Below are 72,089 nucleotides of genomic sequence, written 5' to 3'. Positions count from 1 at the left end.
AAAATGTTTTGGAAGCCAAGTAAAAAGATTTCAAAAAACAGGGCATGGTCAACGGTGCTCAAATGTGAGTGTAAGATAAATGTGAGCAATGACCTCTGGATTTAGGAGCAAGAAGGATAATAGCGACCTCTGCTAAAACTCTTTCTATGAAATGAGGTGTTCTGAAGCTAGCTTGAAGCGATTGAATATTAGAAGTTGGCAAAAAATAGAGTCACCATGCATCGATATTTTGTACTTGATGCTCCTATATCAATGCAGGAAAAGAATTGGAGTGGTTTCTGGAAGGGGCTCTACATGTTGAGTTTTAGTTAGTTTTCACTAGGAAGTAATTTAACATGTTTAAAAAACTCATAGTGAAAAGCCAGTCAAGAGCGAACGGTTAAATAAACAAGGAAAAGAGGGGAGGAGTTACCTGTCCAATTTTCCAGAGAAACCTGTTATGGGCTAGGATCCAAAATGCACATGATGATGTTAGCTTTAGACAGTGGGAAGGAAAGATCTTCTCCAATAGCCAGACAGAAACGTGAACAATGTGCATGTACAATGGGTTTCAATGCGTTTAGATTTGGATTGGAGAAAGCAGGGATTTCATGGAGTTCTTTCTAACTTTCTATGGGAAATAGATGAGTTTATCTGTTGGATGGATGGAGAAGAAGTTAGGTCAGAAATTGAGAAGAGAATAAACATTGTTTGCATCAGTAGGGAAAGTGAACAAATCAGACAAACAGGATAACATCAAATCACTATGCAATATCCCTTGCTGATTTGAAGCTGATGGTTTGGAATTTGTGGTGGACCGCTCTTTCCTGCTGTTTCACTTAATCCAGTAATGCTTGGCAGCTTGCTTATTGGTAGAAATGTAAATGGATGCCACATTTTCTGGAGGACAATTTGGAAAAAAGGCCTTCTAAATGTCCCCAAAAGCCACAGACCAACTAACCATACAACATCAATCCTAGAAATAGATGGTAATAACATAATGAATGATGGAAACAAAGGCATATTTACAAGGGTGTTCATTGAAACGTGACTTAAGATTTTATTTTGGAAATAAGACAAATATCCAAAATTATTACATTGTTTAAATAATTTTTATTACTGCCATGTTTGAAATGTTCTATAAGCATTAAGATGAAGTATTCTATTTTATAATATTGAATTATTTCCTTCATATTAAGTATAAAAAAATCATAGGATGTAGTACATTGTATGATATAATTTATTTGAAATGTATGTAAAAATGCAAACAAAAGCTTTCAAAGTTTTATCCCAGGGCATATTGTTTGTTCTTCGGTTACAGAATTCAGTCAAATGTTGGACCTTTTATTAATCTGAAGTACATTTTCATCTAGAAGGAACTTGTGTACATTTGTCCCTTCCCATTGTTTTGTAAAATCCTTGTGATGTCTTTAAGAATTTTCTGAATCAATTTCTCATTTATTAAAAAGTAATAATAACATAGTTCGAAACAGTTATTAGCATCTATATGAAATGTAGTTCAAATGTGTAAATGGAAATTAATTAATTTCTCAGCTTACCACAATCTCTCCTTCTGAAGTAGCCTCTCATTATTTGCAGGATGAATTCTTTCTGTGATTTAACCAAGTTGTTTAAAAGAGAGTGACGGCCTCCTTAGATGATCCCTGTCACCAGCATCCGCACTCTTCAGGTCAAAGTGATTGATTCATTGATGCTACACACATTATCCTAATCAGGCCTGCTAAAGCAATTCCCTAGAGTTTTCCAAACCAGAGACAATGTAAGAAAGTCTTTTACACAATTTACATTGTCAAAAAGCTATAAAAATGTCACCTTCAAGAGCCAGGGATTCTATTTCATTGCTAAGAAAATTCTCTGGGAGAACTGAGCCAACTTACTTGAGGGGGTTCTAGAGAAACTGCACTTCAGAGAGTTGATCTTTATACCATTCTAACATTCTTGAGTTAGCCCAGTATTTTTCTAATGGATTTCCTTTTACTTTGATTTAGGTTTATAATACTAAACATAAGATGATCTTGTATCTTGCATACCCTGTAGCCCTGGTGGTCTAGTGGTTAAGATCCAGCGCGCTCACCTCTGCAGCGGGGCTTGGTTTCCTGGTCAGAGAACCACGCTGCCCATCTGCGGTTGTCTTACTTTGGTGGCTGCGTGTTGCTGCAATGCTGAAAGCTACGCCACAGATATTTCAAATACCAGCAGGGTCACCCATGTTGGACAGGTTTCAGCAGAGCTTCCAGACTAAGACACACTAGAAAGAAGAACCTGGCCGCCCATTTCTGAAAAAATTCGCCATGAAAACTATGAATAGCAGCGGAGCATTGTCTGATACAGTGCTGGAAGGTAAGAGGATGGTGCAGAAAGACCAGGCAGGGTTCTGCTCTGCTGTACACAGGGGCTCTAGGAGTTAGAATTGATTCAAGGCTCTAAAAATACTATCAACCCAGAAAGTAATATTTCATTGAAAATTTTTACTAAGGTAATGGTTTCATGTTACATTTAATTCAAAATCATTTTTGGAAAGGTTTTGAGATACATGAGTGCTATCTTCCTATCCATTCTATTGTGACATATTTTTTCAAATTGACGCGTTAAAAAGTTGCCTATTTCCTAGTCTGATTGCTAAATCAAATTAATTGTTAAAAGCATTTTTTAATGTAATATTGACTTTTTTACATGATCCACTGTTAAGTTAAAAATGTGTAAATGAATGAATGAATTCTTAGCTCTACCTCCCAGAGAGAATAATTATAAGGAGGAAAAGGAAGAGCAGGAGGAGGAGGATGGAAATTTTTTATAATCTGATATATAAATGATAAAGGATAAAAATATATTTTTTACTTTGGGAAATATATAAAGCTGTATGTATTGTTTTCACTTAATATATTGCGAGCCTCAAGAGTTCAAAAATAAGGAATTTTAAAAGTAAATTATATTTTTATTTAGGTAATGTTTAAATTCAAAAGAAACCCTAAGAACTTTAACCTTGATAACCTCTTCAAAACGGAATTATAACCTGAGAGCCTCTTTACAAGCTGTACTTGCAGTCTTTGAATTGGAAGCCAGAACATCTCAATTGTTTTCTTACTTAATTTTTCAATTTCTTCTTAGGTTAAATTAAACATAGGATCACATTAATGACTATCACTTATCAAGCATTATACACACACAGACACAATATAAAAGATAGCTAGCCCACTAGCTAGATACTACTTTAACAAAACTAGTATTTTAATTCCTATGGAGACGGGTCTCTAATACTTTATTTTTATGCTGTGTTTAGCATGAAAAATATATTGTTTTAACAAATAACTTTTTAAATAATTTTTACCTTGAGTGACTCTAAATTATCCAGTTCTATGGACACAGCAGAGTTTTGAATTTATTCACAATGTGATAGTATTTTATGTGTATTTAAATAAGATTGACTAAGGTTGATACAATTCTGAGTAGATTAAGTATAATGAAAGAATAAGTAAAGGAAAAAGTAAAGCTCTATTATTAATTTAAATATATATTTCATTCTTTCACTCCACTTCTAATTTTAGTTCACTTTGGATTTGCTTCTTTCTGTCTCTCCATTCCCCATGTACTCTAAGTTATTTCTCTATGAAAAGTGAAGCATCAAGTACAGTTTCCTCATTACTTTTGACTCAGTGGTTAACTACTCTGTATATTATTCTCCTAAATAATCTTTCCATTAATAGTGTGGTTACTTATTTGACAGAGCATCCAGATAATTGCAGCGATGATCGACCTGACTGTCTTTGGTTATAAAAACACACTCAAGATCGCTTTCTTATTTTCTTTTCCTCAATTATGTGCGTCACTTATCTTTTCTGTTGACAACATTGTCTTACTATAGCACCACTTATTTCCCAGGAGACACAAACCAGCCTAGAGAAAACTCTTAGTCTGTAGCACAAAACCATACCGACTCAAGACTTGTAGACAACAAATGATATTTTATCGCGGCTGAGGAATTATAAACAGTTGAGATCAATCTTGACAATAAGAAAAGCCAAGAAAATATATTTTATTATTGTTAAAGGAAGAACTATATAAATCTGCTTGGATGCCTGACTCACAATTCCTTGCTAGTCTACCTATGCTGGAATTTATGCTATAACTTAGGGTAGGGTTATATAATATGTTATTTCAAAACATTTTAGTAGCCTACCTAATAGCCATCTTGTCTCCAGAGTTTTTTTCTGTCCTCCCATCCACACCCAATTCATTCTGCATAGTGTTAACAAATTAATCTAAACTTAAAAAAAATTATTCTCTTTCTTTACTGCTTAAACAAAAAGCACCACCATCACCATCAACTAACAAATAAACAAATAATAAACAGAAAAATAGTCTCAGCTTCCTGGTTTGGTTTTCAAATATCTAGAAATTCTCTTCTTAACTTACTTTTCAGCCAGCTGAAAACACAACGTAATACTACAGTCCTACCCACGTGAACTCTGTAGTCCTACCAATTTCATTAGCCTTCTCAAACCAATGTGATGCCTTCCTGCCTTTTGCATCCTCATTACGCACACTGAAATTTCATGTTTATTCAAAGACAAGCTCAAATATCAACAACTTTTAGTACCTCCCTTTACTAATTGATGTGCCCTTGATTGCTGTTTTCTCCTTCCTCCTAAAGCATCTAGACTTCACACCACGTCGTCTGATACTTTTGACTCATGAGCTGATAAAGAACATGCATGCCTTCTTTCTGAGCTTAAAGATACTTGCATTCAAAGCTTAAATGGTATAATTTTGTACTTGTGGATAACGTCTGTTATGTATATGTTCTGAGTTATAAAATCTTGTTGAACGCCAGCTACTGCATGTTATGGAAGCTGGCCTAAGCTTTGAGGTAAAAATAAGATAGAATTCTCCCTTGCAAGAAGTGTTAGAGGCAACCAAAACAAGGCAATTCTAAAAATTTGAAAAGAATGCACTCAGACACTGGGGACGTGCATGTACATTGCTTTGATCAGTCTGAAGAGGAATTTGTTAAATTGTACTAAAGCCTTGAAAATAAATATGTGAATCAGCAACTTTACTTCTTACATTTCAGAGATAATGTAAGTTGATTGCAAATAAAGTATTCTTAGTATAGTTTATATGGGACAATCTTTCCAGCTAGTGAGCTGGGGCAATTGCAGGGCTTCACCTCATTTATTTTCTATCTTCCAAGCATTACTATTTTTGTTGCCTAAAGTCCAATATCTTGAATATATTTGTTTCATTTAGTTTATCACTCTTTTATAGTTGTTTTAAATACTAGGGTAAATCTGGTCACTGTTTCTATATCTTGTCCAAGAATAAGAGTCTATTACTTTCATTTTCCCTCTACGTATAATGATTCTTTTTATTCTTGTGGATTAAAAAAGTTCCCTTTATCTTTGGTTTTCAGTAGTCTTACTATGATGTGTCTTGGTGTGTTTTATTTATAATTATCCTGCATCGTATTCTCTGAGATTCTTGGATCTGAAAAATAATTGTTTTTCATTAATTTTGGAGAATTCTTACCCATTATAGTTCACATATTTATTCTACCTCATTCTCTCTCTATTCTTCTTCTGAAATAAAAATTACATATATATTAGATATTTGATATTGTCCTCTTAGATTCTCTGATCTATCTTTGTGTTTGTTTTCTCTCCAATATTCTGATTTTGATTCTGTTTGTATAATTTCTATTGACCTATCATCAAGTTCACTCAGTCTTTGCTCTGGTGCATCCAGTTTCTTGATAACGCCACTAAAGGAAATCTTCATCTGATATCATGTTTTCAATATGTAGCATTTTTGAAAAATATATATTCATTTATTTTTTGGTGGAGAACACTGGCCTTGAGCTAACATCTGTGGCCAATCCTCCTCTTTTTGCCTGAGTAAGATTGTTGCTGAGCTAACCTCTGTGCCAGTGTTCCTCTATTTTGTATGTGGGACACCACCTCAGCATGGCTTGATGTGCAAAGTGTAGGTCCATACCAGAGATTCAAACCCTTGAACCCCGGGTCACTAAAGTGGAGTGAATGAACTTACCCACTGCACCACTGGGCCTGCCACAGTTTTCAGCATTTTAACTAGGTTTTTTACAGTTTATTTTACTCTGATGAAATTTCTCATTTATCCATCTATATTGTCCACTTCTTTCACTGTTTTCTTTAACATATTAATTATAGTTACATTGAAGACCATGTTCGGTAGTACCAACTTCTGGGCTTATCTGTTTCTGGTTATGTTGATGATTTTATCTCTTCATAATGGGCAGTTTAATATTGCTTATTTTGTGTGTTTCATGACTATGTATGCAAAAGAACTATAGACACTGAGTTAAATAATACGTATGCTTTCACAAGGGTGTGCCTTTTCGTCTTTCAGGTCTTTAGGGGGGTGAATCAATCTAGACAGTAATTGATCTTGGCTTGAGCTTTATTGTTGCTCTAACTACCTTAAATGCACCACAGGCTTCAAATCTCTTCCATGGTTGACAGCCACAGAAGCCTTGTTTTTAATGTGAGGCCTAAAGTGCCAGATGTTTCTCAGTATTCCTGCTCCATGTTCAGTTTTCAGCAGTTCCTGTACATCTGCTGCTTGGCAGACTAAGTCTCTCTCCGAGTACCTGCTCCTCCTCAGATCAAAGCAGGGTCAGGTCAGTAGTGCTCATCTCCCAGCAGCACTCAGATTTTGCTTCCTATCAGAGGCTCACAGTGCTGGCAGATTTCATCCCACTTCCCAGCTGCAGCTGATCACTGCCTTGTACTTATGCAAGGCTGGGAGTGGGAATGGGCACTGCTTAGCACTTCTGTCCCAATCTCAGAACTCAGCAGGTCCCGCATGCCTGCACCCACAGTGGGGCTGTCTCAGGCTGCCCCTCCTGCTCCCAGCCTCTCTAACGGACACTTGTTGGAGGCCCATTGAAAAGGGCTATTGAATAACTGAAGGCCCTTCTTGTATCTAGGGCTTCCACCGCTTCAGAACTCTCATGTTATTCACACTTGGCCTTGAAGAATTCATTAAATTTTTAGGTGTTTCCTTCTTATGTACTTTTATGATGGCCACCTCCTTCTTCCATGATGGCCAAAGTTATAACAGTTTATGTGTTCCCACTGTCCTCAGAGTGGCTCGTCACCCTTTGGAATTTGGTCCACCTGTCTCCTTGTAACCTCTGTCTCTCATGGGATCAAAATGTATGATTCCATAGATTGTCCCAATTTCTCTCATTGTTGACGTGAGAATCACCTTGTCTTACAGCTTCCTACATGCTAAGCTGAAGCAGAACTTGCGAGTATCTAATAAGCATTGACTGGAGCTTGAGCATAGTACGTTTTACATTACGGAGTGCTGGATGTTATTGTCTCCCCTCAAGGCTCCAGGACGTTTTCTAGTCAGGTAGTTATGATACTTGCCAATTGTCTGGATCTTTTGGAGGCTCATTTTAAGCTCTGTTACCGCGAGTTAAGAACAGGCTCCAGTCCAGGAATAATTCAGCTTTACTCAGGCATGATCCTTATGACATGTCCACTAAATGCACCAGATGTTCAGCGAGGATTCTCCACCCTAACTAGTCAGCACTAGAATATCTCCAGACCTAGTGTGAGCTCTGGGAGTTTTTCAGTTTGTGTCTCTAAAGTCATACCTTGCTTGTCCTAGTGAGTTTTATCCTACTCATCTGCAGCTCATTATTGGACAATAGCTCCAAGGAAAACCCCTACAGTTTTTAGAGATTTTTTTTTCTGCCTGCTTTCCTGTTCTCTGGTACTCAGCAAACTACAGGCATGTCTGCTTTCTCAGCCTCCAGTTGTCTCCTCAATTCAGTGAAGCTGCTGTCCTATACTGCTACTAGAAACTACCTCCTGGCAGAAAGCCAAGGAAATTGTACGACTCACCAGGGATCTTTACTGGATCTATTTTTCCTGAAGGATTATAGGCACGTGCTGCCTATTGTTTGAAGACTGAAATAAGTTGAGTTGTTTTAAATGTATTTTTTCAGTTTTCTAGTTGCTCATAGAGGAGCATAAGTATAGTGCCAATAACTCCATCACGACCATAAGCAGAAGACATTCAAACGTTATGCATAAGAATTTAACCCCCTCTGTTGGAATTTTCTCAAGAGAATGTGCAAATGTTAAATGCTTTGCTTGACCTTGCAGGTCAGCCTAGATTTCTAAATTAGTCTCATGTATTCCAGGAAAGTGACTATTATCCAAGCTTTTGGTTCAACAGGAATATCCTCAAATTCAAATAAAGTGTGAAGTGGTAAATGAATGCCACATTACGTAGACTTTTATTTCAGAAACAGTAAATGTGTTTTGCTTAACCTTTAGTTTCATAAATGCCTCCACTTTATTTTCCACAGTTATACAATTCTTTATTATCTATAATTTTAAGTGTCTTTTTCTGTATGACAATGCAACATTTTTTTGTCTTTCAGGCTTGACCTACACAGATGAATATATTTTCTCTACTTCATAAGTCTTATATAACCATCATTTTGCATGAAAACGTAATGGCAGGAAGCCACTCATCATTTAACAAGTGAAGTCTGGCTCATGCAGGTAATGCACTTACCATATTAAAATGGCCCTTTAAGGCATTACTTAATCAAAAAATTGAACATATGGAGAAACAAATCTCTGGCACTTTAATTTAATTGTTACAGAAAATACTATATTAACTGCTGATCCTTTGAGAAATTCAGAACAAGAGAAAATATTACCTCTCCATAAAAGCACTGGCAACTTCCTACTGAGTTTGGAAAAGCAGTATACGCACCCATCAAATGAGCATTAATTTATTGGATCATTAGGGAAAAGGCAATAGTTATTTGAAGAGAGTGGTACTTTATCCATTTCAATTTAAAACAAGCCATGGTATAATAAATTAAAAGGAAAAAATCAGGAAATTGATATCTAGTAAAAAAGTTCTGTATTTTAGAATATGCCTATTCAAGTAAACTAAAGTAGGAAATCAATATATTGCTTGGTGAATTAAATTTGTATAGCAGGACACTATGGATAACATAAAGCCTGAAATGTATTCCTTCACTAAAGGCAAGTTTGTTTAAGGGTTTGATTAGTGCTAATGTATATGAATGTGGCTGTATTGCTTGTTTTATGCATATGGATACTTTTCACAAGCTTGATTATTTTCTTTATACCCATAAACTAAAAATGAGTGACCACAAGCAATGTGTTATAAATTCCCAGATGTCTTTTAGCATTTCTTTATCCAACATTCTGAGTGAAATTTTGACTAGAACAAAACTCTACACTACTCAAGATGTGAATTTCCTCCAACTAGGTTTTGATACATAACACACATTTTTTTTAGAAATGATGTTGTTAACATAATAGATGAATTTCTAACCAATTGTTTCCCAGACCAAGTTATAATGTGGGAGAGTCAATTATTTAAATTTCCCATCATTGACTTTGTGATTTAGAGAGGAACAAAGGAGAAAAAATGGTAGTGAAATTCACGATTAGGGATTTTGAGAAATATCTACAGCAAGATACCAGTAAAACCATTAGATAGCTTACATATTACTAACAGGCTAACCAACTATGAATGTCTGCCTCACTTATCACTGACATCATCAAGTTTGTGTGACTAATACACAGGGATATAGAGTAAAAATTTTCATTTGCCAAAATCATTAACCTTTTCTGTGAGAGTCCACCTCAACTTGCAATCTAGGCTTTCCACCAAAGACATTTGGGTTATAATTTTTCTGTTTAAAATTTAGCCCAAGGATAGCAATTAGACTGGTCAAAGAATCCTAAGCGAAAAAATTATTTCAAGGTCACGCATTTTATGGTTTGAATCTAGTTTCAGAACTTTGCATCCAAGAAATATTTTTGAATAAACATCTTCAATAAATGTTAGACATAGCCAGTGTGTTCAATCTGGACTAAAATAGGTCGTTATATATATATTTTTCTTTTTGTACATTTTTTGTAAGCATCTTATTTAGAGATGAATTGGTAATGACAATAATTGAGATTGTATTTACACAATGCCCCAAAACCATGTTTTCTTAAATTAACAACACAGTTAATGAACAATTCTAATTTGCCAAACTTTACATGCACCATTATACTGGTTTTAACCAGCCTATGGAATATGCACTAATATTATCATTATTATTAACATTATTATTACTATTTTGAAGATTAAGAGATAGGAGTTTAGAGACGTTTAATGAAGAAGACTACACAGATAGTAACAAAATCCACGTCTGTCTGACAGTAAAGACTTGTTCTTAATCCTTATACTATGGTGCCTTTGATTTTTCCTCAATATCAACATTTCACTGAACTAAATTAGTGTTGTAAAATGCCAACTGACACAGAATAGATGCTCAATTCTGAGTATAATCTTAGTTGCTGTGCATTCTGTTATTTTGCTTTTGGGCTTCATGTACATTAAAAAGAGTCATTTTTTGCTCTTTGGCAAGTATATTATGAATAAAATACATAGGCTAAAAGTACTGACGGGAGGTCTATCACGGCACGTGGATAGCTCAATAGTTATTGGAAACCAAGACTTGCTTTAAAACAAAATGGGGATTATCTACCGACATAATTTTGAGAAGCGTGCAAATAAGGAATAACTGATTCTTGCTCATGTAAATAGCTCTCTTATGACATGGCATGCAAGGTACCTTGTAGATCTTTTTCACCTGTGTGTGTTATCTACCGTTGAAATGCTATGGTTTATATTTTTGAGTCATCTCATTTTAATTAGGGAATCGTTATGCATCTTTTCTTTGAATGTACTGATAATAATGAATTGGAAATAACAGTTTTCTTGAAATCCCATTTGATAAATCTCTGAGTTTGTGAACAATTAACTCCAAAACTTCTATTCTGATTGGAGAATCATATATTTTATTATGACTGCTGCAAAATTGTAGTTTATGATTAGAATATATTACTGTGGCGATTTTAGTATCTTTTCTAAGAATACTCCTTTTGACCTTTATCTCTTTGCAAAATATGCACACAATTCTAGACTTTCATTTTATATCACCGGTCATATTTTATTCTCTTTTAAACTGCCTCACTTCCATAAATCATTCTCCCTCGATTGGGTGTTAGCAATTTTGTATAAGACAAGACCAATTTGATGGGCAATCCAATTTTGTTTTTGCAAGGTTAAAAAAAGACAAGTGTCTTAGAAATCTGTCTGAACTAATTTAAATGATCTCATTTCAAGTGTAACCCAATCAAGGCTCTTCTATGCTACTAAGTATCAAAATTCCAATGCTTAATAGTCGTTCAGAAAATATAAATATTAATTGCTGTTTTCTAGGTCCTCCTAGACAAATGTGCATTGATTATCCTTGATATCTCTGTGTATTGATGTCTTGTAAATTGGCATGCTTTAATAAAAAAGATAAAGATTCTATACACACAGTAGCCACAACATTACAGAAAGATAAAATAGGTAGAATATGTTTACAACAATAACAGAAATAAAAAGGGAAACAGTGAATATAAATATAAAGTTTGGAGTGAAAAGTAACGGACTCAAAGAGAAAGGACTGGCCTGGTGGCATAGTGGTTCAGTTCGCACGGTCTGCCTCAGCTGTCCAGGGTTTGCAGGTTCAGATCCCTGGCGCAGACCTAGCACTGCTCATCAAGCCATGCTGTGGAGACATCCCACATAAAATAGAAGAAGATTGGCCCAGATGTTAGCTCAGTGACAATCTTCCTCAAGCAAAACCAGGAAGATTGGCAACAGATATTAGCTCAGGGCCAATCTTCTTCACTAAAAATCAAAAAAAGTAATGCACTCAAAGCCAAAATCACTTCTTAATGGTTTTATAATATTGGACAATTATTAATACTTTTTAAAAGACTTCTCTCTTCATCTGTAAAATAGGTTTAATAATAGTTACTATATAGGCTTTGTCTATAAAGACACCTGTTCTCACCTCAAGGCGAGAGGTCCCACTGTGGAGAGGATAGCAAAGAGGATGACAATGCCTGCCACCAGAAGCAGCAGTCCCAGGGTGTCAAACCACTGCATGGTTTGAAGGTGTCAGGTTTGCCAAGAAAGACGCTACTCACACAGGCACTGGATGGACCAACACTTTACTCACGTAAAGAAGAGACAGAGCAAGATCAGCTTCAACAGGAGGTGTCGATCCTTCACAGTCAATGAGTCTTACCAAGCAACTGATGCCGAGAGATGGTGTGCATGCAGCGCCCTGTGCTGCAGGCGAAGGCATCCTTCCTCTCCCCTCCGGGAACAGAAACAGCAGTGGGGTTGGCCAGGTGCCACAGGATGCAGCCGTCCTAAGCAGAACGGAGAAGTGTACATCAAACCAGAACAGGAAAAGATCTTCTCAACCAAAGCTATGTGGCCAGTATAGGTGGAGAGGGCTCCTAAACTCCACGTAAAGGAACGTTCCAGGCCTAAGGCGAGCTCTTATGCAACCAGGCAAGGGTTGGCAGGCTGTGCGTGTCTGCCTTTCCCAACAGACTTCTCTTGAATATTTAATAAAGTATGTACGGGATATTTAAAATATGTTAATAAATGGATAAACATGCCATACTCCTGCATAGGAAAAAATGTCATACACATGCTTGTTGTTTGAATTAACTTATAGTATATGTGAATTTAAAATAAAATACCAGTAGGATTTCTTTTGGAACTTGGAAAAATTCTTCTAAAAATTATAATACTAGGAGCCAGCCCCGTGGTGCAGTGGTTAAGTTTGCACATTCCACTTCGGCAGCCTGGGGCTTGCTGGTTTGGATCCTGTATGCAGACCTAGGCATCTCTTATCGAGCCACACTGTGGCAGGCGTCCCACATATAAAACACAGAAAGATGGGCATGGATGTTAGCTCAGGGCCAGTCTTCCCCAGCAAAAAGATTAGGCTTGGAGGCGGATATAGCTCAGGGCTAATCTTCCTCAAAAGGAAAAAAAATTATAGCACCAAAATAAATAGCAAAAATATCATAAAACTTTTCTTAAAGAAAAGAAAGAGACAGACTGGTCATGATAATACGACATTAGTAATGGCTTAAGAATAATGAGAACAATTAAATGAATTACTTTCCATAGGAATGAAATACATGTATGCATGAAAAAGAGAACATCAAATAGTATTAAGAGAATAAAAGGATCATTCAATGAATAAATATTCAGTCAATTTAAAACCTGATTTTATACATTGTACCAAAATAAATTTGAGATTTAACAGTCAAATACGAGGTTTTAAAAGATTTAAAACTGAAAAATTGAATTAGAATATATGAAAAGCAGTAAGTGAGCATAAGTGTAACACAAAACCTTTTGAATATTAAAATCATAAAGAAAATATTTCAAATGGGAAAAGTAAATACTGTACACAGCCAAAACTTAATAAAACTAGCTATATTCTGACAAGTACATATTATATAAGAAACAAAGAGAAATATCGAGGAAATAAAAAAATTCACAAAAACAACATATAGCGTGAAGATTGAAAACAAGTCGCAAGAGAGAGCAAAACATTCAAATTTGAAAAGTTATTTCATTTGAAATAATTAATTAATTATAAAATTAGTAAGTATAATACCTAGCACTGAGGGCTTATTGAGTGCTTAGCTCAATGCTAAAGAAGCATGCCTGATCTTAATTATCATAAGAATACAATATGTTGTTGTTTCCTATTTAAGAAAATAACATCTCAAAAGAGAATGTAGTGAAGCAATGGTCACTGTAAATTGACCTTGCAAGAAATAAGGCAAAACACAGAATCAGCTACTGATGGGCTATTTTTCATAGAACTATTTTTCACAGTATATCTTTGTGGTAAAGAACATGAGCTCTGACCTCTAATTGTCTGATGCTGAATCTGGGTTCTTCACATTTTTGTTCTATGATAGGAACAAGTGATATAACCTCTTCATGTGTCAGTGCTTGTATCAATTAAGTGGGAACAATAAGATTATCTAGCTTTTAGGGTTCATGTGACAATAAATAAATTAAAATACATGAAGTTCCAACACCATGCCTGGCACAGCATAATTGCTAGATAGTTCTTTACTGTGTAAAACAGAGAATTAAAATTTGAATGTTACATATTTACTTAACATAAACATCATTAATTTTATAATTAAATATATAATTAAAATGTTATATGCAACTATATATTAAGTAAACTATTTACATTAGTTCAAGAAATTAAAACTATTCCACCAAGTTATTATGCTATTTATAAATTAAGAGAAAAACAATTAGGAACTCTTATCACAACCTTCCAAAAGGGAGCTATTGGCAATTTCATTTCAAAAAGACCTCCGTCATTTTTTTATTAACCCTATTGTGTGGTGGAAAATCTAATTCTCCAACACTAATTGCGCACCCAACAATACAGTACAATGCAATTCTGATACTAAGTCCTGAAGTTAGCATCAGAGTCCATGGTAAAGGGCATATGGGTTGAAAGATTTAATATTGTTAAAATGTACATACTACTCAAAACGACCTACAGATTCAGTGCAATCCATATCAAAATTCCAATGACATTTTTCACAGATATAGTAAAAACAATCCTAAAATTCAAACTGAACGACGAAAGATTGCCAACAGCCAAAGCAATCTTGAGAAAGAAGAACAAAGCTGGAGGCATCACACTCCCTAATTTCAAACCATATTACAAAGCAATAGCAGTAAAAACAGTAGGATACTGGCATGAAAACAGAAAGACCAATGGGAATAGAAGCAAGAGCCCAGAAAAAAGCCTGAGCACATATGGTCAACTTATATTTGATAAGGCTACCATGAATACACAATGGGGAAAGGATGGTGTTAGAAAAACTAGATATCCACATGTAAAAGAATGAAATCGTACTCTTATCTTATACCGCTCCAAAAATTAATTCAAAGTGGATTAAAATTTAAATATAAGACCTAAAACCATAAAACTTGTAGAAGACATTGGACTTGACAATGAATTTTGGATTTGGCACCAAAAGCACAGGGAACAAACACAAAAATAAACAAGTAGGACTACCTCAAAGTAAAATACTTTGAAAGACAAAGGAAACAGCCAATAAAATGAAAAGGCAACCTATGGAATGGGAGAAAATATTTGCAACTATGCTTCCTATAAGGGGTTAATATCCAAAATACTCTACAACTCAATAGCAAAAAACAAAATAACTTGATTAAAAAATGGGCAAAGGACCAGAATAGACTTTTTTCTAAAGAAGATACTCAAATGGTCAGAAGTACATGACAAGGTACTCAGTAGCGCTAATGACGAAGGAAATGCAAATCAAAACCACATGAGCTATCACCTCACAGCTGTTAGGCAGGTTATTATTAAAAAAAGACATACACACATGCGCACAAACAAGCGCTGACAAGGATGTGGAGAAAAGGGGACCCTGGTACCCTGTTGGTGGGAATGTAAAGTGGTATAGCCACTATGGAAAACAGTATAGAGAGTCTTCCAAAAATTTAAAAAATAGAAACCACTCTGTGATCCAGCAATGGATATGTCAAAAAAACGGGCTAACTTTAAATAACATATAGGTAATATATTTCATAATTAAATGTAGATTGTATATACCACAGAAAATGGGCTAATATTGACTTGCTGTTCAATGAGTGTAAAGTTCCAGTTAGGCAAGAGGAATAAGTTCTAGAGAGCTGCTGTTATACATTGTGCCTGTAGTTACTAACAGTGTTTTGTACACTCAAAAATGTATTAACAGGGTAGATCTCATGTTAAATGTTCTCACCACAATAAAAATATACAAATGCATATAGATAAATATTTGATTATCTCAACAAAGAGAAATATAGGAAACAAAGGAACAGAGACAGTGAATATATAGAATCCACATTTATCAAAAATCCAGTGAAATGAACAAGGATCTCTATATTATGAGAAAATCCAGTCATGAAAAGTTTTGTTCACACCTTATAAAGGGTAGTTTTAGATATATTTATATCCGTTTTATTTATATATCTAGAGTGATTCTCAAGACTTTTTGAGTCCGTATATGATATCTAAACTAAGTAATGAAAAAATTTAAAAACACATTAAACAGCAGAAGAATTCCTGATATTCTCTTAACACAAAAAATAAAACTTCTTGCTTAAATGCTTAAGTTCATACAACTTTCTTTAAGCTTTTAAAAGTTTTAATAATTGCAATATCTTTTGACTATAGTGATTTTAAATAAAAGCTGAAAAATGAAGTGAATCTTTAACCACAAAAACATTTCATGTAGAAATTTTATCCCTTATAATTTCTTAGTTGTAACTACTTTTATAAAACGCCTTATCAGCTATAAAATAGTAAGTCATTTTACATAATTGGATAAAATAAGAATTGTAAGTAACCATTCAAATGAAAACCGGATACTAATAATATTCATAAGATTAATTAAATTTTATTCTAAGGGGAAAAGATTTTAGGAATAATACTTAAAATTTAATTATAATAAAAATGCATTTTCGACCGGATACATAGCTCTAATATAAGAAAACATTATTGCAGCTAGGTATTACGAGGTAAGATAAAAAATATAATCAATGATATTTTGAAAAACCTATTCAAAGTAAATGATTTTCTTTGCAGTTGACAGTGATAGAACGATTGATGCTACGTGACAATTTCTGCTCCTTCATTTATCTTTGTTGGTAAAATGAGGACTGTCAGAGATTGAGAGGGTCAAGCTCATAGCAAATTTAATGTCACTTGCTTTATCTCTGTTCTGAGCAGGATTTTGCAAGATTATACATTAAATTCACAGAGAACAAGTACATCTTTCTTGTGTTTAATGAAAAGTTTGTAATTTCTTATTTGCTTTTTTAATCTTGACAAGATCATAAAGTAGACACAATCCGAGAAAAGGGGACCATAGTCTCAGCAATAAGTCATGGGTGACTTCTTTTCCTTATTTGTAACTCTGAAGGTCTTGACACTTTAATTAGAGTTGTGAATTATCAATTATTAAAATACAGAGATAGAGGGGCTGGTCTGGTGGCCAAGTGATTAAAATTCCACATGGTCTGCTTTGGTGGCCTGGGTTCACAGGTTCAGATCCTGGGTGAGGACCTACTCTACTCAGCAGCCATGCTGTGGAGGCATGCCACATACGAAGTAGAGGAAGACTGGCACAGATGTTAGCTCAGGGCTAATCATCCTCAAGTAAAAGAAAAAGAAGAAGAATACTGGATGGATGTTAGCTTAGGGCAAATCTTCCTCACCAAAAAAAAAAAAGAAAAGAAAAGAAAATAGAGATAGATATTACCAGTCCATTTATATAATACTATAAAACATTATAAAAATACACCAAAGTTGTGTGCATTTCATTTGTAAGTCCTTTATATCACTGAGAAAGAATATAATTGCACATCATGAGACATTTAGTGGCATAAAAGTAACAAAAACTAAAATTTTTCTGATGTTTTCTGAGATAACTATATTTATCCATGTTCCCAGGTCATTACAATGTTTAACTTAATATATATGTAACTCATGATTTATCAAATTTCAACATTGTTTAAAATTTTTTTTATTATCCATTGCTATTGCCACTGTAGAAGCAGCTTTGTTGAAATAAATTTGATTTAAAAAATCAAAGAAGTGAAAAGATTCAAGAACATTGATCCCACTTGACATTATTTTGAATACAACTTACATAAAAGCTGATTATAACATGATTAGTAATTTTTCTAAGACAAAGACATCTACATATAAATATACAATGGAATAAACAAATAGTAACTGATTAATAATCAACATCTTTATTTTGTAATTCAACAAAATATAACTGTCAATTAAACAGACTATAATGTAAAATAATGATTGAATTCAGTTATGTGTTATTTTGCCAATTTCCAGTCATATGAATATGAGTATGTATACTTACATACATACTCATATTCAAAATTATATATATATATATACACAAACACACATACACAAACATATCTTCTTCGACTTACAATGGGGTTACATCCCAATAAATCCATCTTAAGTTGAAAATATTGTAAGTCAAAAATGCATTTAATACACATAACCTACCCAACATCATAGCTTAGCCTAGCCTATCTTAAATGTGCTCGGAACACTTACTTATCCTACAGTTGGGCAAAATAACCTAATACAAAACCTATTTTATAATAGTGTTGAATATTTCATGTAATTTATTGGATACCGTACTGAAAGTGAAAAACAGAATGGTTGCATGGGTACACAGTGGTTGTAAGTGTGTTGGTTGTTTTCCTTCGTGATCACATGACTGACTGGGAGCTGCAGCTCAATATCACCGCCCAGCATCACAGGAAAGCATCATGCTGCATCTTGCCAGCCCAGGAAAAGATCTAAATTCAAAATTTGAAGTATGGTTTCTACTGAATATGTATCACTTTTGCACCATCATAAAGCCAAAAAATTATAAATCGAACCATTGTAAGTCAGGGACCATATCATACATTATATATATATCTATATATATATATACACATATAAGAAAGAGAGAGATGCTGAAAGCTTCTCAGATAAAACAAACCACATCAACCTACAGATTCAAGAAGCTCAGAAAATTCCAAAGAGGATACCCCAGAGAAATACACACCCAGAAACATCATAATCAAATAGCTAAAAATTAGAGACGAAAGAAAATTTTCAAAAGGGGCCACAAAAACACAATACACTATTTAAGGGGAATGAATATTTGAAGGACTGTGCATTTTTCATCAGAACTCATGAAGGACAAAAGAACATTAACCAATATTTCAATATATCCAAATGAAAAGAACTTTTACCCAGAATGCTATATTTAGCAAAAATACCCCTCAGGAATGAAGTCGAATGAAAGAATAAGGTCGAAAAAGTAAGAGAATTTCATGTCACCAGAACTGTTCTAAAGGAATTGCTGAAAGAAATTCTTCATAAAGAAGGGAAACTAAAGCAGAAGGAAACTTGAAACACCAAAAAATAAAGAAAAGAAAAGAAGTGGTACATATGTGGCTAAATCTGATAAAGTGTTTTCTCCTCTTGAGCTCTTCGAAATACATTTGTTGGTTGAAAGTAAAATTAAAACAACATTTTGATGAGATTGTCAATTTATAAGGATGCAATACATAAGGCAACTACAAGATAAAGGGATGTAAAGAGACCTATACAGCAGTAATGTTTCTACATTCCACATCAAGCATTAAAATGTGGATTCTAAGCAGACAGAGGTAAATTAAATATGTATACTATAATCCATAGATCATCTACAAAAACAAATAGCAATATATAAAAATATATTTACAAAGATATAATAAAAACAAAATATATTAATTAAAATGAAATGCTAAAAATATTCATGTACCCAAAAGATAGCAGGAAAGAGAAAAAGAGAAATAAAAAAGAAAGAACAAACTGGAAGTGAAAAATATAATGGTACACATAAATCAAAACATATTAATAATTCCATTAGAGGTAAATGGCTTAAACAATTGGATTAAAAGTGAGAAATTGTCAGACTGGATAAAAGGAATCATGATGCAGCTAAACGTTATTTAAGGAATTCACTTAAAATATAATGCTATAGGTAGGAAAAAAGTAAAAGAATGGGAAGTGCTGAGCCATGCAAACACTAATCAAAATAAATAAATGAAAAGGTTGATGAGGCTATATTAATGTCAGACAAAGAAGACTTGAGAGCAAAGTAATCATAAGGGGAAAAAAGGGTAATTGAATAACGATAGAAGGGCCAATTTACCAAGAAGGCACAATAATCCTAAATGTGTACACCAAACAAAAGAATTTCAGAATATAGAAAGCAAAAATTGAAAGAAGCAATAAACAACCCCATGGAGAAAACTGGACTTCACCACTCCCCTTTTAATCAATAAAACTAGAAAGTAAAGGGGCCGGGCCCGGTGGCACAACAGTTAGGTTCACATGTTCCCCTTCTCAGCGGCCGGGAGTTCACTGGTTCGGATCCTGGGTGCAGACATGGCATCACTTGGCAAAACCCATGCTGTGGTAGACATCCCATGTATAAAGTGGAGGAAGATGGGCATGGATGCTAGCTCAGGGCCAGTCTTCCTCAGCAAAAAGAGGAGGATTGGCAGTAGTTAGCTCAGGGCCAATCTTCCTAAAAAAACAAACAAACAAATGAAAAAAAAATTAGAAGATAAAAAATCAGCAAGAATAGAGAAAAAGTGATGAACAATATCAACCACTTGGATTTTATTTATGAAACACTCTACCCTACAAGAGTAGAAAATACATTTCTTTTAAATGCAAGCATAACGTTTTCTAAGACAGACCCAATTCTGTCTTATATAACAAATCTTGATGAATTTAAAATAATTAAAATTATACAAAGAATTTTCTTTTATTGTAATGAAATTGAACTGGTGTCAATATCAGAATAGTAATAATAATAATAACAGAAACCTCTTCATATATTCAGAAATTAATCAGCACTCCTAAATAATACATGGATTAAAGAGGAATTTTCAAAGAATATTAGTAAATATTTTGATCTGATAAAGATGAAAATACAACATATAAAATTTTATGGGACATAGCGAAAGCAGTACAGATTTGGAAATAGACAGCATTCGATGTTTACAGTAGAAAAGATGAAAAGTTTCAAATTAAGAGCATAGGCTTACAAATTAGGGAGTAGGAAAAGAGCAACAAGATAAATCTGAAGCAATCGCAAGAGGGAAAACAACCAAGATGAGACCAGAAATTGATAATATGGAAAATAAACAGGGAAAAACCAAGGAAATAAAATTTGTTTTTTAAAAGATCAACAAATTGATATACTGCTGGTTAAAGATGGACAAAGGAAAAATGAGAGACAACAATAATTACTAATATCAGAAATGATAGTTTTTAGTTTTTGAGGAATTGCTCCATTTCCACCAATTTTTAAACTCTTGTTTATGTACAGACATTCATGGTTTCACTTGCTATTCTTTTAATGTCTGTAGTGGTATTTTCAAAGGATTAGATTGTACGCCTTAAATCTGCACTATTTTATATATCAATTACATCTTGATAAAGCCAGAAAAAAAGACAATCAAAATAGTCCCATACCTTTTAAACAAACTGAATTTGTAGTTAAAAATCCCTTTTAAAAAATATTAAGCAGGGGCGGTCCTGGTGGCATAGTGGTTAAATTTGCATGCTCTGCTTCAGCAACCTGGGGTTCACAGGTTCAGATATCAGGTGTGGACACACACGTTGCTCATCAAGCCATGCTGTGGTGGTGTCCTACATACAAAATAGAGGAAGATTGGCACAGATGTTAGCTCAGGGACAATTTTCCTCACCAAACACATAAATAAATAAATAAATAATAGTAAGGATACAACTCCAAAGTGACAATCCATGAAAGAAATAATTGATAAGCTGGACTTCATTAAAATTAAAAATTTCTCTGCAAAAGAACAATATCCAGAAAAAGAGAAGACAAACCACAGACTAGGAAAATATTTGCAAAAGACACATCTGATAAAGGACAGTTACCCTAAAAACACAAAGAACACTTAAAAGTCAAAAAAGAAAAGAAACAGCTCAATTAAAAAATGGGCCAAAGACCTTAAGAGACATATCACCCAAGAGGATATGCAGATGTCAAATCAGCATGTAAAAAGAGTTCTACTTCATATCTTAGCAGGGAAATGCAAATTAGAATAAAAGTGAGATACCACTACATACCCATTAGAATGGCTAAAATCTGAAACACTGACAAAACGAAATGCTGACAAGTAGTGGAACAAAAGAAATGCTCATTAACTGCTGGTGGGAGTGCAAAATCATACAGCCATTTGTTAGACTGTTTAGTAGGCAGTTTTGCGGTTTCTTATAAAAATAAACGTCTCTTACCATATGATCCAGCAATTATGCTTCTTGGTGTTTACCCAAAGGAGCTGAAAACTAATGTCCATATAATAATGTGCACATGAATTTTTGTAGCAGCTTTATCCATATTTGCCAAAACTCTGAAGCAAGCAAGATGTCCTTTAGTAGGTAAATGAATAACTGTGGCCCAGATATATAACAGAATGTTACTCAGTGTTAAAAGAGCTATCAAGCCATGAAAAGGCACAGAACAGTGTAAATACATATTACTAAGTAAAAGAAGCAAATCTGAAATGGTTACATACTGTATGATTCCAACTGTATGATGTTCTGGAAAAGATAAAACTATGAAAACTGGAAAAAGATCAGTGCTTGTCTGTGGCCCATGGTAGAAAATCAATAGAAAGAGCACAGAGGATTTTTAGGGCAGTGAAACTACTCTGTGTAATACCATAATGATGAATATATGTCATTATACATTTGTCTAATCCCAGAGAATGTACATCAAGTGTTAATCCTAATGTAAACTATGGACTCTGGGTGACAATGATGTGTCAATGTAGGTTCATCGATTGCAACAAATGTACCACCCTGGTAGGGAATATTGTTAATGGAGGCTAGCGGTACATAGGAAATCTCTATAGTTTCCCCTCAGTTTTGCAATGAACCTAAAACTACTCTAAAAAAACATAAAAATTTAATTAAAATTTTTTAAATATTAAGGCCATAAATTTTCCCTGATGAATTCTATGAAAGAGTTAAAGACAAAATAACGCCACTTTTACACAATCTCTTTCGGAAAACAGAGGAAAGCAAACATTTCCCAACTCACTTTATATAGTCAGCCTGATTCTGACATCAAAACCAGACCAAAAGAAAGCAGAAAAAGAAAACTGCAGATGAGCACTCTTCATGAATATAGATGTAAAAGTCATCAAGAAATTTTAATAAATCAAAGGTTAAATAAATGTTATAAATATATACCCTAAATATATACTATATAAATATCTCTATATAAAAATACATCATAGCCAAATGGGGTTTATACTGGAAATGAAAAGTTGATTTTATATATGAAAATAAATCAGTGCAATCCACCATGAACAGCTTAAAAAAGAAAAATCATAGAATCATATCAATTGATGCAGAAATAAAAAACATCTAATAAAATACACCCTATGTCAATAATAAACACTCTCTGCACACTAAGAATAGAAGGGACATCCTCTAGCTGATAAAGGATGTCTACAAAACAAAACAGAACAGCTACAGCTGGCATTATATTGAACTGTGAAAGACTGCATGCACCACCCCACCGCCATGGTTAGGAACCTGGCTCATATGTCCACTCTCAACATTCCTATTCAACATCACACTGGAAGTCCTAGACAGCGCAATAAGGCAAAAACCTAAAATAAAAGAAAAGATGTAAAGTGTCCCTATTTGCAGAAGACATGATTCTCTATATAGAAAATCACAAAGAATCTACAAAAACTCCGCATAGTAATATGCGAGTGTGGAAAAGTTGAAGGATACAAGGTCAATACAACAAACAAGTCAATTATATTTCTTTTAACTAGCAATAAGTAATTGAATACCAAAATTTTAAATAATAATGTAATAAATTCAAAGAAATGATAATTAGATAAATCTAACAAAATCTGTACAAGATCTATACGATAAAAACTACAAAATGCTCATGGAAGAGATTAAGGAAGACATAAATTTACGTAGGGACAAACTGAGTTCATGGATTGGAAGATTCAGACTGGTAATTATATCAGTTTTCCCCAAGCTGATCTATAGATTTTAACCAAAATCCTAGCAGGGTTTTTTGGTAGAGGTACACAAACTAATTCTTAAGTTCATAAGGCAGTCAAAGAAACTAAAGCAGCCCAAAGAAGCTGGAAAAAAAAGTGGAATTGGAAGTACCTGATTTTAAGAGTTCCTGTAAGTTAAGACAGTGTGCTTTTGGCAAAGGGATAAATCAGTGGAACAGTATATAGAATCCAGAAGCAGACCCACATAACTATGGCCAATTGATTTTGGATAAAGGTGCAAAGATAATTTCAACAAACAGTGCTGGAGCAATTGGACATCCATATACAAAAGAAGATTTTCAACTTAAAACTAATATATAAAATTAACTCAAAATGAATCACATACGTCAATGTAAAACCTAAAACTATGAAGCATTTAGAAGAATAGATGGGAGCTGGGGTTAGGAATGACAGCGGAAGTATAACCCATAAAAATATATGACTCATTGGACTTCATCGAATTATAAAATTTGGCTCTAAAAAAAGACGCTCTTAAAGTGAATCAAAGGACAGAGCAATCTGACAAAGCTCTTGTATCTAAAACACATGACAAATTCTCATAACTTAATAGTAAGAAAACAAACATTGTAATAAAATGGGCAATCCTCTTGAACAGACACTTCATCCAAGAGGATATATAGAAAACAAAGAAGTACATCATTAGCTAATAAAAAATACAAAATAGTTAATCATTAGTCAATACAGAAATGTAAATTAAAACTACAATGAGATATCACCACACACCTGCTAGAACAGAGAAAGTGAAAAATACTGAAAATATCAAGTGCTAGCAAGGCTACAGAGCAACTGGATCTCTCATGCAAATCTAGTGGATTGCAAACTGGTACAGCAACTCTGGAACAAGGTTTGGCAGCTTCTTATAAAGGTAAACACACACTTACCTAGTATTTCCTGAAGAGATAGGAAAACTTATGTTCATATAAAACCCGGTGCACAAATGTTTCTAATGGTTCCATTTTTATTTGCTGTTACCTGGAAACAACTTCAATGCCCTTTAGCGGGTGAAAGGAGATGCAAACTTTGGTACATTTGTTCAGTAGAATACTACTCAGCAAGAAAAGGGGATGCGCCACTGATTCGTACAGCTTGGACGGTTCTCAAAGTCATTATTATGAGTGAAAAAAGGAGTCTCAAGAAGTCACAAACTATACGATTTCATTTGTATGATATCTCGGAAAGACAAAATGGCAGTGGGGGAGAACAGATCAGTGGTTGAGAGGAATTAAGGGCATGTGGAAGGTGTCAGGTAAAGGGAGAGCAAAGAGGAGGTTTTATGAAGTGAAGGAGCTCTTCTCTGTTCTCACTGCCGCTCTTCTATATCCTGACTGTGCTGATGGTTACATGAATCTCTACATGCGTTAAAATTCATGGACCGGTATACAAAAAAAGTAATCATTGTGCATTAAAGTAAAGGCAAATATTAAAATATCAACTGATAATGTTAACAGTAGCAGAAGAAAAATAATTTTGAGAATATCTAGACATCTTTCTTCAAGGGAATAAGTCTTGAGCCTCATTTTAAAAAAAATCTCTCCTTGCTTATTAGCATTTTTCTACACGTAGTAGCATCATTTGTTTCGTGATAGAATGAGAGAAGGATTTGAATTTTCTCACTAAACAAATAGGTTGACAGTTCTAATGTTTTATGATTTCTTCCATCTGTATACAAACATGATCAGGGTTCTGAGTACATAAACAGAAATAACAATTATAAGACAAGTCCCATTTTTTTATCCCTCATATCTGATGTGATAACTTGAATAGCGAAGAACAGAGAGCAGTGCAAATTTGAACTGGGTGTCTTTTCCACTCATCTTTGTATTTACAGCTCTGCATTGTGGTCTGGATTAAGTTAACTAAACTTTCTGGATCTTCTGTTAAAATGGTGATAAGCCATACTTTGCTGGCTTATCCTAGGAATTAAATGAGGAAACATATACAAATATGCCTGCTCAGAATACGACATTCAGTAGAACTAAACAAACAGAACAAAACAACCAGCTAGAATAGGCGGATGAAGATGAAGCCGTGGTTCCGCATAGAGACAAAAATACAAAGCATTTCAAGGGAATTCCAGGAAGATTGTTTGGTTTGAAATGGCGATAAAAAGAGATTGGAATGACATTTTCAACATAAATTTTCAAAGATGTAGTACTGTATGTTTACAAATAATGCAAAAACTTCACCGTAGTCTCCCGGTTTCTATTGTTTTTCACTCGCACCCACACCTTCTCCTGCCGCCACACTGAAACGCACGGACCATGCAGGTTTTCACAAAGCCACCAGAGGGAACTTTTAAAAATAAAACCAGGCATGCCCACACCCTTTCTTATATACTCTCACGGCTACCACTGTGTTCAGGAAAAAAAAAACAAAATAAAACTGTTTTTTTGTGACGTACAATTATCTTGAAGATTCGTCTTTTTGTTCCTCTTGCTGTTTGTTTTCCATCCACAATGGCTTCTTTTGTTTCCCAGACATGCGTAACCCATTCTTTCTACTGGGCCTCTGAACACATCCGCTCTGGAATGATCCCTCCTGGTTCTTCTACAGCTGATCCACTGTCATTCTTCAGGTCTGAGTTTGGATGGTACCTTCTCAAGGTTCTTTCTGACAACCCTATTTAAACTGACTTCTAGTTACTGTCCATTCACACTTTGTATTTAATTCATATGGCTTAACATTAGCTGTATTTGTCTAAGTTTTTATTTACATTTATGTTTATTTTATACCATCTCTGCAAGAATATAAGCTTCCTGATGTCTGTCATTAAGTCCAGCACTTAGAGGAACGCCTGGCACACAGAGATATTTATAACATTAATTTTGTGTTGAATTCCGTTCATCTCTAATTTCCTACCAAACAGCTCAGCATTGAATGACTCTGAGTATATAAGAAAAAAAAATGAATCCCAATTTTTAATAGTGTTTATAATTAAGGAAAAAACTGATTAAAACAAGTTCAATCAAAAGTTGCTTTCTCTGTAAATACCAAGACTATTTTTCTATTTAGTAAAATGTGAGTTCACTGTGACTTTTGCTGTATTTAATGCATGCTATCTGATCCAAGTTTACTGAATTTTTTCTTATAATCTAAATATCTTTATGCCCTAAACTCTAAAGATCACTAACCAAACACACCTAAAGTCCCACTGTAATATATTTTGCTTTGCAAAAGAGAGAAGAAAATTCTACAATTGGTGTCATTATTCTTCTCACAAAAATGATTCCTTTCTAAATATTCTGTTGATCATACAACAAATGTTTTAATCTGGAAATTGATTCAGGGAAACCGCTTCACATGCAAAATATATCAAATTAATTATTTGCTCAGAATAAATGACCTTTAATTTTTCTTCCTTAAGGAGTTAAAAGTTTAATAAATGAAATTTACCGAAGGGAACTAAGTCTTTTGGATTCCCTTGCTCATATTCTTTGGCGAGAGCTTTCTAGAGAGACAAGGGTTTTATCCTCCCTTTATTCTTAACACCCTAGATGAATCTGTCTGTCATCTCTTTTAATTTAAACAGGCAACATTGAAGATTCTTAACAATACCTCTGACCCTTGAGAAACAGGATATGTAGCAGACCATTAATTAGTTGTTTGAAGTGAAGAGATATGGCACATCAAATACCGTGCCTCTCTGCTCCATTGCACAAATACCCACACCACGTTGTCCATTTATATTTCTGACGAGTACCAAAGAGCCAATACCCTGGAGAAACATCATAAGTTAGCAAGTTTGATTGATGTACATTAGGCAGTCAATGACTTGTTCTATCTGGAGTATTTTCCTTTTTGCATGAAGGAAAGATGGTCAAAATATGTATCAGACCTTGAATCAAATTAAAGCCCAGAAGATTTCATTACAATGCTGCTTTTTGTTTCATACATAAATTTACATAAAATTGAGTTACTTAAGATTTCATATCTGTTTCAATTTTCCTTCCATTCTAGACACTCTCAAATGAAAAGCAGTTTCATAGAACACTGCATTAATTGTTTCAGGAGAGTAACACAATCAACTTGGCTATTTTCTAATTTAAGTTCATGAGACACTAATGTTCTCTGTGAATTTTTCCTACTTATAAATTTATAAATTATTCACACTCATGGTCACTAAAAGAAACATAAATAATGTGTTGTCAAAAGGCAGAAAAATGACAACTGGGAGGCCTGGCCTTTCCTTTGATATTTCTAGTGATCATTTGACCTTCAATAAGGGAATTTTCCTTCCACAGAATCATTCCATAAGAATTAATAATTATGACACTGAACACATAAAAGAGAGGCATTTTTAAGTCACCTTTTTTGGTTATATTTTATTGTGATAGAATTAAGCATTAAGACTATTCACAACTTCAATACTTTGCTATACTAAGAATAGTCCCATTTATTAGAGAGATTTAAAAGTTTGTGAGTGAGTTAGTTCTTAAATGCATTTATAGAATGCCACATTACCTCAACGTAATGACCTACATCATGAAAATCTAGAGATGTAGCAGTTCTGGGGAAATTGACCGCCACTCTTAAAATATAATATTTTTGACTTCCTAATTAAATAACTCATATATATATTTGTAGCTTTTGTTTTAAACATTTTATGCCAATGTACTATACTAATCGTGTGTGTTTGGTTGAAATTTAAACAAATCCCTGTTGGGGGTGGTGTTGTATAAAGAATACACTATTTTTGTCTGTGGTCCATGTACTGTTCTTTTCCATTTCAATAATTTGATCAATTTCTCTTCTGTATTTGGAATTAACTGTCAAAATTTCTCAGATACTCATTAATTAATTGTTCCTTTTTTCCCTTATGATAGTCCCTAAATTCATTAATATCATTGCAGTAACGCATTTTTTCTGTTTCTTTTGTAATACAATTCCTCCTACAGATATGTTAGCCAGACATTTTCTTTCCCTATAATAATAATGCACTTCTGAATCTTTTATTTTGATGTTTAGAGACGCCTTAAATTCCTGTTGACGAGATAGATACATGCCTTTTCTGTTGAAACGTAACCTAACGGAGCAAATGTACTTTTTTTTATTATTCACAAAGGTTAGTCTTGTGCGCTGCCAGCTCATTATCTGTTTCATTCCATTCTGTCCTTCAGTTGAACTGAATAAAAGATATTTGGAAAGATGAATCCTAAAAAGCAGAATAAGTTATCTTTTCAAGTAAATGAAATTCAGCTCACACTTTACTACAAACTCTAGAAGACAGCATAGCATCCTAAATTCAATCCACTAAAAAAACATATTTCTTAAATATGTTAAGAATTAAAACAAATTTTTAACATAGTATAACCTCTTCACCAGGTATTGTTCAGATGGGTAACACAAGTATCCCAATCAATGGGCTCTGAGGGAGCAAGAATAAAACAAAACAACAAAAATAAAACAAAACAAACAAACCAAAAAAGCCTGAGTAATCTATATTTGAGGTTTTCAGGGCTTAATGTTGAAAGTGATGACTTTTTGATCATCACAATGTCCCAGATGCTAAACCTGCATCAAGAAATTTCTGACTTACTCGGTCTAGTATCAATTATCATTTTTTTTATTACCTAGTTCATTCTTTTCTAGACTATTACTCAAATAAATTCATTTGGTAGTAGGTTGTTTTTCTGAAGAGATAATTTTCAGTGCAGCAAAAGAATTTTTTCAGCATACTCTAAAGAAACTGGAAATAAATCACCCACATTAGAGAGTTTAGCTCTCTTACTTAACTATTCTGGGTCATATTATTAAATGTGACCATGTAGACCTGTCAAGGTAAAAGATGGGAATCTGTGTTTAGGTCTCTAGTCCCCACCTGCCCCCGTGGAAGGATGTGAATGTGGTCTCTCTAGACAAGAGAGTAAAAAGCTATAGCTAGATTTTCTCCACCACATTTTAATTCACAATTCAAAAATCTTACATATGGATTGTCTACTTATTTTATATGAAAAAACATTTCTCTGAAGGCGATCATTACCAGTCCACTCAAAGTGTAGATAATAGCATAATGACTCTGTACATGCACATAGCTTAAAAACTAAGTGATTCCAAATAGAATTGAAGCCACCTTTGTGTCTGTGCCCAACTGAATTCTCTTCTCTCTATCCCCAAAAGGGACCATGTTACTGAATGTAAAGCTTACATTTCTATTTTTGAAAATATATTTGCATATACTCATAAAATATATGACACTATATTTTAGAATTTTTATAGATTTATGTGAATTTTATGATATTGAATATAACTTCCCCCATTTTTTTTCCATTCAACATTATGGTTAATTCCCATGTTCTTTTAAATATGTTCAAATTTCTCCCATTAAATAATTATTTAAAGGTATAAATAATCTCAGTAATCCCTCGTTCTTCTTCATCTATGCAACTGTTCCTTTCCTCTCAGGTATCAAATCTCCTGTGAAGTGTTTTCTGTAACTGCTGTCGCCACACCCTCACCCCCACTTGCTCGCCTGACTTTTACATTGATGCCTGATAGTTTTCACTAAGATTATCTATTCCTTTTGCTACATTCCATGGATAAATTTGGATATCATTTTACTTCATTTTTCAACATTATTCACAAATGATTATGACTCTTTTCTTCCTGATGCAGTCTTTTCTGATCAGCTCCACACGATTGTTAATACAAACACATTGGATTTTGAAATGGATCTTTCAATATTTGGTTTCTACCTGTTCTTTCCCTTTATTGATAATTACAGACTCCCTGCATCAGGCACCATGTCTTGAAAGGTTCTTAGTAATCCCTATCACAAAATGATGGGTGGGCTTGTGACCAAATTCCCAAAACCCAATGTCAGTGTCGCAATCCAATGTACACATCAGGATAGATGTGGAGAGGGCTGATGGCCACTCTGAGTTTATTATAACCAGCATTTCAATATATACATAGCTTACATCTGTTAAACATACACAGGTGTTCTGGACAATGTAATTAGTGAATGCCAAGAATTCTTAGTGATTTCTCAAGGAGCACTCCTGTGGCCTCTGTTTTGATATTATCATGTTATTGCTGTGCTGGTATATTTTATCTCAGAGCATGCAAGTCCTCCTAGGCAACTGCCCCTCCTGCTCCCGATGTCTTGTCTCCATCTGTGCCCCTGGGCGACCAGTGCCTGGCTTAGGTTGCCTCCCCCTGGAGGTCTTACTTGTCATTGGCTAACCGGCCTTCTCACCTCAGGGTCATAGTTTCTTGGCAAGCCTTTTCCAGTGATTATTAACCCTTCCTGTTTCAGGGGCGGCTACACCCAATGCTTCCAGTTTTTTTCCATTGTTTACCTCATCCTGCTGCCACCTTAAAACAAGAGATATTTAAAAATAAATATTACCCTATGCAAACCATTACAGAGCACTATTAAAATTTGAATTAGCATGGTAGACTCAGGTGGTTCTCTTCTTCTGAAGCTCTTTGGCCTGTAGCTCGTAAATTAGGTGAAATAAATCTGTTACCAACCTCAACCTCAACCTCAACATAATAGCCCAGAAATCTCTGTAAGAATTTACCAACCCACAGGGGTTGGCTCTGTGGGAAGTCACTATCAATGCTGGATCTTCAGGAAGTGAGCAGCCTTTGAGAGGCCTTGGTGAAGAATGCTAAGAGAGCCACTACAAGACAGCCAGTGGCCATGGAAGCCAAGTTACCATTTCAGACTCTCTGTTTTGGAAAATATACATATGTGGTTTAAAAGCAGAGAGTCAACAGTACTCAGGTTGAGTATACAGTTTTATTCAAAATGAGACCAGCCGTGCTTCCATGAAAACACAAACACTGGTGGTAATAGAGTATAGAATGTACATCCCTCAGCAGCTGTGTGATTTTTGGAAAATTACACATTTTCTTTGAGCCTCAATTTCCCTATCAGTAAAATGAAAATTACAATAGTATTTACTTTGAGAGATGATTTATTTCAAACATGTAAATGTTCAGTTCAATGCTTAAATCATAATTAACTATTAATAAATGCTCACTCATTATTATTTCAGTTTGGAAAGAATTGCGTACCAACTCCTTTAGACACGTAGGGAAATATTATACCTTGCTTTCCCACATTGCTGTTTATCCCTAAAATAATTCAGGCGAAGTATGACATAGCTATGTCTCTTCTATGTACTCTTAAAAAGTCATGCTACTAAAAGGTCAAATACGAAAAATTAACAGGATTTACAGTCTTATGCAAATAAAAACAAGTGGATAAATGCATCTTTTAAGACAGAGTAAACACACACACACACAAGACACAAAAACAAAAATATGTAATCTTATTCTTCCTTAGGTAAGAGGTTCTTGTTACTCTTAGATTTATTTTATTTAAACAATTTATATTAGGGACCAGCCTGGTGGAATAGTGGTTAAGTTTTCATGCTCTGCTTTGGCAGCCCAGGGTATACCAGTTTGAATCCTGGGCGTGGACTTACATACCACCCATTAGCCATGCTGTGGCAGTGTCCCACAAACAAAATAGAGGAAGATTGGCACAGATGTTAGCTCAGGACCAATCTTCCTCACCAAACAAATAAATGAAAATTTATATTACATTCCTCTTTATAGGAATAGCACTAAGTAAAACAAAAGAGTGTATAGATGCCAAACATTGTTGATTCTGTAATAGCTGGGGCTTGGTTTTTCTTTAAAAACAAAACAAAGTCAAATAATAAAACTGATTAACCAAGGATACATTAAAAAAATTGTGGAATCAATTTTCAATAGAGTACAAGCCCTAAATAACTTGAGCTGGAAATACTACAAAACTTCTCTGATTTACTTAGTTACATATATTGATCATGGTTATCTTTGCATGTGTAATTTAGAACAAATTGTATTCCAAGCAATGCCATTTGTCACAGAAGATCACTTTCTTAGGCCTTCCTTTCACATTTTATTGGTTAAATGAGCTCCTTATTACTGGGAATTTTCTCTGAGACATCTTCCCATCGATGAGCAGTATCTTTCATCATTTAGATAGAAATCCACTGAGATATTGAGATTATTATCTGTCTTCCACATATGAGCTCAGTGGCCTTGAATAATGGGCATTCAGCAAAACAACCTGGAATTATGCCAACAAAACAAACATTTCACATAATTTCATTAACAGATATGTCTATTTAAAGAGTATTTTTCTAATATATTCACTGTTGATAATATGAATGTGTGTGAGTGTGTTATATATTTTTTTTTCTGAAGAAATATCCTATCTTTAGGAAAAAAATGAAAAAGGATATCATTAAATGGTTCTAAAAATATGTTTCTATTTTAAAGTAAGGACCATGGCAAAGGAGTCATCATCTCTTTTAAAGTTTTCACTGCATACATCCTGTTGTGATAATTCCTTTATGGTTTTTCTTTCCTACTGATCATTGGTACAGTGAAGAAAGAGGTTGTGTTCTCTTCACTGTTTTGTGCCTGGTGAAGCCTATTTATTGTGCCTAAGTTATGTGCCTATTTATTTTTACTTTGGTACAATCAAAATCAATTCTGGGAGTTAAAAAATAATGCCATTAAAGCAGATTTACAATAGGGAGATTTTTTAAATAAAAAATGGGGGCAAATAATACCAGAAAATATGAATTAAAAAGCATTCACAACAGTGTTCCTCTAAGACAGAAAATGAGTCAATGTGTAGAAAAGAAATATTTTCCAGAGTTAAAAGATGCTTTTGTTATGTTGATTGTTGTATAATAATTTTTTTAAACATATTGGTAAGTGTCCTTCGTGTTTACTTTTCAAAAAATAAAAAAAAGTTCAACTTTTAGTTGTTTATCTTATCTTTTAATAAGTTATAAAAGTAAAAGATGGATAAATTATTTCCTGACCATAATTGAAGGGGATGGATGGAAAGTCATTAGCATTCTCCAGCTTTCTGCTGAACAGACTGATATGGAAGAAATGTATAATTTGGACAAATCACTAGTTAACGTATCCTTTTAGAATTAGACTCTTCTCAATTATCAAGTTTTTTCAAGCTGATCTGTCGTGGCTATTTTCAGCATGGCAATGATCATTTTGAAATGAAGACATATACTAAATCATATCACTCCTCTGGTAAAATCCCTCCCTCATGTTGCCAATCCACTCAGGTCCTTCCCTGGCACACAGGTACTGCATGATGGTTCTCAGGACCACGCCTCCGACCTCATATCTTCACTCACTGAGCCTCAACCACGGGTCTCCTTGCACAGCCTTGAATATGCCAATCACGCCTCCAACTCACAGCTGTTACATTTATATTTCCTATGGTTTTAATTTTTCTCTAAAATATTTGAATTCCATTACCTCCTTCAGATCTCCGCTCAAATATTTCCTTCTCTAAAATAGTACTACAATTTCCACCCCAACTGTTCCCCATGCCATTAAGCAGCTTTATTCTTCTTCATAGCACTTATTACCATTAACATAAAATACACTGAACTATTTATGTTCTGTTTGCTCCCAGTTAAATGTTACCTCCATGAGAGCATGGATTTATTTCTCAGCTGTATTTGCAGCACCTAGGAAATTTCCTGGTGCGTATAGGTGCATAATAAATATTTGCTGAATGAATTGAATAAATGAATAAGAAGATAGTAATGAAAGACTTTCCAAAATATAAGTATTCGAAGTTAACACTTGAAAGACAAAGCAAGTCTCTGGATAACAGGCAGATAGAAGATGATGATATTGATGTGTTTTATTTATTTAATATTTTAATCAAGGTAGAGAGTAAATAATTGTGCTGGGTAGCAAATACTCCTGGGAATCTGATAGTAGAGATTCGAATTACTTCACCATGAGATGATAATTATGCATTAATTCTTTATTCAGGTACCACATGAAATTCTTTATATACAGTGGATAATTTCATAGTCTTGATTCACTTTCTTGCTAAATTAAACTTCTCAAAAAACTAGATGATATGATTTATATTATATGGACTCATTGATCTCAAGTTTAACTTCTTTTCCTTCTTATGTAAATGAGTCACTCAGTGTAAAAGGGGGATGTTCAAATCATCACTAAGGACTAGAGAAGTGATTTCTGCCAAATACACGAAGCTTGAAGGAATTTGATTAGAAAATATTTTGTTTGAAAACACCAGAGTGACGATGTTGACCAGTAGTCATAAGTCTCATAATTGGAAAACAAAAAGGAAAAAAGGATAAATGAAAAGAGGTTATTTTTATAACTTTCTGTCTGTCTCTCTTTCCCTGTCTCTCTCTGTTCCTGTCTCTGTCTTTGTCTCTCTTTCATGCACGCTCACACACAAATAGATTCATTCTTAATATATGTTGGGTTTAGGTGATGCCTCCTGAAAACCAATAGATTCTGTTGGAACCTCTGGGGAAGAAGAAAACCACAACACTATCTAGTAGGTAGTCAGGGAATGAAAGATGACCCAGTGAGAAGAAGCGAACTGTAGTGAGATTGGGAACTCCTCTCCTAAGGCTGGTTTGAAAAGAGGGTCTGTTTACTACTGGATTCCCCTCTGAAGGCAGCCAAAATTAGCTTGTGCCTGAATAAAAGTGAAATTCCCTGCCCATCATATGCTTACAACTTTATATGTTCTCTACGTAAATAATGGAATCTCTAGGATGTTGAAAATCACAGTGAATGTAACCTCTTTCCGACCGCTTTTTCTCTGATCCTGAATAAAGTGTGGAACATTTCCACAGTCGTTGAAAGAGCCCCGCTCAGCTTATATGACGGAACACAGAGCATTTCCTTCTATAAGTTTAAGCACACAGTGAAAACAGAAATACAGACATGAAAAAAATCTTCCAGTTTAAATATTATAAATAATTAAGAATGACCTACTCCACAGTTAACATGGGCCAGGTATTAAGTACTTTAGTGCTATTGTGTAATTTATTTATTTTAATAAAATATTGATTAAATTAATATTTAAAATGCCAAAGTTAGTTGATTCAAATTTCTCTCTTCCTTTTTTAGACACAAATATAGATATGAACACATAAGAACAGATGTAGATATGTAGTAACACAAGTTTTTATTTAATAGTTGTTAAATTAAAAATAAAGAAAATGCTTCACTGCTCTGTCCGGGTTGTTGAAACCAGCTCATTGACATGATCCCATTACCACATTCTCAGAAGATCAACCTGTAACAAATGATCTTCTTGCATCTTCTAAAAGGTTGTTACTGAGAAGAATGTCCTCAAGTGCCATCAGTTGGTTGGGCCAGTAGTCACTGGAGTCCCTGCTGGCTTTTCTGCAGGTTTCTCTTGTTTAGTTGCACCAGTTGGTGCAGGTTCAGAAGATGCCATCCTTGATGCTGGAGCGATGGGTACAGGTGCAGAAGTCGGAGCCAGAGCAGGGACAGAGGTGGGGGCTTGAGCCACAGCTACTGCTGTGGAGGAACCAACTGCAGGAGTGGTGGCAGGATTTGATCACTGGGTTGTGGTTGGGGCTGGTGTTGTCACTGCTTTGGGATTTGTCACCATAACCATTGCCAATTTTTTCTCATTATGAGTATAATCTTTGAGGGCAGTATCATCCTTAAGAGTTTTGCCTAAAAAATTAATTTTTGTCCCAATACCTAAAATACGTCATTCACATTCAATGCTTTTACTGTAAACCCAACTCTGAAAGGATTAGTGGCCTGTGCTAAGCTGTGTTCTGTCACTGTGGTAGATCCAAGGCAATGGAATATTATTCTGATCTAAAAAGGAATGAGTTGTCAAATTCTGAAAGGACATGGAAGAACCTGATGAAAACTATGGACCATGTCTCCAGAAAGGTGCACTTGTGTAATTTACACACCCACCGGAATCCATCAAGAGGTCCTCAGTTACGAATCCTAATGGAAAATTTACAGCAATGCTCTTCAACCCTTTTTCACATCATGGCATGCATAGAAATGGTGATAATTTTACAGTACTGTGCAATAAATTAAAGGGGATTTGGAGGCAAGTAAATGGGGCTTGTTGAAAACATTCATTGTCTTTATATCATTTTATATCACTATAATGAGATAAATAAAATAAACATATTAAAATGATATGAAATATTGTTTTAATAAGCTTCAAAATAAAGTATTCTCAAAAATTAAGAAAAGACACGGAAGAAACTTAAATGCGTATTCTTAAATGAGACAAGCCCATTTGAAAAGACTACATACTGTGTGATTCCAACAATGAGACATTCTGGAAAAGACAAAACCATAGACAGTTTTCTTGAGGCTGTCAGCTGGGGGCAGCCTTGAGATTCTAGAGCCTTCCCTCTGGTCCCTGCATACAGTCCCTGCATCTCAGAGACAGGAAAGGCACGAGGAAGCCTTCTCATTCTTGGAATCGCTCAACTGCTGCATCTCTCTCCTGCTTCCAGGCTGAGAAAGTTCTCTACTTTAACGGCTCATGTGAGTAGAAGGGGCCCTCCCAGAGAATCTGGGATAATTTTCCTGTCTTATAGTCCATAACCTTCATAACATCTGCAGGTCTCTTTTGCCATGTATACAACATGTACACAGGTCCCAAGGATTAGGACCTGGCCATCTTTAGGGTAGTACAGGGAGCATTATTCGGTTCCCCACATGCAACGTGTGTTAAATCAGCAATGAGGCACAGTGGTTGCACAGCCAAGCAAAAGCCCATGCACCCTGGGAGGTTCTCAGTTGACTGGAATATGATCTATCAATGGAAAAATCAGTTACATTCATTCTCACAATAATGAAAACTGAATTATAGCAAAACTTTAACAGAAATAAGCAATATTAGGTAAACTTTATAGAGATATTATTTTTATTTTGTTGTCCTATCAGAAAGCTTTGGTTCATAGAAACTACTAAAACACCCATTGGCACTTTTTGTTTTTCCCCAAGTTACATCTCAGTTGTCAGTAGACCACTATTATCTAGTCATTACCTTGGAAAGACATTTTTTATATACTAAGTGGGTTGATTTTCTCAATCTGCTTTTGAGAACAGTGCCCCTGATGGTGCACAGAGTGAGGGAAAAAGACGACGATGGAAATAAGTTACTTGGAGGAAGACTTATGTACGAAAGGACTATTTACAAAGAAATGAGTGTAGGAGATCTGCAATGCATAGGGCATGGTGCCGTAGACAGAATAATGGTCCCAAAGATGCCCATCTTCTACTCCCCAGAACCTGTGAGTATGTTACCTTTCATGACAAGGGGGACTTTGCAGGTGTGATTAAGGTAAGGACCTTGGGATGGGGACCTTTTCCTGGGTTATGCATGTTGCCCCAATGTAATCACAAAGGACCTCACAAGTGAAAGAGGGAGGTGGCAGGATCATAGAGGGAGATGCTGTAACAGATAGTAGCAGGGATCAGAAAGGAGCAAAGGCGCTGGGTGGCTGGACTTGAAGATGCAGGAAGAGGCCTCAAGCCAAGGGATGTAGGTGGCAACCAGAAGCTTGAAAGTCAAAAGGAGACTCTGGAAGAAACCAGAACTGCTGACACCTTGAAATTAGCCCATTGAGACTGATTTTGGACTTTTTCCTCCAGATTTGTAAGATACGAAATTTGTGTTGTTTCAAGCTACCAAGTTTGTGGAAATTTCTTACAGCAGGAATAAAAACCAATAGGCAGGAATATGGGGTGCTTACTGTCAGGTTGTCACCACCTCTAGGCCTCAAGGAAGAAGGGGAAGAGGTAAGAGAACCTCAAGGAAGCGAGTCATGCAGGGTCAGCCCTTGAGAGGAGCTGGGCCTCCATCCACACACAGAGCCAACACAAGGCCACCTTTTCAGGAAGGAGCCAAGAGGTCCAATGCTTGGGCTCATGCTCCTACCTCCCTCCAGTCTCCTACAGGGCTTTCCCATTGGTGAATCCAAAGGGAGCTGGAGGGACTTGGATCTGTTTGTAGCCAACAGCCTGCAGGTCAGCAGCAGACAGCAGGTGAAGAAAGACAGAAAACGCATATGAAATGACTAACTGATGACATCTTAGATTAGGGGGTCATGAACTGTGAGAAGGAAGGGACCCAAGTGCTGAATCAGAGGATGACACAGGTCCCTTCAATACAGGTCTAGAGTTGATACCACATGGAAGCAGTTCCCATCATTACTGTGCCTCTGAATCATGAGAGGAACTTGGAAAACATACAGATGTCCCAGCCCCACCCCCACCCAAGAGCAACTGAATCAGAGCCTGGAGGGAGGGGACCAAGAAAGCGGAAGTTACACTGCCCTGTCTTTCTCCTCGTCTGGGTTTCTAGGAGCCCTTTTCCAGCGCATAGCAACTTCACGTCTTTACCCTATGCCTTGAGACTCAGTGTCTTACTTCACCACTAAATGGGGTTGAATCTAAGTGAAACATGAATCTTTTGTCTACAATTCACTGAAACATTGCATCATGTGAACTTTGCATTAGAATGGACTCTTTGTAAGGAGATTTTCAAAAACAGCTCCTCTGGTTCCGCAGTAAATTGGAAAGGTCTTGACTTTAATCCAAGCTTATTTGATGTTATGTTATCCTACATATCATTCCATTTTTATTGGGACATTCTCAAAATGAAGCTGGCTTATAGTTGGCCTGCAAGAAAGAACATATAATCATCCTAACAAATAATGTTCTGTTCTCGCTCTGGCTAAATTGGCAAATTGGTGGTATTTCTTCAACTCTCCAAGGGTGCCTTTAGATTTAGATTGAAATAATGTTATCTATTTTTCTTGTGAGCATATACATTTTTTAAAAATGGTGCAGTTCTATTTGGAAAAGTTTGAACTGAAGCAATCCATAAATTTTGTTACTAACTAATTCATTGTCATAACTGGAACCATTTTACAAGGGAAAAGGGGAGCTATCCATAGTATGCCAGGCACACACCAAGCACCAGCAGAGCTGTCCAGGCTGCAGCAGGATATGTGCTCACCCTTGTGGTCCATGACCCAGAGCCAGGAGACAGGGGGCTGAGGGCAGAGGTTGGCCAAAACTTCATCACATTCACATCCAAGCCAGGCTTCGTTCTGGCCATGCCCAGGTCATGGGTTAAAGAGTCTGCTGTGTCTACTGAGAGGAGGTCGACTAGAGGAAGATGGTGTGGTGGGCCCAGTAGGCAGGACAGTCAGCAGAGTGACAGTGACCCAGGGAAGAGAGAGAGTGTTGGTTTGCACCGGAGGGTGTTGGTAGAGATGGAGGTGGGTGAACAGAGCGAGTTTGAAGGAATCATCAATGGACTGCCCGATGCATTGGATGCAGAGGGTGAGGAACAAGGACAGTTCAGGAGGGGTTTCCAGGTCTGGGCTGCAAGCGAGGGGACATGGGGCTGTGGACTGACTAGAGCATTCTGAAGCTAAAGCAAGTCCTCCATGGCTGGCTTGCCCAAGAGCGGCCCCAAGTCTGTGGCTCCTCATGCTCCTCTGAAACAGGTCGTGTAGTTGGGACAGGATCCATCCATGTAGTTAGGAGTGTTTGAGAGGATAATTGTGAGCAGGTCCCCTGCACAAGTTCTACGGCAGTTCTGCTGGGCTGTTTGTACCTTCATGTCTGTGCCCGGGTGAACCTTGGCCAGAACATCCCTGCCACCTTTATGTTGCCCATATTTTTCCACATAAACATCGAATGATCTATTCCCAGCATGGACATCACGTGGGAGCAGTGCAGGGAATGAGGCCCACCCGAGACCTGAGGAATTAGAATCTCCCCTGTCACCAGATCTCCAAGTGATTCCTGTGCCCCGGAAAGTGTGTAAAGCACCGTGGATAACTCCTCCTTCTCCCTCAGCATTCAGCTCAGGACCACCTCCTCCACAGAGCCCACCCTGACCTCCCACCCACTGCCCAGCCTGCTGCAGGGACAGTTAGAGAGCCGGGCACAGCGCCTGCAGTGGGTGCACACGCCACCTCCACGAGCACTTCTAGTCAGTGAGTCTTCCTTTTCCACTGGCTCTGCGCTCTGCTGGGGTCCACTGAGTGTTCATCTTGGCATCTCCACGAGCAGCATCGTATCAGCTCCACTCAGGGAGCAGATGCATCACCCTTGGGAATCCTCACCCTGCCCTCGAGCCCCTCCCGGAGCTGCCCTGGGAGCCCCTGTTGTGGGAGCGCCTGAGAGGTGAGACCCTCTGATCCCCAGGGCCTTCAGGGATGGTCGAAACCTCATGGACGTCCAAATGGACACACCTACTCCCCTGCTCTATTCCTTTGAAAAACAGGCTTCTCACTGGTTGTGCTACATCCACACACAGCTGATTGTATTTTTCGGGTTTCCCTGCAGAGATTTTACCGAAGTTTACTTAAAGTACCGCAGAGAATACACAAGTCATAAGAAAAGTTCCAAAAGTTACTCTTCATTCCTCTTCTTGGACCCCCAACATCCCAAACACAGCCCCAATCTGTCCTGCTCCTCCATCTCGGTGACAACCACCCCACTGCCAGCCCCAGGGCTCCCTGCAGACCCGTGAGACCCCTCACCAAAATGCTGCCCCTCTCCCTGCATTCCACTGTCTTGAAAGCCACAGAGATCTATGTAAACAGCACATCACTCTATGTCCCTCTCCCTTCCAGGTCTACACCCTCCCCTGGTGTCACTACCTAGCACTAGAAAGATGCCTCTGCAGTGCGCCCTGCTCCCTGCCCCCCTTCCACTCCCCCTCATCTTAGTCCCATGTCCGCTGCCCCAGAAGCCACCTCTCAGGCCTCTATACTTCCTGTTCCATCTGCCTGGAACATTCGGCCCCTGATCTCCCAGGCTATCTTCTCTTACGTTTTATCTCAGCACAAATGTCACCTACTGGGTGTTACCCTGTCAAGCCCCCTGCCATCCCCCTATAGTAATTGTCTGTGGAGCATGTTATTTCCATCCTGCATCTCTTTTACTTTGTTATGTGACCTTGCCCCTCGCTAGAATGTAAGCTCTGGGTCCCCAGGCCTCATTAGACTGTTTTGTCCATCGCTGCATCCTAAACACCTGGAACAGTGCAGAAGAGGTGGCAGAAGCTCCATCGGTAACAAAGAATGGCCAGGAAGGAAGGCAATAACACCCTCGAGCTTCGGATTCAACAGAGTCCAGTGTGCTGGTCACCCTCCAGATTCCTTCGGGGCCCCTCTCTGGCCGGCTCTGTGCCCGGGCTGACTCCTCCGCCTGCACTGCCCGGGCCTCTGGGGGGCTCCCAGGCTCCAGCAGGAGGTGGGAGGCCAGGAGGACAGAGGGTGGGGGCGGTCTTCCCTGTTCCGCTGACAGCCCCACATGGGCCCAGAGGACACCACTTCCCCTCCTCCCTCCAGCACAGGGCTGGGAAGAGCTGCCCTCTCACTGGCCCCTGGGTGCCCCGCATCCCTGGCCCTTCCCTCCTCCCTGTCTCAGCTCCGGAAACGGCTCCATCTCAGTCTCTTCATCTGCACCATTGGGATGAAGTGTTTGTAGCGGGAATTTTGTCGGGTACATCAGGCACCTCTCCTTTTCTGTGTACAGGACTTAGGATTCTTTTGTGTACATTGCAGTGGGTTGCATGACCTTTTTCTTTTGTTTATTTGAAAAAATTTTGAAACTGGAATATTGTAATTTTACATTTTCCTTAGGTACTAAAATAACAAAGTATTCTATATCTGTGCTGTGTTTTGTGTGTCTGTGTCTGCACGTATGTGATTGCCACCAAGGGAGAACCTTCATTTTGACTGCATGAAATGGAGATATGTTGCAGCAACAAACACTATCTTAAACAATACCACATAGGTTAAGAAAATTACAAAATCCAAAACAAGTGAACGTTATCTAAAATTATCCTCTAAATTAATCTATGAATTTAGGAGTAAACAAAAACATTATGAAATATGAGTGAAGGTATGTGGAGGTCTTTGTCCTCTTATTTTTCCATTGGTCTTTAATACAAATGTAATCTATTCAGGCAAATATTCAGTTACTTAGGAGATTTCTACTAAGAGCTCAGAGCACACAGAAATGGTATTTACTGTATTCTGCATCTCCATGACCAACTTCAGTGATGGCTTAAGTCATAGTGACCTTTCATTGAAACCTAAATTCAATCCCTCTACTGTCTCATTCTAGAGGGTCCAAGGACAGGGAAAGCAACTCTTGATAAGAAATGTATTAAATGAAACCTTATTTGAAAAAATATCTTACACATTAGAATGCTTTATCTACTTGAATAAGAATAATCAATTAAGTAATAATAGCTAAACTAAAAAGAGAAAAATCAAAATTCCTTTGAAAAGAGAACACCCGTGCAGATGTCCTGCTGTGGCTGGGGCGCTGAGGACCCAGCTGCTGTGGATGCTGAGTCAAATCTGCAGGTGACCCCAGGCCCCTGAGGCCTCATGGCAGGGCCATCTTCCTTCCTGGGGGTCCTACCGGCCCAGGGGATCCCCCACACTTCTGGGCCTCTGGGGACCATGGGAGGAGCAGCTGCAGGAAAATTGCCCCTTGGCCAAGGCTGGAACGAGGCCTCCAACATGGCCAGCCTCTGCCTGTTGTGCTCATTTTCTCTTCTTAGCTCCTCGAGCTTTCTCTCCGCCAACACGGCTGCCCTCCAGCTTTCTTCGGCTCTTTGCATCTGGAAGAGGTTCTCCTTGTGATAGTAGGAAGTGTACGTCTCCATTTCTTGGGCCAGGTCTTCAGCCATCTTCTTGTAGAGGTTGCGAAGCTGGTACGTGGAGTTCATGGCCCAACACACGTTGAGGAGTTTCTTGTCCAACTCGGAGCAGACCTTTTCCTCCTCAAAGAATTTTCTGTAAAGTTGCCGGACACGTTCATCATGGAGCTCATGCAGAATTTGAAGTTTGAGCTTCAGCTTCTGAAGCTCACTTTCAAGCTCGGCGTTTTCGTGCTGCAAAGATGCTTTCTCGGTTTGGAGGGAGAGGATTTGTCATGGAAGCTCTTCCTTCATTTGCTTTTCTTGCCACAACCGTCTGGCTCCTTCTTGATGTTCCTCTTCGGGACTTTGAAGGGGCGCGCTGAGGTCAGCATCATCAATGCCCCCCTTCAGATCACCTTCTGACTGAGAGTCGGCGGGCTCGCCCTTTTCTGCTTCCCTCTTTCTCTGGACTTCCAAGTTCCCGTCATCCACTTGGTGGTCAAGGAGGTCAGGCAAAGGGATGGTGTGCAGCAGGTCTGCGACCACTGATAGGACTTGGCCGACTTGATCTTCCAGGATCGACTGCATTCGTGTGTTCAACTGCTCCAGCCTTCCTTTCTTCTCCTCCTTTTCCAGTGCCGTCTTCTCCCATCTCGGCACGTCTTGGCGGAGCACTAATGGACTTGCTGGAAAAGGAGTGTTTTCGTTCAAATCATTCGTTGTGTTCTTCTGAAGCTGTTCTCCGTCCTTCTGGGATGCTTTTGAGATGGGGTTTGCATCAGTTGCTTTGGAGACTTTAAGAGGCAGGCTCTTCAATGCCTTTTCCGGAAGGTCGACAGTGTCCTGAAGTGCTGATGTGCTCAGCATTGTATTCATCGCTGCCAAGCACAAGGTTCATAACGGGAGAGGACTGGCCTCCACCCGAGGGCACTGAAGGGCTTCCACGGCTCGGTTCTCAGGTCCGGTATTCTCCCCACATTCTCCACTGACTTCAGCATGGCCAGAAGACCTCTCGCCTGGAGACTTCCCTCTTCTCACAGTGTGCCCTGTCTTGACTATCAAAGGCGCCACCACAGTACGTACCAGGATCTCCCAGGGGAACGCAGGGAGACCTGGCCCCTGGCTCAAGCTTTCCGAAATCACCAGCAGAGCACCCCACAGGTGTCCTAGGATCAGCTGGAAAGCGGACGCGATGGCAGGCAGCAGGCCCTCCATGGCTGGGGAGAGCTCCGCAGCTGTGCCTCTGAGTGCCAGTGTCCTGTGGGCCGCAAGTGACCGCTCGGAACCCTGAGGAGTGTTCCATCTCGAAAGTAAACAGGTGGCCAGAACCAGGGTGCGTCAGTTGGTTGGGGGAGGGGCGGCCAGGCAGGATGTAGGAAACAGACCCCTAAGTGAGTTCTGAAAAGTGGAAGGGGCTCTCACTTCTCCAGACACTGGGGCAGCTGGACAGGGCTGACGGCAGCCTGGCTCTGCTGGTCGAGGCCCACCTGGCCCTAGAGCACACCCAGGGTGGCACAGAAGGGCCAGGCCGTGTCCCTTTCTTGCACAAGAGCAAGTGGTGGGGCCGTCCCTGCGTGAGGCCCACCCTCCCATTTGCAAGTTTTCCTTCTGTGCAGGGACGCCTAGGACTGCCCACACAGCTCCCCAGATCTTCCTACTCTGAGGCACCCTCTGTCCTTGTGTTTGGTCACTGGGGACAAGCAAGGGCAGGGACTGAAGGCACAAACAGCCTGGCAGAGCTGATGTGTAACTTGTGCAGCAGACCTGCTCCCAATTCTCTTCTCAAACGTCCCTATCTACCTTGGACGGATCCTGTCCCAAGGACATGTCCTATTTAAGAGGAGCATGATGAACCAGAGACTTGGGATCTTCCTTGGGGAAGCCAGCTGTGGGGGGTCCGGTCTCCTTCCAGAAACCGCTTGTTAGCCAATAGCCCCGCATCCCCTTTCTTGCTCAGCCCAGACACCTGAAACCCCTCCTGATCTGTCCTTGTTCCTCAACCTCTGAACCTTGGCCAGAAACGTCCCTGCCCCCTTTATCTTTCCCACACTCTTTCCTCCTCATCATCTAAAGGTCCTTGTTTTTCCACTTCTTCTCTCAGCATGGACATCACCTAGGAGCAGTGCAGGGTCTCAGGGCCACCCAAGACCTGATAAATTAGGATCTGCACTGTAGCGACGTCTCCAAGTGGTTCATATGCCTCTGAAAGTGTGTAAAGCACCGTGGATAAGTCCTCCTTCTCCTTCAGCATTCAGCTCAGGACCACCTCCTCCAGACAGCCCTCCCTGACCTCCCACCCACTGCCCAGCCTGCTGCAGGGACAGTTAGAGAGCCGGGCCCAGCGCCAGCAATGAGTGCACACGCCCCCTCCACGAGCACTTCTAGTCTGTAAGTCTTTCTCTTTGCCTGGCCGTGTGCTCTGCTGGGGTCCACTGAGTGTTCATCTTGGCATCACCACATGGATCATCGTATCGGCTCCACTCGGAGCGGATGCATCACCCTTCGGGACACTCACCCTGCCCTCGAGCCCCTCCCGGAGCTGCCCTTGGGGCCCCTGTTGGGGGAGCATCTGAGGGGTGAGACCACCTGATCCCAAGGGCCTTCAGAGACTGTCGAAATCACATGGACGTCCAAATGGACACGCCTACTCCACGCTCTATTCCTTAGAAAAGTGGACTTCTCGCTGGGTGTAATGTCTACAGCCTGCTGACTTTTTACAGGTTCCCCTGCAGAGATTGTACTGAGGTTTACTCAAAGTAGTGTAGACAGTACACAACGTTATCAGAAAAGTTCGAAGAGTCCTTCTGCATCCCTCTTCTCTGAGCCCCCAGCAGCCATACACAGCCCCAATCCGTCCTGCTCCTCCATATCTGTGAGAACACCCCAGTACCAGCTCCAGTGCTCCCCGAAGACCCCTGTGAGACCCCTCACCGGAATCTGCCTCCCCCTTCCCCTCTCCCCCCACCCCACCTTCCGCTCTCTCCGCAGCCATAGAGAGCTTTGTAGACAGCACCTCACACTATGGCCCCAGCCACCCTGTCTCCCCTCCAGGTCTACACCCTCTCCTGGTGTCACTACCCTGCACTACAGAGACGTCTGTGCAGTGGGCCCTGAAACCCACGTGTCCCTGTTCACTGCAAGTGTTCCTGGGAGGGGGGACTCACTTTCGGTGACAACTTGACCTGGGATCCTTACTTCGTCTGTCCCTGCCACCCTCAGCACAAGCTTCCCCAGATAACCCTAAGAAGGGTCTGCAGTCCCTGAAAACATCTTCAGAAGCGGGCCTCTGGGGAGGACGCGGGTCCTCTCGGGCTCCATTGCCATCTTACATTTCATGAAACCACATCTCACTCTCCTTGTATCTCTCTGACTGGCCCAGGCTCAGAGCCTCCTAGTCCATCCTGAGGATTCTGCTATGAGTGGCTGTTTTTACGCCTAGAGGGAAATGAGAGAATAGTCATCTGAGTCCAGTTTGAGGGTCTTGAAGGGTACCAGGGCTCAAGAGACCCATGGGACACAGAGTGGGCTCGCGGACAGTAGCTCTTCCCACGCGAAGCAGGTCCCTCAGGGCAGAAGGAGTCAGCTCTGCAACTGCAAGTGGTTGGTCACTTCAAAGGGATCAAAAATGAGTTGAAGTTATGGTAATATTCTCCCAAAGACCAAGCCAGTCCTAAAGAGTGTGAAATAGATTTAAACTGTTGCCCCATAAAGAGGCCCAGGTCAAATGGTAAGATGTAAGGTAACATGTATAGAGCAGATTCCAGAAAAAATTCTGGAAGGGTAGTCCCTCCCAATTACCCTGTATTGAGAAGATGGGAAAAGGGACATTTGTATTTGTTGAGGGGCTTTGGGGTGGCAGTTTGGGGGAATATCAGAGAGCTGTATTCCTTTCCCATTGCTGCTATAGGAAATTATAGTCATGCATCACTTATACCACTGTTGTATATAGGGTCCAAAAATTGATAAAAAATTGTTATGTACTGTGAAACTAGCCATAACAGCAGAACTGGCGCCACATTATAATAGTAAGATGTTAAGGGAAACCAAGAAAAAATGAGAAACTAGGAGGATGGAGGCAATATATTAATAATGAAGAAAAAAATGGCAGACAGAAGATTTGGATTAGTCAACTTCTGTTTAGTATTTTTAATAAAAGTAAAATTTCTATTAACTGAAGAATGCTTCAACACTTCAATATAAAAGGGTGCACAGAGTTCCAATCAGCTTTAATCAAAATAAACAAAAAATGGCTATGATATATGAGTGAACCTTAGAAGTCAAAGAAAAGTTGGACCATGATATAAAAGTGAAAATCCAGGTTATCACACTTGTATTTTGTAGCATAAAATCTAAAAGAATATAAAGTGGCATACCCATATTCGAGAACATAAAGGATTGTGATCACATAATTTTATGTCTAGCCTTTTACAGTAAAATCTCTTTCTTGTGCTTAACCCAAGGAAAAACATTTTCTGAATCTACAGTTTTAAATGTGTTGCCTTTATAACCTTCCTTAAATATACTTTATCAAAAGAAGTGGACAAGGAACACAAAGAATTAAGATACATCTCAAGAATTAGTGTAAAATCTATGCAAATTTGAAACTAATAATACAACAAAAGGATAAGGTAGAGGAAGAAGAAAATAAAGGCTGATAAAATTTTTTGTTGTACATTATCTAGAGCTAATATCGTCTCTTCTTTCCTTCTTTTGTTTTCTATAGACACGCATGTGGCTATAGGTACACATACAAATGCAAGTTTATTTAGACACATAGCCACAGATATTTAGCTTACAGGTAACTGAAAGCAACATAGAAAAGTGTGCCTATCATCCAAGTCATGAGACAAAATTCAAAACAAAGAAATACATTAATAGCAAAAATATGTATATAATTATGACAAAGAGGAATAAATCAAAAATAACACTATTCAAGGTTATAAAAAAAGGGTAATCATTTAAATTCATGTTTGAGATTATTATTACCTTGCTACAAAACATCAACAAAATGTACCCCAAAGAAAATTAGAGACAAATTTCATTCATGAATGTAAAGAGAAATAACTATAAAATATCTTCAAATTATCCAATATTTTATAATAAAATAAAAATATATGAGGTCCGAGTAAAGTTTATTCTAAGAATATATATTATGAGTGTATTAAGATGCATAATTACGTGATTTTCCAAAGTAATAGTTTAAGGGAAGGAAATGGATGTGAATCCTATCAGCAGATGATAGTGAATTAAGGGGTCTTAACAGGTGCATTGAATCTATCTAAAATCAACAGCATAGATGACTAACTGTTCCTGGCTTTACAAATTCAGATACCTACAAGCAAGGCAGGGAAATAAATATGAAAACTAGTCATTTAAAGACAAAGTTTACAGAGAAAGAGAGTCTATATCATACCTAAGGGATTTTATTTTTATTTTACTTTATTTCGTTTCATTTAACAATCTGCTGGCCAAAAGATGCCTGTGTAGGGGAGGGTTGGTGGGCAGGGTTCCTGTTTATTTATCTCAACCATCCCTTTCTCTGTTCTCTAGAATATCTATAACAGTGTTGGATTTCTTGGATGAATCCCCCAAGACTTGATCTTTACTTCAAAGTGTGTATTTTTTTTTATATTCTGGGAAATTTCCTCAATTTTGTCTTCCAGCTTCCTTTTTGATTTTTTCTTTATTTCTAGCGTTCAAATTTTAACTTTCCAATGACCCATTCCTACACACAAATTTCCTTCTGTTTGTGTTTTTCAACAGCAGTATGTCATTACTCCATGTATGTTTGCTCCACAGGTTTAAACCCTCATTTCTCATCTCAAATTTGCAGATACAATAACCAAATGAAAGCCCTAATGGAATGTAATCTAAGAGGTTTCTTTCTAACTGCTCCCCCTGCAAGCTGCTGTTCCTCTTCCTTCACCGATTCCCAGACATCAGGAGAGGAACTGATTTCCCTTCATTTCCACTTGACAGTCTGTGCCTCTCAGTGATTTCTCCTTCCAACTGTGTCCTATTGACTCTCCCCGTGACCGTTCCATCCCTACCTGGATGCTTTCAACCATGGGGATACATTAGGCATCATTATTCTGTCATTTTCTCTGTAAAGGAAATAAACGTATTGGCATTTCTTTCCAGGAGCCTCAGTTGCAGAGTGTACAGTTAGCTTCTTTTTAGTTGTTGTTTTTGGTTTTGGTGGCATAATATGGGATACTCTTTCTACCTTATTTATATAGGACCGGATTTTTCACACAAATTTGAATGTTCTCAAAATGAGAGAAATTTCTGAAAGATGGATCTCATTTTCCTTTTCCAAAGTCGAAATTGAGGCAAAAATGAAAGAAGTGGAAAGAAAATGTAAGAAAAAGGAGAAGGGGTCCGCTGGCATAGTGGTTAAGTTCGGTGCACTCCGCTTCAGCTGCCTGGGTTTGTGGGTTTGCATCCTGGACGCAGACCTACACTCCTTGTCAGCTATGCTGTGGTGGTGACCCACATATAAAGTAGAGGGAAATAGGCACAGACATTAGCTCAGGGCTAATCTTCCTCAGCAAAAAAAAAAAAAAGAGAGGAGTCTTGAACAACATAGATGGGCTTTTGAGAGCTTGAAGGGACTAGGGCTACACCTAGTGAAGACCAGCTCATAAGGGAGGAATCAGGCACTCAGAACCAGAGGACCAGGAGAAATACAATCCTCCCCTGTCTGATCAAGACTCCCCAGAGAACAGAAGGGAAAACAGGTTTTGTATAGCATGTAAAATGGATTCCCGTCAATTTTATGTGATTCTCAACAGACGTGGTTACTTGAGATAATTGTCGTGTTAATAAATACGACCTCTGTTCTCCCAAGACTCAAACCTAATCACAAACCTAACCTTCTTATATTTGTAATTCTACGCTTCCTCCTCACAGTATATGGTTTTCTCTACAACATCAAATCTCACACACACAAAAAAGAACTGTAAAACTCTCCACTTAATTTAAACAATATAGCTGCATAACACTCATAAAGGAAAGCTATTAAACAATGGGCCCAAATTGCTTTCTTCTCTGCATCTCATCCTTGTCATAACTTTGAGCCCCAGCATGGCCCTTGGAAAGAGAGGTCTTGCAGGCCAGCTGGCTGCATCTCATTGATAATTAGTTATATTATAAGTCAATCTATCTCTAAAATCTCATTTCGGATGAGTCAATCTCAACAGAAAGAGAAAATGCCCCACCTTCCAGGCTCACACTCCTCTGTGGTCGTCATTCGGCACCGGTCTCTGAATCACTGTCAGTAACCATGTCCACGACTTCCAGCTTTTTTTCTCTTATATTTCCACTAAACTGCAGCTTTGCAAAACAAATCCTTGAAACAAATTTGTTAAATATCTGGAACTCAGTTACTATTCTTCAAAATGCAAATTCTAGTATTACCACACCAACGAAGAGAAAATACCTGCGATTTTCCCTATTAACACCAAATAATAGGGGCCGGCCCGGTGGCACAGCGGTTAAGTGTGCACGTTCTGCATCGGAGGGCCCAGGGTTCGCCAGTTCCTTATCCGGGTGTGGACAGGGCACCACTTGGCAAGCCATGCTGTGGTAGGCATCCCACATATAAAGTAGAGGAAGATGGGCACGGATGTTAGCTCCGGGCCAGTCTTTCTCAGCAAATGGAGGAGGATTGGCAGCATATGTTAGTTTAGGGCTGATCTTCCTCCAAATAAATAAATAAATAAAATAATAATAATAATAACATACATTTATTAAATTCGTGTTAGATAGTTGCCATTCTTTTAAGCACTTCATACAAATTATTACATTTAACATTCTTCCTACTATGTGCGTTTGGTATCCTTTTACATACTAAGAATTTGAAGTTGAGAAAGTTTAGTTTTCTAAAAGTCTTGAGGTAATAAGTTGGAAATCTTGTCTTTAGGCTTTCCTCTAATTGTTGCTGTTGATCACTGAGCAAACCTACTTGCTTGTCTTTCCTCAAGAAGGCATGAGCAGTACTTTTCCCAATAGGAAGGTAGAGAGTACTGTGTTACCTGTTTCTTCTCAGAGTATCCCTCTCTCTGGCTCTATACAAGTCTGATTAGTAATGGGTTCTAGTTAAAAGATTACATGGCTCTACCTTGTCTGCAGGATAAAAACAATGTACTTCCTTACCCGGCTCTCAGGATCCAGGAAGCTCTTGCTCTGGGCATCACTGTGGGTTCATCCCTGACCATTCCATCACTTCTCTTCCACCCTGGTCTATTTCTTTCCTGTCTAAGTGTGGTTGTGATGAATACCCTTACTTTAATGCTATTGTTCTATTGGGTCCTTTTCCTGCAAGGAGCTGTAGTTTTGTCTGTGCTGTCATTTTGCGTCGTCCTGTGATTCTTTAGTAATCGAAACTGTGTAACTGCCACCATCAATGCAAACAGGTAAGCATTTTTCCAGTGTATATAGATGATCCAGAAACCGTACACAGAAACTGATGAATCACAGGACACGGCATCTTTATCTTTGGGAAATATTTCTTAAGTTATCTCCATTTTTCTGTAACTTCCTCAAACAGTGTATGAGAGTCCTCATTTCTCTAGATAACATCAGACTTTAAAATATCTGCCAAGCTAATGGATAAAATCATACCTAGTTGTTGCTTAATTTGCACTTCTTTGATTGCTGTTGTGTTTGAGCATCATTTCATATATTTATAGTCCATTTGTTTTGTGCTCTAGGTTTACTGCAATGTTCTTCCAAGTTTCTGCATGTCCTGCTTGCTCTTGTCTATTAGTTCTTAGCACAAATGGCATTGCTTTAGAAAGGCCATCAAAGATCGTCCTCTATGTGACTTCTCCTAATTACTTCTTCACCTCCCTGAAAACTTAACATTAACATTGATCACAACCCATACGGTCTTGCATAATTGTTGTTCACTTACTGTCTATTTTCCAATCTCTGAATCAATGTACTCCATGTGGATATGTATTCTCTCTTTTCATGCTATACTCCTGTATTGAAAAAGACCTCGCACAAAGCATGTGTTAAACAAGTCCTGGTTTAGTTATTTAATTAAATAATCATAAAACAATCACATGCTGATTGTAAAAAATTTCTACCAGAATGCAATTTCCAGAAAAGGAGAGATTTTGTTCTATTCATTGTGGTCTAAAACAGCACCCGGCAGATAGTAGATATTCAATATCTATTTATGGAATTGACTTGTATTTTGGTTGCTCAGAATTTATTTTTGGTTGCTGATGGTTTTTATCCATAAAATATATAGTCATAATTGCTAAAGAAAACATAAATAAAGTCAGTATTACTGTTTCCAATTAAAATAGGGATGTGGTATTGATTACATCACACACACTCTATCTCAGCAAAATATAATTTGAAGGCTAATCTAAAGCACAGTGAAAATTTTCCTTTAAACAAAAAAAAAATTAGAAAAAATGGGTAAAGTCAATGTTAATGTACTAAGTCTGTTTTAGTGGACAATCGAACAGGATTATGAAGCATCATCTCTAGAGCCTTCCTAAGCAGATGAATAACTCTATAATTTTGTGAAGCACATAAAACAGCTCGCAAATGAGTTGACACTTTGCAGGCAGCAATTATTGCCTTAGGTAAGAAGTTTAAATGTTTGCTTTCCTTTTATGAATCATAAAGGGAGAAAGGTCTTCCCATAAGTAAAAGAGATAATGATGTTTACACAAAGATTATAAAGAGCCATATTTTTTTGAAAAGCTGCCTGAAATCCTAGCTAAAGATCAAAACACTCTTCTACAAATCACGTCTGAATAACGTGCGATCAGAAGATGGAGGGAGTTGTACTACCTAATCTCTGTTGGTGGTATAGTTTTCCAAATATTACTCGTTCTCCTTTTTATTTATTTATTTTTTTTGAGCAGTTACTTTGGAACAAAGAAAGCTGATTATATTTCTCTCCGTAGGCAGAGAAGGGAGCAGATCAAACCGTTCGACATTATTTGTTTATGTTGGCTTGCATGTATAAATACCAGTTTCTTACTGTTTAGTTAGGTCCATATGTGTCACACTTTTGAATAAACCAGTGACTTGGCTACAGCTGATGCAGGCACCAGCATTACTACAGAGGACGTTTTTGTGAAGTGGAAAATAAACTTCACGAGAAAAATTGTTATTCTTCCCAGCTAACCTAGACTGGGAAGCCCGCTAAACTCAGCTCTTCCCTGTCTTGCATCTCCTCCCAGGACAGCAGAATAGCCTAGGGCTGTCATCAAAGCAATGCCAGGAACACACAATTGCAATGGAAACCAACACAAAAAAAGTTTCCTGAAGCTAGGTTTAGAACCTTTGTTTTTGCTTCAGTCCCTTGAGCAAAGCCAACATATGTCCAGACCCAGAGCCAAGGGGTGAAGAAAGTCACGCTGCTCATGAGGATGAATACTGCCATTTACTAGGCAAAAAGTGTGGCTACAGACTAGAGAAAGATGAAAGACATTGGGTCCATGGGTGCTTTGACCATTTCTTTCTATAACTTTTTCCAGTAATTTCATCTCATGTTATAATGCAAACATGGGTTAGGTCACAGAGCATACTTCAGAGAGTTTAGGTCTCTTGCTGTCAGATGCATGGTCTTCACATCTACGTTAGAGTTATACCTACCTCTATAGTCTGAGTGTCCCTCCCCAATTCATATTTTGAAATCCCAATGCCCAATATGATCATGTTAAGAGGTGGGGCCTTTCGGAGATGTTTAGGTCGTGAGGGTGGAGCCCTCATGAATGGGATTAGTGTCATTATTAAAGAAGTCCCACAGAGCTGCCTAGCCTCTTCCACCATGTGAGGACACAAGGAGAAGTCAGCCTTTGGAAGAGGGTCCTCGTCTAACCGTACTGGCACCTTGATATTGGACTTTCAGCCTCCAGAACTTTGAGAAATAAATTTCTGTTGTTTATAAGGCCCCCAGTCTGTGATATTTTGTTTTAGCTGCTCAAACAGACGAAGACTATATTAGGAGTATGATAGATTATGTTAGAAATAGTTTTTTCAATTTGAATTACCTTAAGCTTTACTGGTTGTAAAAAAATTTTTCAGACATATGTAATTGAGCTATTATAGGCTATTGTGTTTGACAAAAATATGCTAATATAGACATTATCATTAGTGCAAAGGAGTTTCAGATTGAAGATTAAATCATTATATAATTGACAATCTACTTTGTAGAAGAACAATCCTCACTTTACTGATGTTTAATAATTATGTCTAACTTTGTAATCTTATCTCTAAGAAAATGTGTATCACAAGGCTCTGAGACATGCAGAATTTTCTGTATCCCTACTTTTATATAGTAATTTCTAAATGGTTAAATCTCTCTTACTAAGCCGAAATCCAATCTGACACATGCTCCACAACTAAGATCTAAGGAGCATGAGTTATGCTAATTCTATATGAGGTAGTCACCAACATTGACTTATCAGCCTAAAACCTGGGTAAAATTTTTTTTAAATCTGTCTTTAAGTAATATATCATTTAATGTATTTTTAAAAAAGAAAATATTTTTCAAAAATAGGTGTTCTTGAACTGACGTTCTAAATAATACCTTTAGGTCAGAAGGTTTAGTCTTAAAGTCTGTATACATTGTTTCTGAAATCACACAGGCAAAGAAAGCGAGCGAATGTTCACAAAAAAGTCTGTAAAGTGCACTATGACTGAAACGTATACACTTTGTAATCTTTAGTAGAAAAACTCTGAATTCCAACATTGCATGCATTTTTACCAAATCTTTCAACAGAGAGAAGGCCCATTATTCTTTCTTTTGCCAATGCAGAAATTGAAGCAGAGAGTCAAAGTAAATGAATGAGATTAGATATTAGTGTAACACAGTTTATTATGCATGTATGAATTGAGTCCTCTTTTAGCTTACAGAAAAGACACATCACATATGGAATAAGCTTCGTAATATCGTAATGTGTCAGTCAATATCCGATTGGAGCCAAAAATTTATAAATGCTCTTTCTTTGAAACTGCTTATGGAAATTGAAAGAATTAATAATGTAAAAAGTTCATACTACCCAAAATAATCTACAATATTAATCCAATCTGTGATATTTTTCACAGAAATAGAACGAACAATTCTAAAATTTGTATGGAACCACAAAAGACCATCAATAGCCAAAGCAATCTTGAGAAAGAAGAAAAAAGCTGGAGGCATCACACTTCCTGACTTCAAACTATATTGCAAAGCTATAGTAATCAAAGCACTGTGGTATTGACATAAAAACAGGCACATACATCAATGGAACACATTAGAAAGGCCAGAAATACACCCACACATATATGGTCAATTAATTTATGACAAAGGAGCCAATAAGATACAATGGGAAAAGTGTCCTCATTAAATGCTTTTAGGAAAACTGGAGAGTCACATCCAAAAGAATGAGACTGGACCACTATCTTACATCATACACACAAATCAACATAAAATGGATTAAAGACTTGAACACAAGACCTGAAACCATAAAACTTCTAGAAGAAAACATAGAGGGTAAGCTCCTTGACATTGATCTTGGCAATGATATTTTGAATTTGACACTAAAAGCAAAAGCAACAAAACAAAAATAAACAAATGGGACTACATCAAACTAAAATTCTTCTATACAGCAAAGAAAACCATCAACAAAGTGAAAAGGCAACTTACAGAATGGGAGAAAATATTTTCAAATCATATATCTTATAAGGGGTTAATATCCAAAATACATAAAGAACTCATACAACTTGATAGCAAAACACCACAGCATCCTATTAGAAAGTGGACAGAGGATCTGAACAGACATTTTTCCAAAGAAGACATGAAAAGGTGCTCAGCATCACTAATCATCAGAGAAATGCAAATCAGACCCTCAATAGGATATCACCTCACACCTCTTAGAATGACTACCATGAAAAAGACAAAAGATAAGTGTTGGCCATGATGTATAAGAAGGGGAACACTTGCACACTGTTGGTGGGAATGTAAATTCGTGCAGCCACTACGGAAAACAGTATGCAGGTTCCTCAAAAAATTAATAATAGATCCAGCAATTCAATTTCTGGGTATTTATTCAAAGGAAATAAAATCGCTATCTGGAAAAGATATCTGTATCCTCACATTCATAACTACATTATTTACAATAACCAAGACATGGAAACAATCTAAGTGTCCATGGATGGATGAATGGATAAAGAAAATGTTATACGCACACACACACACACACACATATACACACACACAGGAATATTATTCAGCCATAAAAAGGAAGGAAATCCTGCCATTTGTGACAACGTGGATGGACCTTGAGGGCATTGATCTAAGTGAAATAAATCAGAGAGGGAAAGACAATTACTTATATGTGGACTCCGGAAAAAAAAAAAAAAATTGGTTAGTGGTTGCCAGAGGCAATGGGGAGGGAAGTGAGTGAAATGAGGGAAAGTAGTCAAAAGATACAAAGTTTCAGATATAAGATAAATAAGTCCAGTGGATGTAATGCAAAGCATGGTGACTATAGTTAAGAATTCTCTATTATATATTTGAAAGTTGCTAAGAGAATAAATCTTAAATGTTCTCATCACAAGAGAAATAATTGTACCTGTGCAGTCATGGATATTAACTAAACTTGTTTTGGTGACCATTTTACAATATATACATATATCGAATCATTATGCTATACACCTAAAATTAAAACAATGGTATATGTCAATTATAATTTAATTTTGAAAAAAGGAACTGATCATGGGATGCTGAAGAGAGAGAGGATAAGAAAACTAACTTTCTGGTAAAAATACCAGTAACTTTGTCAAGCAATTTAAATCTCCCTACAACACTAATTTTAATCCTTACAATAATACCACAAGATAGGTGTGCTTATTCAGAAAAAGAAACTTAATAACATAATAAAATGATCACTGTAAAATTTGGTAAAAAAGCAGGATGCAGTCTCTAACAAATAAAATACAAAGAAGACAACGTCATATTTTTATATTATGTAAAATAATGAAATTTATTATAAAGTCCAAAAACTTAAACGTTATGGCCCCTGCCCCAAATTCTAGGTTCATTAGCTATCATGTTCTATCCCTGCTACCTCAGTCTCCAAAACACGCAGGCATACACACAAACGCACACATAACACACACACAAACGCAGAACAAGTTACGACTGGGTCTATTAAATTTCTTCACCTGCTGCGCTCTGCCGGCCGGCTCTCCTTCTGCAGCTTGAGCCATGCTGATCCACTGCCAAGAACACTTTTCTTTCCTGACTTCAATTTTTTTTCCTCCCTGACCTCCTCCTTTTTGATCTCTAATCACTTTTGAATATTTGACTTTTAAAAAGAGATAATAATAGTTTCTATTTTTTTTTTTTTTTTTTTTTTTGAGTTGGGAGGTGATGATGAGTTACCACAACGAAACTCTTAGAATAGTGACTGGAACTTTTAAATGGCAGTGTGTATTATTATCGCTATTGCTACTCTTCCTACAGTTATCCGAGTATGTGTCACTTCCATCTTCAGGGCTCCTCTGGCCCTTGCGGCCGTGAGTTGTATGTCTCAAATATGCAACATCTATGTGCCCTGTCATAGCAGGTGTCATGCTGTGTTACAGGTGTGTTACAGGCCTTTGTATCTCTCCACCAGTCTGTACCCTCATGGTGAAATGGCCCTGTATCGATCTTCTTACTTCATTTAATAACCATCAAAAAGCAGAGAAATAAAAAATGCCTGCCTAAGATTACATGCATAGGTTCATGCCAGAAGATTATATGGACTGTTGACTAATCCCTGCTTAAAATGTTTGAAAACTGCCAGGTTAGTTCTCTGAAAAGGAAGTTGCAAAATTTTTCAAGTTGATTAAAAAGACGGACCAAAATACTATCATGGAATTAGAAAAAAATATTCACAATTACAAAGAATAAGCATAGGTATATACATTCAGCAAAGAAAAGATTAAGGACAAATATTTTCAATTACAATAGCATATTCATCAACTGTATTAGTCAGGATTCTCCAGAGAAACAGAACCAATAGCATGTACATGTGTGTGCGCGCATGTGTGTGGAGAGAGAGAGATGGACAGAGATTGATTTATTATGATTTATTATAATGCAGTTATGGAACCCAACAAGTCCCAAGATCTGTGGTCGGCAAGCTGGAGACCCAAGTCCTGATGGTTTGGTTAAGTCCAAAGGCCAGCAGGCTTGAGACCCAGAAAAAGCTGATGTTTCAATATAAGGCAGGAAAGGACGGGTGTCCCAGCTCAAGGCAGTCAGGCAGGAGGCGTTCCCTCTCATTTGGGGGAGGGTCGGCATTTTGTTCTATTCAGTCCTTCACCTGATTGGATGAGGCCCACTCATATTAGGGAAGGCAAGCTGCTTTACAGAGTCTATCAATTTAAATGTTAAACTCATCCAAAAACAACCTCACAGAAACACCCAGAATGATGTTTGACCAACTACCTGGGCACGCTATGGCCCATCCAAGTTGACACATAAAATTAGCCATCATACCGACTCTCTGAGTTTTGTCTTGTCAATGTCATTCCTAACTGTGCTGCCCATGGCAGCTGCTTTATGCCATAATCTTTTAGCCCTTCAATGTATACTTCTTCAGAATTCCTATAACTCTAACATTTGTGGTGAGATTTAACGATATTTGTTGTACTCCTACCATATGCCAGCACTATATTAAGTATGTTTTCATTTTATAATCTGATGTAACCTGAGTAACATCCCCAGACCAATTTCTATTTTCCTAACACAGGAAAGACCTGGGGTCTTTATTATTCTTGTATACACAGTATTCAGTGTATAATGGAGCATTTCTAAATATAAAAAGAAGAGAGGTCAACTATATAATAATCAAGAGGAGAAATAAAACAGAAACGCTTTTGTTGCATTATTTGCCGCAAATTCAGTCCAGAAATGCTTGATTGCCCAGCTGCTAAGCATGCAAGAACTTAATATTTCAACTGAATTTTTTCCAACTAGTTTGTCCTAAGGATCTAAACCACGGGATGTGAATTCTTGTCATGGTCCTAGCCCTGCACTCAGAGCACTGGTCCTCAACCTTGGCTGCACATTAGAATCACATGGGGAGTGTTTTCAAATGCTGACATTGGATAGCATCCCCAGATATTCTTATTTAATTACTTTTGTTTGCAATATGGCCATCGAGATTTTTAAAAGCTCCTCAGACGTTTTTAATGCACAGTCAAGATTAAGAAACACTGAACTGGAATGATAAAACTTCTCATAATGCTAAACAAAAGAAGAGAAGCTCCACTTTTCTGATACTTGTAGTCTGAGTTTTCCAAAGCTTTGATCATCAGATCTTTCAATTAATTCACAGTGCTGACAAAGCTGTTTGCCTCTTTCCAAATTACAGGCACGTATTTCTGTTTCTATGTTTGCAACAGTGGAGAGAATAGATCAACATTAACATCATGCTTTCAGACTACATTTACCTTGATGTTATGCCAATATCATTTCTGTGCGGGTTTCAGTCAAAACCTTTCACCAAGAAACAGAGAGCAAACTTCTGTAAGAGGCTATCCAAAAGTGGAGCACTAAATGTCTATTCATTCATTACTGAAACTTTTCCTGATACGTATGATTCCAGGACTATTAAAAAATATTTAGACCTGTAGAAACATTGGTTAAATAGTTAAAATTAGACAAATTTCCACTTAAAACTCACACAATAGGAAAGTCATCTAGAAATGGTCATCAAAATAGTCAGATATTATGGGAGATGTTTATGCTTGGGATTTTTACAGGCATCCTCTCTTTAAAATGAATGCCTCTAAGTTCACAAGCAAATTGGCCTAAGGCATAAGGATTTTGTGGTACTGTGCCCATTTCTCCAGAAAAGGTTTTCAGTAACACTCTGTAGCCATTATAGGTTTGTGTTAAAACTATGTATTAGTCGGGGTTCTACAGAGAAACAGAACCATTAGGATGTGTGTGTGCATACATATATGTGATATTATACATATATAAAGAAAGTGGGAGAAAGATTTATTTTAAGGAATTGGCTTACATGACTATGGAGCCTAGCAAGTTCAAAATTTGTAAGAGTAGCCAGCAGGCTGGAGACGCAAAGGAGTTGATGTAGCTCAAGTCCAAAGGGAGTCTGCTGGTAGAATTCCCTTTTCCCTTAGAGACGTCAGTCCTCCTTCTCTTCAGGCCTTCAATCAGATGAGGCCCACCCATGTCATGGAGGATAATCTGCTTTACCCAAAGTATTCTGATTTAATGTTTATCTCATCCAAAAATTACTTCTGAGCTACATCTGGAATAATGTTTGAACAAATATCCAAGTACTATGGCCTACCCAAGTTTAAATATAAATTAACCATCACAACACTGGAAAAGTGCGGTTTAAAGTAAGGTTGAATTAATTTTGCTTTCTTCATTAGCCCATTGACCAATTCCTTAGGTTTATTCATTTCAAAACACAAGCAAAGAGAGATCTAGTTTGGAAAAATGAGATGGCTGAAATGAAACCCCTTGCCCCCAACCCCTGCTTTGGGAGAATCAGTGGTTAATATTATTATTATTGTCATTATTATTATTAATTTGAATAATTCTTTCCTGGTATAAGCACAGAGTTTCAGGTGATACAATCAATAGCTTACCATGACCTTATATTCCAAACCTTTGATTCTAACTAGTAAATATCATTAGTAAAACAATTCTAGTCAAACATTCATTAGACTCTTATGAGCTCCAAGACAGTCTTCAAAATCTGAAGAAAAGCAAACAAAAGTTAATCATTATGATTGTTGCAAGCTTGCTATGAATATAAAATAAAAGGTGCTTATAAAACACTTGATGTAGTTCCATTTGTTTATTTTTTCGTTTCCTTCACCTGGGGAGACATGATATTCAAAAGGATACTGCTAAGATTGATGGCAAAGAGCCTACTGCCTGTATCGAACTCAAAATATGATGATATACATTTGAAATTTATATAATGTTATAAACCAATGTTATCTGAATAAAAAAATTAATTTGAAAAAAAGAAAAAAAACCTTGACCAGTACATGACAGAAAATAAGCTCACAATAAATGATAGTGTTATTTTGATTACTACTTTATCTTTCCATTTGTAGAGCAGGCAAGTAATAGAATAAGGATACAAATCAGATCAGGGTGTACGAGGGCCTTTCTATCCAAATGCATGCCTGTGCTCATCATTTAAAATACTCTATGCCTTCCAAGTTCTTGAATGGAGAACCCACTTAAATATAATATCAAAATGTTAAAAACCGATGAACAACAAGAAGTCCCCCAAGTGAGCCTAATATCCCTTTTAGGGAAAGAAATTAACTTCTGAATAATGTGTATCAACTTCAATGTGTATCTTGCAGTTATATATTTCTTGCTCTAGTACTCAAGACTGATTCAGAATAAGAGAGCCACATATGAGTCTAGCTTGTCAGTGCGATATGTCATCAAAGGGGAAAAAATCTACTTAGGGAGGAGTTGGGTAAAGAGCTCTTTAGACTGACCTTTCACTGATAAGTTGATGATGTTCTCATTAGCAGCAACCCTGCTGTTTGCCCTCAATAAAAGATAACATCCTGCTGTTAACGCAATTTCCATTTTTGCGATTTAATGACACAATTATATTAAAGATACTTTTTCAAATGGGTCAGAGTCTAAGGGAAGATAAAAATGTTTTTACAAATTTTCGTTCTGTTTCCCTCCAAACCAAGTAATATTTTCACATTGTGTGATTATATCTGATAAATTTGACAAAAAGATTGACAATACTCAAGTGACATTTTTTAATATACTTGTTATGAAAGAGAACAATTAGTTGCTAAACTCTGTATTATACATATTTTAATAACTTTTTCCTTTGTGATATAGCTATCATTTCCCATATAAACACCAATTTAATTTCTCTCTACTATGAAAAATATTGTTTCTCTCTTTTTGAAATCCTAGTAAAATTTTTGGAATTAAATTAAATGTAGATGTTGCAGGAGTTGGGCCCTGAGATTTATGTCCTGAAGGGAAGCATCCTATCATTGTGGGAAGAGGGAAGACTTTGAAATGTGGCAGATCTGTGTTTAAATTTTGGCTTGACCACTTATTAGATACGTGATCTTGAACAAGTTGTATTCCCTCCTGAAACGCTATCAGTTTTTTCATTCAATTAAGTAATGAAGGGAAATTAGATAATAAATACAAAGCACATGGCTCATGATAACTGTTGCCAAAGCATAGACTCTTTAACTTGGGACCTCCAATGGTTTAATGAAAGAGAACACTAGGGAAGAAGTTTCTTTTATTGTGAAGTCTCTCACCTTGACTTGTGGAATACTTAAATAATCTATACATTATGATACACAGTTTTTTTCTGTGGCAAGCATTTAAGTTTGTCTATTTTTATTATGATTCAAATTTATGTCTACAAAATACTATCAGGATATTTCTTAATTGTATTGGCCAATTTGTTTGTGAGAAAAAGACACCAAGAAAAAGCAAAAGAAAAAGTATGTAAATAGCAAACACATTTGGAAGAGAATTGAGGCCCCTCTAACTGAATCTAAAATAAAGAGGAAGCGATTCGGGCCTGCCCTCCCAACACACACACACACACACACACACTTTCCCACAGACATCAGTGAGAACCTGGAGAAGAAGAGAGAGCACCATGGCAGCCGAGATGGGTAATGGCCATACTCAGAGGAAAGACATGAATCCCGACGGTGCCAGACACTCCGAAGCAGAGCTGTGTCCCCTGGAGAGAGCAGAAAGAACGTTTTTGCCTGGTGAAGTACTGGGAATTCTGGTAGAAACAGACACTTTTGTGACCTAATGTGAGAATGCCTCAGGTTTCCCAGAAATATTGGGGGCCAAAGCTTGCAGAGCTTCCAAAGTCCATTACAATTAATTGGAGACAAAAAGTGGGGTAAACCTGGAAACATTTATGTTTATATTGTATAACCATCTAGCTTTGTGTAACTATTATATGATGTATTACCATTACACTCTGCTAAAAACAGTGAAGGTTTGCTCTTTACAAAATAATGCATAAACATACATATTTAATAATATAATATTTAATATATGTTCAATTGACAATGAAATATGTGGATCTGGAGAAAAAACTCAGGAGCAGAACAATATCTCTAAACTGTCTACAAAAGTACTAATTCTACATTTCAATTTGCTATCCACTCAAATATAAAACAATATTTCAACATTCGACACATTAAGTTGACACATTTTAAAATCCCATACTGATTCATTGCAAGTATATTGTCAATACCTCAATTAAATACAAACATTTTAACTCATTTTGTTCTGACATGAAATTTGTTTGCACTTATTAAATTATTAATATGTTGTATTTATTATATAAAGGTAGATATTTTAATCATCCAAAATGGAAATTTTACCTTTAATTTTTTTTGGAACTTACATAAAAAATAATGATGAGTTATTTACTTGTTTGCATTACTTGTTCTGCTACCAAACTATTTGAACATAATTAAAATCATCATGGAACTCATCATATATATTTAAAAAAGAACAATAAAGTATTTTTCTCCTATGATAAGTGTTAAATTTTCCATCATTATTTAATTCAAGGAGAATCATTGAGCATTACTTCAATTTTAAATTATCTTTTTAACAATTTTCTATAGTAAAAGCCATTAAAAACGAAATAATGTCCATAGTTATATTGATTCTGATGTTAGAATTTTTTTTAAATTCAGAACTTTATATTTCGCTTAACCAACTATCTTTGATCTTCTGTAATATACCAAAAACCACAATTAAAGCGTATCTCCTAAAGACCATTTAGAAAATCAGTTCTTTACTGTTTATATTGACTCATTTTTTAATGTATTCCCTCCTTTCTTCTCAATGTTCTCAACCTTACTGCTCTTTTTTATCCTCACTTCATACATGAAACTGGGCATTCTCTTCCCAGATTCAGCTTGGGCTCAGGGTCATCATGATTCATAATCTTTCTCTCACGCTTCTACTTGTAGCCATCTACCTTTACTGATGTCATCATAGAACTCCGTTTCTCCTCAATTCCTGATTAAATGACAGTCCTGCCCAGCCATCTAAAACAATTGCCAAGATAAAGGGAAACTTCATCAGGTACATTTATGAAAATAAGATAAGAATAATGAAGAAAATATTTATTTAAATCTTCATAATATATCTGAAAGAAGAGCCATTTTCAAAGTTTTAGACTTCCAAATCTTCAAATTACCAGAGTAATGAAAGATCTCACGTTTGGATTTGGGAAACACTTAGAATGCTTAGATTTCAGTGTGCTGATTCCATAATATAGATAGTGAGGATGAATTAATCCAGAGCTTACAGAACCTTTGTGAGTTATGATCCAGTTACAGATTAAGATGGCATGAAGATATCATTCCAAAAAAGTCCAACTAGGCCATATGAATAAATGAAGAAATAACACATAAAGCTAACGAGATATCAATTATCCACACATATATGTTTTCATATGAATTAATATGAATATTCCTGTTGTCCACATATCATGAGGGAATGAAACACAAGGATGTGATGAAGTCAGAGAAAATGGGCAAGGATGTGAGAAATGTAGAATCTGGGAGCTTAAGAATAGTAAATACCCATATAATACTGGGCTGTTACAAATAAAGGACAACCCTAAAAAGTTAATAGATTAGTTTCTTGTTATAAAATAAAATAAAATAAATAAAAACAATGAAAAATGAAATGTAAATATATAATAGACTTATAAAATGCTCTCACAAATGATAATTAAATTAAGTTAAACAATAGTGAGTTGCACACCACACTTCGTTTCTTACTTCGCAAAATATCACAAGAATGGTTATGTGTCGGTGACAGCATTGTGTGCTGAGAGCGATTAGGGCTCTAATTCACTGTTACTAGGAAGGAACTTTTTAATATTTGTAAAACACTTGGAATGAGGATCTTTTAATAATTAAACATCAAATATAAATTTCTACATATCTTAACTCTTCAATTATTTGCACTCACTTTCACCCATCAATTACATTTCTGAAATTGATAAACATATAGATGTGATGTTATTTGTTTATAATATTAACATGACGAAAATAACTTCCTTGTCAATGAATTGACAATTTGGGAATAATTCATGATGCATTCATAGTTGTTTTATTATATAACCAATAAATTACACAATTGATCAAGTTGTATATTGACAGAGACCAGACATACACTATTATTTATGGTATATTTGAATAAATAAAAAGGCACATTGTATAGTAGACAATTTAATACTATTTATAAAAATATTTATGGATGTTAATATATAAACTAACATCCCCCAAATTATGAATCAATCTGTAAAGTTATTCTTTTCATTGTTTTAAAGCTTTACAATAGTATTTCATGATAAAGTGGTAATAGAAATAATCCATTATATGAAAACATTAAAATAAAGTTAGAACTTTAGAAAATATAAATTAAACTTTAAACTCCATGGAGAGGATATTAAGATAATGTATTCTGCTGCTCTCAGAAGGAAAGCTGCTTTTCAAAAGCACATATGGAATAATAAAAATAAATTAGATTAAAGAGACTTAGATCAGTGTTTTATCCCAAGTTGCTTTACTAATTAATGGAAAAAGGATGTCATTTGGAAATCTGCTCTTTCATCTCCTGTCTACTGTTCTTTCTACATCATACCTTTACCTCTATTAAATATAAATTGCTTCTTTAAAAATAAACATATTACAGTTATAACTCTCCATGATTTCTTTTCTTCTTGAGGACTTTTTTTTTTTTTTTGAGGAAGATTGGCCCTGAGCTAACATCTACTGCCAATCCTCTTCTTTTTGCTGACGAAGGCTGGCCCTGAGCTAACATCTGTGCCCATCTTCCTCTATTGTATATGTGGGACGCCTGCCATGGCTTGGTTTGATGAGCGGTGCATAGGTCCACGCCTGGGATCTGGAGTGGTGAACCCAGGGCCGCCAAAGGAAGCGTATGAACTTCATTGCTATGCTAGCAGGCCATCCCTCTTACTATGTAATTTATCTTCAAGAGTTTTTGTTTTATTGTTCTGAGTTTAATGCATTCCCCTGCAATGTAAATTTATTATGACCTAGTTGGCAGGTGAAGTTTGAAGTGGCTCTGATTTGAGTTTGTTGTGTTTGAAAATAGAAAATATATACCCTTTTGGTTATGAGTCCCTGTGTTTCTTTAAGAAAAGAAAAAAAACTTAGCAACGTATTAAGTTAAATAATCTAAAACAAGTAAAACAATTGTAATAATATAGTTGCATTTAAAGATAAAACAAAAAGAGGAGAAATATAATTTTTAAAAAAATGTAACATATACCGGTTGCCAGTTGTAGGCAAAGTACTTTCCTGGGTGACGTGTAGTCAAACCAGGAGACAATATCATCGGTGTTGGTAGAAAACATTAGTGATGCTCACAAATACCCAGTACTCCTCTCCTTGAGAATAAATGACATTAGAATTCTCTATTCGATTCCAGTTAAGCCGGGTGATAGAACTAGTTATGGCTAATGAAATGTGAGTAGGAATAAAGTACATCTTTTCCAGCTGAGGTAAGGGAAAGCTCATGTGCGATTCTCCTCTCTCTCTTTCTCTCTCACGGTAGTAGTGGTAGTAGTTATAAAAGCTCTAAGAGTGTTATGGCCTCAAAATTTAGTCTACACTGACTGTTACACTGTTAATCATAATTTCCAACATATGACGCGATGATGCAACAAGTGGTACAGAGGCAGGCAAGGAGCAGAAGACAAAACCTGGCAGGAATCTTGCCCACCTGAAGCTAGGAACAGGTAGTGTAACTGGCAAATAGTAACACATATTCAGAGGATACAGGGAACCCATAGAGTACATCAGTTACACACATGACTCAAGTTATGATCCGTGCTATTGTTTCCAACAGGAATTCGGTTAGGTGATGCGTGAGCTCAGGATAAGAACACCAGAGTCAGACGAATCTGGAGAGAAAAAACAACAAAGAAAGTGAGCTGTTTACCATAGTTTCCTATCTGACCAGAATCATCATTAAATCACTTACAATCATGAAATAGTCACTCTATGAGGCTATAAATTATATCATCTTCCACCTGCCCTGTGAGGGAAATTCCCAGTTTTAGAGGACAGGTGAGAAGCACTATGACTGTTAAATGTAAGGCTGAGCCACTTCTCTCCATTTCGTGCCCCAGTTTTTCTGCACTACCTTGGAGAGTTTTGTGTTTGGTTTGGCTGCTCAGTTTCTAGTTCATGGGCATCGTATCAGCAGTCTTTCAGGACACGTCATTTGTGTATCACGAGTTCCTTTTATCACCTCAGCAGTGCATAATTTTAACTTCCAGAGAATTAGACTCCACATTTACACTATAAACAAACAATTGATGCTTATTTTACATGCTTTCAGCCTATGATAGTCTCCTAAAAAATACCTGCATGCACACACACACACACACACACACACAAATTACGTCGTCTCAAGTCTCTCAGTTTTGCTCTGATTCTTTCCGAGGGAACTGACTCCAGCCTAGTCACATGGACAGGAAAGTTGGAAACACTGAGCTGGCTTGTGACAGAATATATAGAGAAAAGAAGCAAAAGCGGAAGTTCAGCAGCAGAACCTCAGCACCTGATGAGCCAGTCTGCCGATCTTGGCAGCAAGTGAGATAAGACTTAAGTGTAAGGCTCCTCTTGCAAATCGATGTAAGTAACAATAAAAGACTCACTTTAATATGTAGATTATAATAACATTTTTAAAGAAAATTAAAACATTTGGAAGCATATTCCTGTCTTAATCATAGGGAATCAAACTTACACTTAAGCCTCCAGTTAGCTGTAATACTCTTTAAATGAGTTTCCAATACGCTAACACTCAGAATGGAAAGAGGGAACTGACTATAATAAAGAAAGAGGCCCTGTGTTGAGAGATCAATAAAGTAATTCCATCCATTGACTCTTTCTCCTCTCTTTGCCTCTAGGTGCATAAAGAGATATAGTTATACTAAGGCAGTGGTTTTAGATTTTTATGTATCATTGCAAATCCCTCGATTCCGGCCTGTGCAGAGGCATTTGTCACATTATAACTAATGTATTTGAATATACACTTTTCTAAATTGTCTGTCATAAGGAGAAAGTAAAAGCAACTTTAGGATTTCTTTTACTTTGTCAATTTTGATTTAACAGAATCTCATCCTTAAGATTATGAAGACTGACTGTCAGCAAAGAAATGAATTCCGATGTATGTTGATTTAAAAGATATTTGGAGGTTCTGACAAATGTCAAATATCTAGGCCACAGGTAATTTTTATTCTTATAAGTTAAGCATGTAGTATTTACATTATTTAAAACACCTGTGTGGCATCTTCAATGACACTTTTCTTACGAGGCACAACTTTGATTAAATGGCTATTTGAGGCCGTGAAGGCACAGTGATCTAGTCTTAGGGTATAAACCAGAGCCCTATAGTAACAAATAACCCAAGAACAAGAAGAGCAGCATGCTGGTTTTCCCAGGGCGCCATGGAGAATAGCATGAGAGGAAGGGGCTCACCAGGAGACTATCCGGGCCATCTTCTCAGGTTGGTCCAAGACGGGCCAACGGAGGCAGCACAAAGTTCTTTTTAATCACAAAATCATACAACACCGGGGAAAGCTCTTCAAGGGAATATAAACGTTAACTTAAAAGTAAATAAATTATTACGTAGGATTGTTTACTGCTGGTTGAGAAGATTAAATTCTATCAGAAAAAGTAGATGTTCATTCTTAGTTTTCTAGATTCAGCATCAATAGAAATAACACACTGGATAAGAAACACAGAGTTAACGCCTTTTAAACTTTTCTATGAACTCAGACTACTAGAGCCGTGAACATTAATGTGTGGCGATTGAATTATGTCAGAATAAAGGCCTTCTCAGGAAGTAGTTTTTAATTGTGGAATGTTCTTTATCTCAATAGAATGTGTTTACATTTAAATGAGCACTCTTTCAAGTAACTATCCTCTTAGATTTTTTATTATTAGTACTTATTTTAATATGTATAGAAATTATACCATACTCAGATAAACAGCTGAAATGTTAGACAATTAAATTAATATATACTTTTTAAATTATTTTTCTACCATTTAATAAATTAAATTAACTAAATATCCTTAAAGAAATAATACATTCTCCATTCCAATTTAAGCAATAGTAAATATTTTATTATTTCTAACATAAATGCCCATCTTGATGGGATAATTGTGCATGTGCCAACATAAACTAATCTTCAATTATCACCAAAATTTATTGATATCAAATTTTTTTGTGTGTATTTGTTAAATTTAAAAGACATTCAACCTCGAATTTATGAGTTTGTAGAAAATATACGGACTGAATAGGAGCACTAGCCCATAAATCCAGGTAAAATGCTAAAAATATATTTCAAATTAATAGAAAATTTAAAAAACTCATTTTGAAAGACATGTGCAATAGAATATTGATGGTTATTTAAAATACAGTGAAAAAACATAGCTCTCGTGAAACTCGCATATCATGCTGGCATTATTTTTAATGCAAAGGAATGATGACCAAACATTTACCTTGTTAAGCCACAGATACAATTTATTACCAACTACTGAGAGTCTTCTGGTGTCTCTCTGATCTACTTCCTTTTTAAAAATTTTATTTAGAAAGAATAATGAATCAATTCTAGGGGAAAAAAAGAAAGAAAATTAAAGATAATATGCATACAGATATAGTGATTCTATTTCTAGTGGAGTATGAGTGAGCAACCTCTCACAGTTCTTTTTATAAAATGTGTGTAAGGTTAACGTGCAGCTGATCTCAGGTAGCACTTTGATTACCTCTGGGGGTGTATAGAACTATGGGACTGATTGTTGGCCAAGATACCAGTGAAACGTACTCATATTGATTTACAGCGTGGAACTTAAAGTTCTGAAACCCCCTAGACATTCCTTGGACCAGCCTGTCTATTTTTCATTGAAAATTCATAGACTACATTGTTGTGCATCTGTACCTAGTGTGGGTTGTGTGACCAGTGGGATACAAAACCTTTCAGCATAACTGTGCCTTTGCTTATCTGAAACTGGGATATCTTGAATGTCTTGGTGGTTTTTGACCAAGAGACAAAGTACTTCTTTTGTAACTGAGCAAAGACTCAGTAAGGAATGCCGGAATGTCTCAGAACTTCTTGCTTTTACCTGTGTATTCTGACTCTCTTCCCAGCAAAACAATCTTAAATGTTGAAAATTATACTGAAAAATTAAGGGGCCAGCCCAGTAGCATAGTGGTTAGGCTTGCATGCTCTGCTTCGGCAGCCCTGGATTTGTGGGTTTCGATCCCGGGCACAGACTTACACATTGCTTGTCAAGCCATGCTATGGTGGTGTTCCATATACAAAATAGAGGATGACTGGGACAGATGTTAATGGGGCACAATCTTCCTCAAGAAAAAAGAGGAGGATTGGCAACAGATGTTAACACAGGGCCAATCTTCCTCACCAAAAATAAATAAATAAATAAATAAAAATATCTGGAAAATGCCCTTAGGGCATACAGCCAATAGAGAAACATTTATTGAAAAACACTTCTAAATATTGGTAAAGAGAGTGAAAAGCTCATACATTAGTGCTACAGTCTGCTATTCCTGACCCCCTCTTCCTGCCCTAGCTCAGGAAATAAGGTCTATTCCTAACATGTATAGCCAAGAAGAAAGAGTTCTCTCTCCCCCTAGGGCCAGGTCTAAGGCCATGTATTTCCCCAGAATAGGAAGGGTGCCACCATTTCTTATCTCATCTCTAGTCTTCCAGTCTCCATTTACAGAAGCTCTATTCCAGGCGAGAGCAGCTGAGAGTTGGGGCTCCCTTCTCCACCAAGCACCCACTTGTAGGGTGGAATATCTATCCCAGCAAGACAAGAATCCTAGACCTCAATCAACCCTGCTGCAGCTTGCTCATAGGGCGTGGTTGCATGACGGAAAAAGCAAGTTAAGAAGAACAGGAACTATTGCCCGCACCCAGTGACATCTGCAAAATGAAGGGCTGCCACCCTGGTAGAAGTAGTCTACTCTTTCTACCCTCCACCTTCAGAGCAGTAACACAGAAGCTTTTCCAAGGAGAAAAGGCAAATTCATTGCTCTCTGTAAAGAGAGTGACTTTATTCAGAAGAAAGGCAAGCTTAAGGGTGCAGTTGAAAACAGAAATTTCTTTCTTTTTTAAATTTTTTTGAGAAAGATTAGCCCTGAGCTAACATCTGTGCCCATCTTCCTCTACTTTATATGTGGGATGCCTACCACAGCATGGCATGCCAAGCGGTGCCATGTCTGCATCCAAGATCCAACACGGTGGAGCCCAGACTGCCACAGCAGAATGTGCATACTTAAACACTGCACCACTAGGCTGGCCCTGAAATTTCTGTGGTAAGAAATTATGAGGAATCTGGTGGCTCCAAGTTAGCAAAACGCTAAATCATTGATCAGTTAGAAGTTAAAAGAGAGAACCAGGAAAAAAAAGACAGCTAAGAAGAGATCCCTATTGGGGACAAAAGAAGCTTTAAGACTGGGCTACAACATACTCCTGCAAAGGGCCTGAATTTAATTAGATCCGACTGTGGAGCAACATGTGCCCAGGTCATTGACAAAAGTGATTGAGTATTCAATGGGCAAATGGTGGAGGCTAACAGCTGAGTGTGATGCCAATAGAGATAGATCAGTTACATCTTTACAGGCAGATCAGGGAAAGAAGGAGTCAAATAGAGTCCTGCTAAACCACGGTCATCCCAGGGTGACTGTGTGTCTGCCCAAGTTTGCACTCTCTGAGGAGGGACATCAGAGGCTACACATTGCAGGGCAATAGACTTCATGGAAATAATCCAGCCAAGT

The sequence above is a fragment of the Equus caballus genome, chromosome 26 (genome assembly GCF_041296265.1).
Source record: "Equus caballus isolate H_3958 breed thoroughbred chromosome 26, TB-T2T, whole genome shotgun sequence".
Classification (NCBI taxonomy): Eukaryota; Metazoa; Chordata; class Mammalia; order Perissodactyla; family Equidae; genus Equus; species Equus caballus.
Note: the sequence above shows the minus strand (reverse complement) of the source record.